Source organism: Microcebus murinus, chromosome 6 (assembly GCF_040939455.1).
Source record: "Microcebus murinus isolate Inina chromosome 6, M.murinus_Inina_mat1.0, whole genome shotgun sequence".
Taxonomy (NCBI): Eukaryota; Metazoa; Chordata; class Mammalia; order Primates; family Cheirogaleidae; genus Microcebus; species Microcebus murinus.
Genome location: NC_134109.1, coordinates 64,813,842 through 64,885,930, shown reverse-complemented (window position 1 = coordinate 64,885,930; position 72,089 = coordinate 64,813,842). Strand labels below are relative to the sequence as shown.

General features: G+C 37.8%; 1 protein-coding gene and 1 long non-coding RNA gene across 5 annotated transcripts; both read left to right on the top strand.

The window, feature by feature from the left end:
- Window positions 1-15,388: 15,388 nt before the first annotated feature.
- On the top strand, window positions 15,389-18,737 carry FOXG1 (forkhead box G1). The gene has a single exon (XM_012773481.3). It carries the CDS (start codon window positions 16,008-16,010, stop codon window positions 17,472-17,474), a length of 1,467 nt encoding a protein of 488 aa, XP_012628935.2. The 5' UTR covers window positions 15,389-16,007; the 3' UTR covers window positions 17,475-18,737.
- A 947-nt stretch (window positions 18,738-19,684) lies between these two features.
- LOC142871484 (uncharacterized) lies at window positions 19,685-43,411 on the top strand. Of its 4 annotated transcripts, XR_012919741.1 has the most exons (5): window positions 19,685-21,634; window positions 22,134-22,208; window positions 29,704-29,850; window positions 32,628-32,856; window positions 39,239-43,406. It is a non-coding gene; the product is annotated as an uncharacterized LOC142871484 (long non-coding RNA). The 4 variants fall into 4 exon arrangements; XR_012919739.1 differs by having other exon boundaries at window positions 29,704-32,856; window positions 39,239-43,411; XR_012919740.1 differs by lacking the exon at window positions 32,628-32,856 and having other exon boundaries at window positions 39,239-43,405.
- The last annotated feature ends 28,678 nt before the right edge of the window (window positions 43,412-72,089 follow it).

Here is a 72,089-nt window from a genome sequence, read left to right as displayed (position 1 = left end):
TTAATACAAACATTCTTTTTTTAATTTTTAACTATTTTACCATATTATGGGGGTACAAATGTTTAGGTTACATATATTGCCTTTGCCCCACCCAAGTCAGAGCTTCAAGCGTGTCCATCCCCCAGACGGTGTAAGTCCTTCCAAACACTTAACAATAGTGAAAGTCAGATATCCTTCTTCATGGCCCATCAACAAACTTGTAAGAAGTGAGAACATGAGGTATAAATGGACATGAACTGGCCTGGGCTCTATTTTTTCTGTGCTATAAAAGCCAAAAATAGTGTGGTTAATAATGCTCCCAAATCTCATTTGGAGCCAGGATAAAGTGGATTAGTGTGAGTGCAGAAGGCTAGCTAGCTGTGTTGGCTTAATGCCAGTTGAGGGCAGCAGAGAGCCACTTGAGAGAAAATACACCCAAGAAGACTTAGCTCCCAGCTGACAGTTGGGTGCTTAGCCAAATCCACAGTGTGCTGCTGAAGACTCAGCCCTTTTGGAAAACCAGTCCACAAGGTGGCTAGCAAGATTGGAGAAACTAAATACATTAATGCATGAAGCCAAGAAGCCAAGGAGATGGGTATGAAGCAACACCAAGATACTCAGAATAATCTGGACCCCCACTCAGCACAAGTTCCCAGTAGTCATTGATTGAGATAGTCATCTTTTTCTCGGGCTACTGAATCAGATGATGTCTTAGTTTGCCTCCAACTTTAAATTCTTGGCTTCCAAGATCATTAACAAACACTTCAGTTTTTGCAAAGATTATCCCTCTTGTAGAAAGAATACAAAATTATTAGCATTAAGAGGGGGAAAAAATCATACATGAATAAAGAGTGGTCAACACAGACAGTGCCATGTTATAAGAGGTCTCAAGAATCCTTTAGAAGCTTAAACTTCTCAACTGTATGTGGTGGAATCTTAGTAAGGCTTAATAAACAGCAGTATTAGCCAGTAACCTCGGTTCCCAGTGGGAAGGTTCCAACCCTAAGGATGGCCAAGTGCAAGTTGCAGACTATCCAAAGCCAGGATTCACATTCTTTTTCTGTGTCTTCCTAGTAGTGTGACATTAGGCAAGTCATTTATCCTTTGCAGGTCAATTTCCACACTTCTAAAATAAAATAACACTGTTTTTATGGGGTCTGTGAATAAACCACAGAAGAAAACATGGCTTGCTAATTTTATACAAACATAAGGAATATTTATTAATAATTCAAATAGTAGGAAGAGGGAAAGTTTATCTAGGGAACAACAAAAAGACATCTAAGAAAGAAATCTTTGATAGATTTAGAATTTTCCTTGTAATGAACCCTGTTCATTCTCTCAACCCAGGTTAGTGTAGATACATGTATAATGTCTTCAGTCTCCCTAGGGCTATATAAATGCTAAGCATATTTGCGTCATGGGGTGATGTTCACCTTCTGTTAACAATCTTCTTGCTAAAAGTGTTGTAATGATGTTCCTAGTCAGACAGAATTTGGAGACATTTTATTGCCACCTCCTGAAGAAATTTATTCACAAGGACACAGAGGCAGGGAGGAAATGTGGGCTATTTGCAGCCAGAATCCTTTGGCTCTGGTTCCTAATAATAATAATAATAATTAATCATCACCATGAGGATATGGGAACATGTTAGAAAAACTTGAATACAGCTGTCTCAGCTTTGTGTTCAGCTTAGTCCTCTCCCCACATTATGATTTTTCTGGATGGACAGCAAAGGAGAGCTGAATGCATGCCAATGAGTTAGTAAATGGTGACTGGAGAGACTGAGATTTTTGTTATTTTTTAAAACAGAAAACGAGGGATATGGACAGGACATGGAAAATAAGAAGGGCTCTTCGATTCTCATTTCTGATGAAATGCCTAACTGAAGAATTCAAAACTGATGCTAAAGAGTTGCAAATGACAATGCAGGGACCAGAAGAGAGTCTTTCCCAAATGATGGTTGATGACATATTGATTTATCGATCTTTTGAGCTACAAGGGATAGTAGAGAGATTCAACCTCCCATTTTGTATATAAGGAAACTAAGGTCCGGAGAAGTGGTGTTATTATATCAAATTCTCCCAGGGGTTAACAACTAGTCCTGTTATCTTATCACTCTAGAACTATCTAACTAGCATGCCAATCAGTGGCCAAATGCCATAGTAAAAACCTCCGAGGTACTGGTGAAAAATAAAATGGGGTAAACAGAATTGGTTTCCTTTAAAGTTACAAAACATGGATCTATATTTCGGTAGTCATCAGCTGCCTTGCTCTTAGGAAATTAAACACATGCTTCAGCAAGCACATGCACAAACTATACCCACGCACATGGCCAGCTTATAAAGTCACAGGGATTAGATGAATTCTTCCACTACCTCTTTCTGAAGTGTTAAATGCCTAGCAAATGCTAAAATTGTTATTCTAAAAAGTCTTGGGCTATGTAATCTACCATTGCTAAGACTTTACATGTACCCAGATAGTCTATTTAGTCTTTCCTGTAGGAAGAAAAGATTGAGCCCATCCAGATATAGGAATTCCACTTCTTCGAATTTCAAAATATTTTGAGCAAAAGTGATATAGACAGAGGATTAGATGTGGTTATTCAAAAAATGGTCTTATAGGCCAGGCGCGGTGGTTCACACCTGTAATCCTAGCACTCTGGGAGGCTCAGGCGGGCGGATTGCTCAAGGTCAGGCCGAGACCCTGGCTCTACTATAAAAATAGAAAGAAATTAATTGGCCAACTAACATATATATATTTAAAAAAAAATTAGCCGAGCATGGTGGCCCATGCCTGTAGTCCCAGCTACTCAGGAGGCTGAGACAGAAGGATTGCTTGAGCCCAGGAGTTTGAGGTTGCTGTGAGCTAGGCTGACACCACGGCTCTCACTCTAGCCTGGGCAACAAAGCGAGACTCTGTCTCAATAAAAAAAAAAAAAAATGGTCTTATTTTTAGTATGTCCCCTGATAGTCACCAGACAGCAATCTCAAAGCAACTAAATGGTTGTTGGTTCAGACAAAAAGAAATATCAGAAATTTCGACTTCTTTTAATTTTGTTATATATTTGTGTAGAAATACATTTGGTGATAATTTGGGAAGTTAGTTAAATAAGGTACAATCCACAAAATGATTTTTTAGAACTAGTTCCTTGACATAAAATTTAAAGCACTGGAAAACTGTTCTTACAAACTTTAATTGCCCTATGTTCAGACTTTCAGTAAAAATCTTTTAATTTCCCTATCTTATTACCATAATCTAAACTTAGAAAAGTATATTTTATTACCAAAAGAGCACTGTTTGCCAATCAAGATTTATTAGAAAAACCACGTCTCCTCCAAAAACCCACTGCTCAGTAAACTATTCCCCCACTTCATCACTGTTATTGAGCATAGTGGTCACTAGATGTCGCTGCTGCCGTTTGAATGAGATTTCTTCCAGCTTCCAAAAAAAAAAAAAATTCTAAAGATTCTTAGGGTTTTTGAAATTATGTTTTGGTGTTGGGAATTTGGTGAGTGTATAATATTTTATACATTAATTATTGCATGTCTTTTATTTGTCAGATTAAGAAAAAACTAGAAAGATGAAGTAATTGCCTAAAGATCTGGAAGAAAAGAGGTAGAGCCACAGTCAATAGAAACAGTTCTCACGTCTACACTTCACTAGTTTTTAAGAGGCAAAAGTGTTCCAGACGTGAACAATAAAGACAATCATATTTTTATACCAAAACCTATTGGATAATGTTTATTACACATTAACTTGGTTTTACTTTGTTTTTTCCCTGATGGCATTCTCCTTGGAAATTAGATGCATATGAGTCATGAGAATTCGTGACATTCCCAGGCCAGACTTCCTTGAAGGAGTAGCAGGCCTGACAAAAAGCCATCATCTAAGTCTGGGTGATTTCCTTGCTCCAGAGAGTGTCCCCTATGGGGGGGAAATGCCAGCACGCCCAGAAGAGTCTCCCCCATAAAGTTACTAAAACTAGACAAACATATACAACACACACAAACGAGCCAGTACAAGGGGTGTCTCCAGTCCAGCTTCCCTGTCAACAGAAAAGAAAAACGAGTGATTTTCTTCAGAAGGCTGGGGCTGAGCTGGCTGTGAGGACAATGCTGAACTGCTCCCACAGACTGAGGTGGAGAGAAAGGAGGAGTGTGACTGAAGGACAGATGAAGGCAAGTTAATTGAGAGAGGCAACCAAGCTACAGCTGAAGCTTCCAGATATTCCTGCTCTCAAGGGAAAACCAAAACTTCACCACCCCTCTTGGTGGATTGGCAGGCAGGAGAAGGGGGAGGAAACTTCACACACTCACTCAAAGTTGTTGGACCCCTCTTCTAGTCCCCATCTGAGGAAAAGAAGAAGGGGGGAGGGAGGAATGGACGTGCCCTGAAAAGAAAAGAAAGAAAAAGGAGCCAACATTGTGGCTAGCCTTGGGAAAATCTCCACAGATGAGCATTTTTGTGGCGTTAAGTGGCCGGCATTAGCAGCCTAAACACGTAGGGGAAGGCTAACATTGCCCGTTAATATAATGCGGGAGGGAATGGTAGACCTAAGAGATGAGAGTGGAGGCGCTGGTTTTGTATAAAACAAAACCAAACATTTCTGAGGACTTAAGCTCCTAGGGGTGGAGTGGATTTGGGGTGTGCCTCACCCCATTGGAGAAGCATGTGCTGGGAAATAGGTTTTAGAGGCTTATTTTTTAAATATATATTTATTTCAACTACCTTAAAAGGAATTTCTGCAGTATGGAAAGGTCTTCTTAGTCCATGGCTCTGAGGTCCTTCTGGGAGGAAGGAGAAGAATCATCTCTGGGATGCCTCCTTCAAACTCCGGCATTGGGACTAAGAACTGACAGTGAAGGAGGTTGGGGACGAGGACCAAAAACTGTCACCTCCACCACCTCCACGCTGCTGCTTTTCTCTAACCCTGAGGGAAGGAAATAGCCAGAGATAGAGAATGAGGGGGAGGAGGGAATAGAAGATGGAGGGGAAAGTAAGAAATCAAGGAAGGAAAGAAGGAGGGAAAGAAGGGAGGGAGGAAAAAAGAGAAGAAATGAAACCTAATTGAAGTCTGATTATTAATCAAACTCTTTTTTTATTTTTCCAAAATGAATCCAACTCGCTTGTTCCTTCCTCGCCTTTCTAGAAAATCTTTATCTTGAACAGAGTTCCAGGCACCTTAAAACAATACAAAACAAAACTTCGGACACGGCGGGGCGGCAGAAATGCCCGGAGGGCCGGCGCTGGGGTCTCGGCGGAGTCGGCCGCACGAGCGTTGGCCGGACCTGGAGCGCACAGGGAACGCCGCTAAATCTCTTTCCGTAGCCCCTTCCTCACTCGTTCAGCATCTCCCATCCCCGAGATCTGCTTGAGAGCAGCCAGGCGAGATCGGGGAGTGAGGCTGGTTTTTTTATGAGGAGCCCCATGAAACCCACCAAAACTAAGACACGAAAAGTCTCCTAGCGCCTCCGAATCCAGCCCCAGGTTCGCCCGCACGCTACAGAAGTTTTTTGACACTCCGGGGAGGGCTCGGTGTAAAAACCCTGGATCGGCCGGTCTGCCTGGTCACAGGGGGACCCTCCAAACTCGGCCTCCTCCTTTATACCTTCAACTCGGTTCTTCATGCAACCCGCCTAGGAAAATAAAAGGGCCCACTGGGTTCCAAGATTAGGTAAAGCCCGGATCTCAGATCTCCCTTTTGTGGGTAGGGGGTGAGGGTGTGGACGGGGGGAAAAGTCGGAAAAGTCCCCGTGGCACCAACTGGTCGACAGCGGGATCCAGGCTGTTTCCTCCGGGAAAGCCCCAAACAAGCACTAGAATGTGCTGATGTCGTCATCAGCTGTCACTTTATGAGACCCCGATTCGGGCTGCTCTAGAACACTCTGGGTGAGACTGGACTGTCTTCTCCAGAACCAAGCGTGCCCCGACCTGCTTCCCCAACGCGCCCTGACGCTTTCCTGGGAGAGCTCCGCGCCGCCGGAGCCTGGGCGCTGCGGTCGCTCGTGCGAGCGATAGCTGAGAAAATACCGTGCCGACGCTGCAGGGCGGAAGGGGGTGCGAGCGATGGGGGAGGGGAGTTAGTTTGGAGAGCAATTTGCAAAGGAATATTAACTTTGATTTCCTGAGGTCACCGCGGGAAAAGGGGTTGGCGTTGGGTTGAGCTGCAGAGCTCTTCCTCTAGGTGGCGGACTTTGGCTCCGAACAACCGCTATGCGAGAGCCGGCTTCAAACACAGGATTGAGCTGCTTGCTGGTTAAAAATAATAGTAGTAATAATATAGAGGTGTGGGGCTGTTTTTTTCCCCTTTTGGATATTTATTTATTGCATGGAAAAGTCATTGATTTTCCTAAGCAAACTGTGTTTCTCCTTCACTTGGTGGAAAATAAAAACTGTTTGAATAAATAAGTTATTTCTGAACATTTTGTTGTCAAAGTGTTAAATGTTCCCGTCATTTTTATTCAAACACTAACATGATTACAGCCAATTATATATTCACCAGTGTTCTTTATTTTAGAGTAATTGTACTTGTCACTAATAAAACAGAGGCATAATGGATCGCTACTGTTCTGGATTTTCAAGCAATTTTGTGTAATTTGATTGAATTATACATCTTATCTGCTACTTTTTTATTTTTATATTTGGGGATCCTATTTTCTTGAAAATTGCAGCTCTATGCTTGTTTTGTTGTTTCTGCAGTAACGTACACTTCGGTAACACTGATAAATAGAAAGAGTTCCTTTGAAATGTCAAAAATCAGCTGTTTTTTTCCACACCCCCTCCCTGCACTTCAGCGCGGGGAAGACCTGAACTCTGCGCGGTAAGGGAGTCTGAGCGAGTGGGTGCGTTTCCCAGAAAAGTTCAACGCCAGGATAAACTCCCCATTGGACCCAAAGGCTGCAGCCTCCCTGCCTGGAGTCTTTAGGGGCTTTGTCTCTTTCCTGTAATGATACTGTTGGGTGTCTGGGGCTTCAAACATGCCAAGACAAGTAGACCATGGGTTCAATTCATGTGCAATATGTATCAAGGGAAAGAATATATACAGCACAGCCAAAAGATAAACTGTATATATTACTCCAATTACAAAATCCCCAACGCCCTACCTACCAACCCATCCTAGTGTCTCGCCCTAGTGCAATTACAACAATTAGCAATTCGCCTATGTCCTTTTGGTTTCAAATATACCTAAGGAACTGGGATCAATAGTTCCTCCTCCCCCCACCCCTTTTTTAGACCTCTTCGATAATTTTCAAAAATAGGAAAACAAGACGCACACATCTACTCAGTTATTCACGTATAGGAACAAATCAAAAAATAAATGTGACAGCAAACAGACAGGACGGATGTTCTTAAGAGACCATCTCCGAAACTGACGCAGAGAATGTGTTATTCTTTTCCCAGTAAATCCTTCCAGTTCCTAGGACAAGATTCAAACGCCCCGCTAGGAGTGCAGCTGCGAGACATTGCCAAAGGCTCTGACAAGTGGCTTGTGTATGACCCAATATTTATCAATAACAACAACAACAAAATCAAGTGAAACCAAGGCTGGGGATTTTGAACTGCTTCTGAAGCCCTGGCGTGGATACGCACATAGGTTAAAAAAAAAAAAAAAAAAAGTCGCTGGAGATGAGTTGGCTCCATTTGTCCGCCCTGGGGAGCAATCCTGGGGCAAAATCCAGTGCTAATTGATCCCAACCAGCCACACTATCAGCTGTAAATGTTCCAGAGGACAAAGAATGAGCAGTGTGTACCAAAGATACTCTAAGCATTTTTTCCCCGAGTAAATAGGGGCGTGTAATCGATAGCGTGTACATGCATATAAATTGGGAAAGAGAATTACTTTTAATTAATTAGGAAAATAATGTTTCATGTTAATTCCAGACTTCCTTAAAATCTCGTGTCTCCCACCCTCCGACTGTTTTGTGGTCTCGGAACTTCCTCTAGGAAAACCTGCAGGCCCTGTTTTGTGTTCGGAGCTGGAGAGCAGATATTCAGCTCAATTAGGGGCCTTTCTCTCGTCTTTGGGGGTGTTTATTCTAAGGCCAAAGGGTAGACTGCCAAGGCAGCGATCCGAGCGAGCGCAGCGCCTGGCCCAAAGGCGGCTGCGCAGGCGTGAGCCGGGACGGCTCCGGAGACAGCCCCGCGCGCCTCGGCGCGCCGCAGCCGCCTGCCAACCCTGCGGGCTGCTCTCGAAAGGAGCTGGGCTCTTCCAGCGTTTCCATTTCCTCGTAGCCTCGTCTGTCTTTTCTAACGAGTTCACGCCCCGGGAGAAAAGAAGAGGGTGAGAAAAAAAGAAAACCTTTGCACCGTGGTGATTCATACTTCACACGCTCGGGAGCCAAACTTGCCGACCCAGCTTTCTTCTTGAACGTTACTTTCTCTCCTGCGTGCCTTAGGACAAACCTAGAAGGAAGATACTAAAATTGGTGAACAAGAATCTATCTAGAATTGTTTTTAAAATAAAAGTGACCCCCCCCACCTTTGTTGTTGTTGATTCTGAAAAGGAGGGGTTTCGTTTTTCGCAGGATAACGGTAACTTGTTCCTGACGCCGCCGTGTGCTTCTAGCTTAGTCTGTCCGCTCTTCTCCTCCCGCCTGCGGCTCCCTCCAAAGAGCGGAAAGATACGGGGCTATCACTGCTCTCTCCCACTGGGTTCAATACCCCTTATATGTGATTGAATGTTCGAATTAACGTCACCTGCACACACCCCAGTCTTTTAACTCTGAGTTGTGCTTTATACCAGTACAAGCTGGAAACCTTTAACTGCTTTCTTTTCTTGTTTCCTCCCGAGTTCGCCATGGCAAATGACCTCTTATCCCTAAAATATTGATCTGTGTGTGTGTGTGTGTGTGCGTGTGTGTGTGTGCATCCAGTCTGATGTGCCAAAAATGAGACATCTAAGCTGAAAAAGCAACTTTAAGGGGGGGAAATCTGGAGACGAAACCTAGAAGCAAGGCCTCTGGCTTGATAGCGCTCTACAGGCGTCGGCAACAAAGGAGCGCGGGGCAGGCGCGCGGGCGTGCGCCGGGACTGGCGTGCGCAGGCCTGGCAGCCCGAGCTCCGCGGCTTTGCTGCCGGGAACCGTCGCAGTTACGGCCCCGAGGGGGCTGGCAGAGGAGGGAGAAGAGCTGAACCTTTTAAGAAACGGCTGCTTCAAAGATTTTCCACTGCCTCAGGTTGGGAGGGAAGGTGGGAAAGACCTACAGAACAGACTCTGGAGGTGAAGAGGCAAGTGGGTGTGAGATGAGCACAAAGTAATAACTAGACCATTGGCTTGTCCATGAAGGTTTTTAGAAAGGAAGCAGATGTATTTGATTAGCAAATAGTTTACTTTCTTTCGCATGACTTTCCAAAGAGAGGGGGGACTCTCTTTGTGCCTTCTGGCCTGCGCACCGCCACTGGTGCATTTTTCTCCTCTCATTCCTTCACAGACTTTCAGTGGGAGCAATCATTTCCTATAACCTACTTATCAATCTCATATGCGGACTCTGGGGTGTCCAGTGCTTTCTGTGTAGGTTTAGTTATTGAGCTGACCGCCTATTAGTTGCGACAGAGGCACACCGTTCCATCTTTCCTCACAGAACTGGAGTCTGGGGACCATTTGGAAGGGTGCTCCAAAATAGAGAAGACTTGGTGCTCCGCATTCTCAGAAGGGTCCTATATCACTTTCCAAAGTAGATTATTCAGGCTCCTACTAAAAATCACATTGAAGCTCCAACTAACTAAGAAAAAGATGGGATAGTTAGGAGCTGAGGCTCTAAGGAGCTAAGCATTTTGAGACCTTTAAGCATTTTTTTCAGCTTGATATGTATTTAAGAAGTCATTTTCCTTTTCTTCTCTTTAGCTGCTCCACTGATGGAAAATCCAAGGTAGCATTGTTTAGTGTGCTGGCTTTTGCTAAGTCTCATTTCCTTCTTTTTCGGGTGGAAAAGGTTAAAACTAAGGGTTAAACTAAGGACCTAAGCTCTAGCCTTCCTCATTCTAGTTGACGACCATCCCTCCAACTCGTTTGTCTTTCTCTTGAGCTTTCCCTGACTCCTTTGAAGGATGGACTGCACCATTTTCTTGGGCAACTAAAGAAAAGATAGGACTTCACCTCTCAGAGTTCGCCAGGGCGGTGTGGGATCATTTCTTCCAATTGGATCCAATCTAGAAATGGAACAAACCTGCCCTCACACCAGCAGGGATTAAACTCTTTGTGAAAATCGCCCACCCTGGAAGGTCCAGAGTACGCTGGCAAATAAGGGGTAGTGGGCATTTTATGTTTATGAAAGATGTGCAGAGTACTCGACTGAGAAGTTGTTCAAGAGACTAAAGCTTCCTTGGCCCTTGGGAGGTAATTTGTCATGGATCTCTCCACGCCTGGCTCTCCTCTGGCTAACGTTGGGAGGAATCTTCTCCGGTGCTCGTTTTGCTGAAGGTCACAGCACTTTTCCTTTGGATGTGTATGTAGCTGTCTTCAGATAGCCTGAACACCTGGCAGCGGCACACAGACTCGCCTGGAGAGTCCTAGAGGTCTCTGTCCAGGCCTTCTCCTCCTCCTCTTCCTCCTCCCTACCTCCTCCTCCCGCTCCTTTTCTAACCTTGGACTTTCTCGCTTTCGAAGTGGTTCGTTCCCTAGTTTATACAAGTTAAACATTTCCACTCTCATACACGAGGCTCTCCCATAGATTTTTTTTTCTCGAGGTTCTCAAGCAAAATTGCCGGTGCCACAATGTTATGATGGAAGGATGCTGAAATGACAGGCCTAGTAGACGCTTGTCTTAATCATCGGCTTCTTAATTTAGTTTTAGTGCTGTGTGTGTGTGTGTGTGTGTGTGTGTGTGTGTGTGTGTGTGTGTACACGCGCGAATGTGCGCGCCTCCGGGGATGTTAAGGGTGCGCGCGCGCGTGCGTTGAGAGCAGTCGCTGACAACCTGCAGCTCCCTAATGAGTGACGAGGCAGGGCTGCTGCAGAAAAGTAACACTTCCCTGGTGTGAAGACCTCTTACTGGGAAGTTTAGTTCACTACTGTTCTCGCAAACCTAATCGTATAACCTGTAACCAAAACCCACAGAACAAGGATACAACACGCTAAAGAGTAACTTCTAATCACTAAATGTTAGCACCATTACCTGCTGTTAGGAAAAGATTACAGAAGAGTTGGCTCGGGCGAGGGTCGACCTCGCTCGCCACACGTCCTCTGGAAATACCTGGATGCTTTTGCTCCGGATCCGCTCGCTGCCAAACGTCACGAGGTCAGAAATTACCTGTGCATCTGCAGGAAGAGAGCTTTAGCTAGAGTCTGGGCGCCCTCCAAGGACACCCTGTCCAGGGAGCGGAGAGCAGGGTGGATTTTAGGTAAATATGGCCCGCCTTTCTTTAACCGGCAAGTAAGTAACCAGGAGAAGAGAAGCGCTGACCAAAAGCGGGAAATAGGCCCTACGGAAGACTTAATGTAATACCGCCAAATGGAAAAATGAAATGTGCTGCTGCCTATTTAGATGCCGTGGAGTCTTGATTATTAATTAAAACTCCAAAAGGAATAATCTAATTCATATCCCAAGCAATTCTTCCATTGGAACTGCCTAGTCTTTACAAGGCCTGTCCTCTTTTGGGGGGGGGGGGATGCAGACAGAGCAGGAGAGAAGTTTACCACCATATATACCAGAAAATTACATTTGCTCTGACTTCTGCTTTATTTGTTAACAGTGCACATTTGTAGATGTCTGTGTGTGAGAGATCAAGGTTAAATTGATTATGAGGGAAAAAAAAACCAGAATGGTAGAGAATTTGTTTCAAGTCAGAGACAACTGTATGCCCTCTGTCTTCTAAAGGTAATCACAGAGACTGAAGGGGCTGGAAATAGGGCTTCATGTACTTACAGAAGAGGCCTGAGGTGGACTAGGGCAGGCATTTAAATCCAATTTGCACCCAAATTGGCCAGTAGGAGATACAAAGCCCCATCCAGGGACTTTCAACTTGCACAATACTCTGTCCAGGAACCCCCTCCCCCTCCATTTCAGCTAGTAGCAATTCTAAAAACAAGCCATTGCTGAGACAAACGTGGGCTGCCGAGTAAACAGTGCATGCTTTGTTGAACAAGTCATATATATGTATATATCATATATATATCACCTTAACTCACCATAAAGTGCAATTAAAATTATTAGAAGGAATTCAAACTCACTTCTTCCCAAATTGCAAATAACCTGTGTCATTAGGAAGACTAGATTTTTAAATATTATTATATTAAACTATATACTATTTATTCCTATTAAAATGTCCTATTTTGAGAGACTTGCATTCAGACAATTTTTAAAATAATATAGCACATTCCAAATTTGAATGCAAAACATTTTCCTGGTCAATATGAGCTCCTGGCATATAAAATCAGATTATTACAGCTCTCATTAGCAAACCCAAGTTTTTGCTAGAAAGTAAACAAAAGAACTTATTTTCACCTGCTAAAATTTTATACAAAATCACAAAACAACTGCACACTCAGCTTTGACCTAAGAAACACCTTAAAACATTAAAAATTCATCAGTCAGAGATGGTGTTGTATTCAAGGAATGCTCCTCCAGTTTGCTGCAGAGCTCGGATTTGAATAAAATGTCCAATGTTAACAAACAATACCCACGTTTGGCACTTTGTGTATTAAATTGATCAAACAGATTTTAGGAGGCACAATGCACAATTTGTACAGACCTGATTGAGTTAATATAATATCAGCAAATTTTACATCGAAATGATTCTGTTTCTTTTCTTTGTGTTTAAAACCAGCACAGATTACAAATTTTAATGATCTGAAAATGTTTGGTATACAAAATCATGCTTATTTCAGTATTAGCAAAAACACAAGAAATTTTTCAACACAAACACCCAGCTGTGTCTATTTTAAAAGCAGTTCAATGACAGCTTGCACTTATGAGCATGCAATCAGCTAATTTCGCTTTTTTTTCTTCTGTGTTAATCAACACTTTCCTTCCTGCATATCAGAGTACAAATAGTATAGTTACTCCACATCAGTAAATGTTTACGTAACCTGTCCTTTCCCAAGAATCCGGTTACACCGAATCATTTCACGCTAGACCGACTACGAAAACGTACCGGGCCGTCCACCTCAGAGGGGCCCTGTGTGCCATTATAAGTGGTGGTAAGAAGGGGGGCTGCGGTGGGTTGAAATTGGGAGGAGTAGGTTAGGTGGAGGAATGGAGAGAGGGAGAGGAATGGAGGGAGGGGGAAGGGGTGGAGGAATGAGGGGGGAAGGAGGGAGAAAGAGGGGAGGAGGGAGGAAAGAGAGAGTTGAGGAAAAAGTAGGAAGAACCGGCCTGAGGAGGGGAAAAGAGTGGGAGGAGAAAAAAGTGAGCAGGAAGGGGAAGGCCCACAGATCTTTCCAGCCGGTCGGCAAAGCCCATTAGCTCACCCGGCTCTGTGAGAAATCCTGAGCTTAGAAATCAATGTTTGGGGCCATGTCACTATCAACGCAGATTGCTGGAATCCTGGAATTTTTCCACATGTAAATATAGTTTAAAGTAACGAGATATGCAGACATAGGACAAGATACATACAGGGGAAGGATATTTGAGGTTAGTCTACCTAATAGTCAAAGCTCCTTTGTGGCATTCCTAATAGATGCATATTTTAAATTAATTACCTATTTATAATTATCTGTTTATAATTCTCTCCAAAGTTTATATTCTGTCTCTCTCTCTCTCTGAATTCTAACACTGGTGGTGGGGAGAGTGGAATAACCTCCCATTATCCTGAGTATTCATCAATTGCATTCTTTATATTAGAATTTAACATCATAGGCACCATTTTTCCTTCTTCTATTTTCTTGAATACCAAATCTGCAAGATAATTTAACTGAGAGTTTATCAAAGTGAAGAAATGCTTACATTTTATAATTATTTACCTTACAGAGGAGGGGAAAGGTGCTTTTTATTTATGCTTCTCCTCCACCTCCCTCTTCTCTCAGGCTACATCCTCCGTAAAATGTGGTATGTTTTGTGCCCATGTGGGATGAAACAGCCTTTGATCAGTGTGCTCCCCACTAAATTCCAATCCCTGGGAAATGCTGGGCCTTAGCCCTGCCCCTGGCCACGGGATCCTTTTAAAGCCCCCGATTCGCAATCTCTCCATTCACTCCAACCTTCAACCGAACCTTCCCAGTGCCAAAGCCCAAGAAGCTGGGATTGTGGGATCCACATTCCCAAGCCTCCTAGGTGCCTTCCAGCAGCACTCAGAGTGGGCAGGGCTGGCTTCAGCATATTGTTATTTCAGAATTGAGGCCCGCACAAAATAAAAGTATTTGAGAAACAGAAAGAGAAAAAAGGGAGTGAAAATAGGAAGGCGGAAAAAAAAAAACCCGGAAAGAAATAGACGCCCACCCTATTTTCCCTCCAATGTCAACAAGCAAAAGGAAAATATTTCCAGGGTGATCGCTCGAAGCAACCCGCTTCCAATTCGGATTAGAAGCTGAGGAGAAGCAAGAGCGACGAGGAGAAAACGACACCGAGTCACCCCGCGCGTGAGCGACTGTCTGGAGCCGGAGAGAAGGGAGAAGAAAGAGAAACACATATATAGCATGTGTTACCTGATTTATTTCGAGATTGTTTGGTACTGTTTTCTCTCTGGGCACCTCTCATTTCGGAAGGCCATCAGAGGCGCCCACCACTGAGCCGCCCCCGCCCGCCGCCGCCGCAGCACCTGGAGCCCCAGGCCCTGCTTCCCTGCGGCTCCTGAGCCCGAACTAGCCGCAGCCCCGGCCTCGGGAATAGAGTAAGTAACCCCTGTTTGGCCCGAACTCGCCTACCCACTTCCTCCTTCTCATCCCCTAGTTCCCAAACCTCTCCCAGACCCTCCTCCCCCAAGGTACAGGACCCCCTCCCGCGCGCACACGCACAGGCCAGCAGTGGGCCTTCTCTTCCCCCAAACCCAAAGCTTTGCTGCAATATTACCTACAAGGGGCACGGTTTTCCTATAGGCTCAGAAATGCCAGACTCGAGGCCTGACTCGGAAAAGTAGTGCCTCGCCTCTTCCTTCTCCATCCCCTGCCCTCTCCTGGCATCCTCTCCCTGCACCCCCACTTTTCCCACCACCGCCACCCCCGCTTTTAAAAATAAAACGGATACAAACTTTAACCTCTAAGGACAAATATTGGCGCCCAAACGAAAATGACCCAGTACAATGAGAAGGAAGCCGGAAATGTGAGCTATTTGCCCTAGGAAGGGGATTTGGGCTGAGCGGGGCCGGCGGGTGGAGGAGGTGGCGGGGGCGCGGAGCAGGGCCGCGGCGCGGCGAGCTCCCGCCGGCGTATCCCTGCGCGGCCGCGAGGTCCGAGGCCCGAGGCCCGCGGAGAGGGGGCGGCGAGCGCCCAGGGGGCGGGAGCCAGCGGGCGGGGCGGGGGTGGGTGGGCCCGGCCCCGCCGATTGGTCGACGGCGAGAGAGACGTTCCCGCACGCCGCCGGTTCTGATTGGCCCAGCGGTAGGAAAGGTTAAACCAAAAATTTTTTTACAGCCCTAGTGTGCGCCTGTAGCTCGGAAAATTAATTGTGGCTATAGCCGCCTCGATCGCTGTCTCCCCAGCCTCGCCGCGGCCGCTCCGGGACGCGCCCGCCCGCCGCCCGGCTCTCCCCCCCTTTGGGCTGCTGCTGCTGCTGCTGTGACTGCTGCTGCAAGAGGAGGAGGAGGAGGAGGAAGCAGCAGGGGGGGGGAGCGGGGGGTGGGGGGGAGACCGAGAAGTAGAGTTGGGAGCGAGGGAGCTTCACCCCCGGGGCGGTGGTTGTTTCTTTTTTCTCTTTCTTTCTTTTTTTCTTTTTCTTTTTTTTTTTTCTAATTCCTGAGGGGTGGTTGCTGCTTTTGCTACATGACTTGCCAGCGCCCGAGCCTGCGGTCCAACTGCGCTGCTGCCGGAGCGCTCAGTGCCGCCGCTGCCGCCCGCGCCCCCCGCGCCCCGCTCGGCACCCACCGGTCGCCGCCGCCCGCCGTGCCGCTGCCCCGCTCCCGCGCCGCCGCTGCCGTTTCCCCTCGACGACTGGGTGATGCTGGACATGGGAGATAGGAAAGAGGTGAAAATGATCCCCAAGTCCTCGTTCAGCATCAACAGCCTGGTGCCCGAGGCGGTCCAGAACGACAACCACCACGCGAGCCACGGCCACCACAACAGCCACCACCCCCAGCACCACCACCACCACCACCACCACCACCACCACCCGCCGCCGCCGGCCCCGCAACCGCCGCCGCCGCCGCCGCAGCAGCAGCCGCCGCCGCCGCCCCCGGCTCCGCAGCCCCCCCAGGCGCGGGGCGCCCCGGCCGCCGACGACGACAAGGGCCCCCAGCAGCTGCTGCTCCCGCCGCCGCCGCCGCCGCCGCCGGCCGCCGCGCTGGACGGGGCCAAGGCGGACGCGCTGGGCGGCAAGGGCGAGCCGGGCGGCGGGCCCGGGGAGCTGGCGCCCGTCGGGCCCGAGGAGAAGGAGAAGGGCGCCGGCGCCGTGGGGGAGGAGAAGAAGGGGGCGGGCGAGGGCGGCAAGGACGGGGAGGGGGGCAAGGAGGGCGAGAAGAAGAACGGCAAGTACGAGAAGCCGCCGTTCAGCTACAACGCGCTCATCATGATGGCCATCCGGCAGAGCCCCGAGAAGCGGCTCACGCTCAACGGCATCTACGAGTTCATCATGAAGAACTTCCCCTACTACCGCGAGAACAAGCAGGGCTGGCAGAACTCCATCCGCCACAACCTGTCCCTCAACAAGTGCTTCGTGAAGGTGCCGCGCCACTACGACGACCCGGGCAAGGGCAACTACTGGATGCTGGACCCGTCGAGCGACGACGTGTTCATCGGCGGCACCACGGGCAAGCTGCGGCGCCGCTCCACCACGTCGCGGGCCAAGCTGGCCTTCAAGCGCGGGGCGCGCCTCACCTCCACCGGCCTCACCTTCATGGACCGCGCCGGCTCCCTCTACTGGCCCATGTCGCCCTTCCTGTCTCTGCACCACCCCCGCGCCAGCAGCACTTTGAGTTACAATGGCACCACGTCGGCCTACCCCAGCCACCCCATGCCCTACAGCTCCGTGTTGACTCAGAACTCGCTGGGCAACAACCACTCCTTCTCCACGGCCAACGGCCTGAGCGTGGACCGGCTGGTCAACGGGGAGATCCCCTACGCCACGCACCACCTCACGGCCGCCGCGCTCGCCGCCTCGGTGCCCTGCGGCCTGTCGGTGCCCTGCTCCGGGACCTACTCCCTCAACCCCTGCTCCGTCAACCTGCTCGCGGGCCAGACCAGTTACTTTTTCCCCCACGTCCCGCACCCGTCAATGACTTCGCAGAGCAGCACGTCCATGAGCGCCAGGGCCGCGTCCTCCTCCACGTCGCCGCAGGCCCCCTCGACCCTGCCCTGTGAGTCTTTAAGACCCTCTTTGCCAAGTTTTACGACGGGACTGTCCGGTGGACTGTCTGATTATTTCACACATCAAAATCAGGGGTCTTCTTCCAACCCTTTAATACATTAACATCCCTGGGACCAGACTGTAAGTGAACGTTTTACACACATTTGCATTGTAAATGATAATTAAAAGATAAGTCCAGGTATTTTTTATTAAGCCCCCCCCCCAATTTCTGTACGTTTGTTCAGTCTCTAGGGTTGTTTATTATTCTAACAAGGTGTGGAGTGTCAGCGAGGTGCAATGTGGGAAGAATACATTGTAGAATATAAGGTTTGGAAGTCAAAATTATAGTAGAATGTGTATCTAAATAGTGACTGCTTTGCCATTTCATTCAAACCTGACAAGTCTATCTCTTAAGAGCCGCCAGAATTCCATGTGTGCAGTATTATAAGTTATCATGGATCTATATGGTGGACGCAGACCTTGAGAACAACCTAAATTATGGGGAGAGTTTTAAAATGTTAAACTGTAATTTGTATTTAAGAAGCATTCGTAGTAAAGGTGCCCAAGAAATTATTTTGGCCATTTATTGTTTTGTCCTTTTCTTTAAAGAACTGTTTTTTTCTTTTGTTTACTTTTAGACCAAAGATTGGGTTCTAGAAAATGCACTTGGTATACTAAGTATTAAACAAACAAAAAGGAAAGTTGTTTCAGTTGGCAACACTGCCCATTCAATTGAATTGGAAGGGGACAAAATTAAAGATTGCCTTCAGTTTGTGTTGTGTATATTTTGATGTATGTGGTCACTAACAGGTCACTTTTATTTTTTCTAAATGTAGTGAAATGTTAATACCTATTGTACTTATAGGTAAACCTTGCAAATATGTAACCTGTGTTGCGCAAATGCCGCATAAATTTGAGTGATTGTTAATGTTGTCTTAAAATTTCTTGATTGTGATACTGTGGTCATATGCCCGTGTTTGTCACTTACAAAAATGTTTACTATGAACACACAGAAATAAAAATAGGCTAAATTCATATATATCTTGATACTTTTGTCTCTTTTATTAAGTAGAGCTAATTTTTAAGTGACCATTGAAGTTATAGGGAATTCAAAGGCTTTTTGAGCCAAACTAAAATTTAAACTGCTCCTTTAATTTGAACTGAGACTCTAAAAATGAAAATAGCATTTCCCTCCTGTGTGAACAGATTTTACAAGGAGCAGGCTATTTAATAAACACTAGCTTTAAACAAAGCATAGGCTTTTCGGCTGGTATCTTTAAGTCTTGGTGGATATGCAGCAAAAAGAGATATAATTTAATTTTATGTGCATAGATGTTTACTCTGTCTTTATTTTCAAATCAGTTAATAGAATGCTTACTTTTTATATATTTTGTTTCAGGTATCTTGTTAATAGCACTTGGCAAATTATAAATAAATATATGTATATGGTTAGATAGAAGTGAATATAATGGACACATATGTAATATATATTAGAAACACAGAGCCCTTCAGTTCAGGTACAATTTGCGCTATGAATGCTGCAGACATTTTTGTTTAAATATTTGTATTTATACTTTCTAAGTCAGCATTTATTTTTGTGGCTGTTTACCCACAATGAAAGAGTTCTAATAAAGATGTGCTGAAGTTGCAATATAGATTTTGCTGAAGTGATCACCTGTTGTAAATGACTTGCAGATCAATGTTTATATTTTATTTTTAAAGTATCACAATTTAAAATTCTAGATATGCAGAAGAAGTAAAATGCCTCTCTCTCTCTCTTTTATTTTTACAATGTGGAGGTATTTGATTCCCTTTTAAAATGTGTGTATGATTTAATCAAAAGATTTGTTCCTTTTGCTTACATTGAGTCATAATTTTGTTTTAACTTGCAATATGCATATGTATGCGTATACTGTATATGCATATATATGTGAAAAAAATGAAGACATTTTTTGAATTGTTTCAGGCAGCCCAATTGTATAATTTCAGAAAATAATTAGAAAACCTGAGTAAAGATTTAGTAACTAATTGGATCCTGTGGTGAGTCTGTGGAGGACAAGTTGTTCATTTGTTACAATTGTATAGTCTGAAATGTGTTCTGCAGTAATGCAATAAGCTGGCTACTTCTTACAATGGGCCCAATGAAAAATAATCTGTCCCTAAGATGTTATCGGCAAACACTTAGAGAGTTGCTCAGGAAAAAAGAAAAAAGCCTAGGGGAGAAGCGAACTGACTGAAATAGATTTGAAATTGAAATGTGGTATAGTTAATATTAGAAAATAGGGGGTGGGTGAAGAGGCAGAGGGAGGGAGAGGGAAAGGGGGAGAGAGAGAGAGAGAGAGAGAAAGAGAGATATTTTTGTGCTGAACAAAAAGATCACCTACCACCAAAAAGAATGAATGAAAGAAGCGGAGAGATAGAGATAGAAAGATGGAGAGAGATACAGAGACACCTAAGAATGACAGAAATATAAGGGCCAGGAAAATTAAAAGAGCTGGAACCAAATATACACAAATGGGGAATGGACAAAAATAGACCAAGACAGCTAGTTTAATTATCTCCTTTAAGCAACCAGACTTGATTTTATTTTCTTAGTATGAGAAGAGTTTCACCAGAGGTCCAAGTTTTCTTGGAATTTAACAATTCTTCAGAATGAAACATAAAAGAAAATTTTACAAATTATGGTTATAAAAGCCAAATTCATGGCTGATATTAAAAATGATAATAGAATCCAAGTGAATGAGGTTAAGCAAAGGAAATCCCCATTACATGTTTGTGAACCAAAATAGCTCAAAGAAAGGCATGTGTTTAAGCTGAGGAAAGGTGATGATTTATTATTTGCTTTTGCCATGGCTTTTATTTGTAGAATGAATTAACACAGGAGAAAGATAGTATTTTGCCTACCAAAAGTTAAAAAGAAAGTTGAATTCTTATACTGAGGTAAAGGTATGTAGATACAGAAGAAAGATTTCCTGCATAAGTATTTTTTTCTGGACACATTAAATAACTATACTTATTCATGATTATAAGTGTTTACTTGGATGATAGAGAAATAGAATTTCAATGGCAAACTTTGTACTTTGAAGTCTAGAGTTAAATCAACTTCTCAGAGTTCATAAAAACTAAGTACTGGCATTGAAGTTCTGCTTGAACACATGTTCAAGTTACATATATAATGGATATGGTGAGAAGTTTGTTTATTAGGCATTCTAGAAATGAAGGGAGATACACAGAGAGATAAGTTTGGAAAGGCCTCCTGAAGCCCAATATGAACATTTTATTTACCTTGATCTATCCTATCATTCCTCAAGTTATCTTCTCAAAAAACGCATGACAGTCTGGCATGGCCTTTAATACATTTTTGCATAAAACTGGTTGTAATGGTGTGTTATTTGTCGTCACTAACCTTTGCCAGTTAAAATTAACTCATGCCAGAAAAACTTCAAAACTTTTGAAGATTTTTTTCTTTCATACTTAGAATTGTTTTTAATGAGATGAAGCTGTTGTTCTTTTTGCAATTCTGGAACTGAAAGTGATCACAACTTAAAACTTGAAATCCCAAATTAAAGTTTATTTCCAGCTTTAAAGTATTTTTACTTGAATTTGTCTGGTATAAAGTTAATACAAACATTAATATATAAAACACTGAGAAAATGATGTGATTAAACTAGAGCAGTGGAAGGATTCTTCCAAATATGTTTCTTCTGTTACAAAATTGGGAACCAAGTGGATATAAACTCTAGAACTAACAAGATTTAATACAAATATCCTTATGTTCATGAAAGCCTTCATGTGGTTTCTATGACTTGCATAAAAATCAAGGGCAGAGAGGCAAAAAAATTAGTTTTGCAGTGTATTGATTTAAATATATATATTTAAGTTGGTGCATATTTCATCCAAATAGGTGGATAAACTCAATATATTTAGAACGCTATATAAATGTGGTTTCTAAAAAGTGTATTTTCTACATTGTTGAGGAATTTGCATGCATTGAAAAATTTTGCTTTTGAGAAATTAATTTTATGAATAGCTGAAGTGGCTGGTTGTGTTTGAGACTAAAAGCCTGTTGGAGAATTAGGCTAACAAAGGGTGAAGGTGAAGATCATTAGAGGTTTTAGAGCTGGCTGAGACGGGTTGCTGGGGTTGTGTAACTGTGCCTAGAGGGCGGGGTTCCTGTACATTCCTACTTCACTAGATAACCTGCCCCCAACGCCACTCCAGCTTCTGCCAGACAGATGGAACTCTCCAACATGGGAATCCGCGCAGCCATTCCAACAAGCAGGGTAGGTAAACCTTGAATAAAATCCCCCCTTCTTTATTTCTGGACTTGAGGCCAGATCCTGTAGATGTGGAAAGAATAGGGGTCATCCAGATTCCCTCTTTTCGCGCACACATTCTGCATTCTTCCTAAGAGCAACCTACCTGTAAGAGTTAAAAGGCGCTAGCGACCTTTCCTAGTTAATACTTCATTCTGATTTTCTTTTGCGTGCTTCCCCCCCCGCCCCCCAAAGGCTTTCTTTTTCCTGTCCCAATAATTCCCCTTCTCTACTCTCCCTCCAGGGTCCCTTCTCCCCCAACCACTGGCAGTTAAAATAATCCACCTTTTAGTTTTCAGCCACCAAACCGACCCTTTCCGCACACCCTAACGGGCAGATCTTGGGGACCTTGTCCTGAAGGTGTAGGCCAAGGGGGCTCTGGGCTGGCGAATATATGATGTAGTGTTGTGTTTGGTATCTCTTTTCTCCCTCCCGATATCTACCTGTTTTTTTCCCTCCACCCAAGATTCTGCCTGAGGTGTCCGAAAGATGCCGAGGAAAAGAACTTGAGGACATTTTGAGCACTCTTATCCCAACACCGGTAAGTGAAAGTGCTTTTCGGAGGGGATGGGCGTGGGTTGGGGTGGGGATTGTGTGTGACTGACTCTTTTGACTGTGCTTTAAACCGCGACCTTGGGGTCCTGGGCTTAAGTGTTTGTCTCTTCTTGGAAAATGTTCCTTAGTAGGCGTGCTACCAACAGACATAGCTGGAAGAATGCATGATTTTTCCACGTTGACAGAAATCACTGTGCGTCCCTAGGTAAAGAGAGTGTAGACGCGGCAAAGGAGCGTGGAGAGAAAACGAGACGAATTAATATGGAGAAGAGATAGCGGGACTCTGAAATAGGTCCTAAAGTGTAAAGTGACTCATTGCGTGGAAATAGGATTTCTTGAGTCTTAAGGCTGCTGTAGGAACTATGGGAGTTAACGTTCAAACCCGGGGTTATTGGCTCTCCGCATTTTGAGTTAAAGTTCTTTGCTCCAGAGCCAAGAACTTGCCTCTCTCCAAAGTTGTTTTGTTTTGTTTTTATTTTGATCGCCCCTCCTCTCCTTATTTCTACACTAACGTTGCCAACCTACTGCAGAACTGGCCCTCGGCCCCCAGCTCCTTGGCCTGGGTCAGGCGAGGGTCCCCGCCGGATTTAGCTTTGCTGCTCCCGGGCCAGGGAGGCGCCCTAAGCGTGTGGGAGGCTTCTCCTCTGCCTCTTCGAAAGACTAGGGAAATGAGCACCGTTCTGGGCTTTGCTTTGTCCCTGCTGGGAATATCCCAGATCCCGGCTTTGGAAATCTCAGGGAAATAATTGATTCTTAATGTACACTTAGGAGATGTCGGTGTACACTCGAGAGCCTGGCTGTCCCCGAGTGGCTGCGAGCGCGCGCCAGGCACAGGTTGGCTTGGCCGAAGCGAACTTGGGGCTCTAGCCGCGGCGTCGCAGTAGCCTTCCCGGCGCCTCGGGGACTCCTGGGGGAAGTCGGAGAGGTAGCACGATGGCGGGGCTTGAAGTCTTTGCGGCAGGGACAAGGCGACGATGTTTTCTTAGGTTTATGGACCAATGTAGAGAAGCAAGGGCGCGGGCTGCGCTGCAGCCGGGCGGAGAGGCGCTCTCGGGACGTAGCGCGGGGATTGCCGCAGGGGGTGAAGCCTGGCGCTGCGCAGGGAGCAGCAACGTGAGGGCGCTCTTGCCCAGCACAAGCGGAGTTTTGCGCTTGGTAGCTCACACTGATGCCAGGAAGAGTGGCTCCAGAACCGCGGCTGGCGCGCTTCCCCATCTTTTTCCTTTCTTCTTAGTCTTCTGCTCTCTCCCCCCCACCCCTTTTTCCCTCTGAAAGTTGTTTCTTTTTGTTTACCCAGTGCGATTTCAGATCGCAGCACTTACCTGCTAGTAGATAAAACCGTTTTCTCTGTAATAGACATCTTTTCTCCTTTCCACTCGCTACCCCACCTCCCTTTCGCTTTCTACAACACTTCGCTTCTCTGACCAAGCCTCGGGTCCAAGGCAGAGGGGAAAAGAGATAGCCTTGGGGTAGGAATTCCCTTAGCGCTCAGCGGCCTCAAGTTAGCGAGAGGGAGGCACGGATTCGGGTGGGCAGAGTACCCCCGTGTGCAGGAGATTCTCAGGCCGTTCTCCTTAGTTTTAGGAACAGGACAGGAAGGGAAGGGCGACACAGAATAGAGCTGGTCCCCTTCCGACTCCCCTCTCGCTCCCCTCCCTGCAAGTTAAGACTCAATTTCTATGCTTCCACACCATCCTCACCCGGTCCTCTATCAAAACTTGAGGCAGGCAGAAAGTTCTGAAATTGTGATCAGAAAAGGCATTTAAAATTATGGCAAATAACTCTCAAAATTATGTTTATGAGGGTGAGAGAGGAGATAAAATACTCCACGTGTTTTTCGTGGCCTGTTGCCTAGCACGTATAATTCTTTTCCCTGTCTTCGGCCTTGTGGAAAAGCCGCATAGGAGGAAAGCATGTGGCACGTTTCGGGGTTTGGAGATTCATGATAAAAAGAAAGGTTATTCAGTTACCAGACATGTTTGCATATTCATTTTCAGCTTAAGTCGAATTTTCCTGCACCGCTACCACTCCATGAATTGGGGTCGTCTTCTTCAGTTATATACCCCCTCTTCCTCTCCTTCTATTGTCTCATTCTTTAAATCAGTGCGTTTAAAGTGCAAACATATCTTCCTCCATAGACGTTTTTTATTCTGTTGATTGAGCAGAAAGACTAAAAACTGTAATGGGGTTAGGGAGAGTTGTCTCTCAGTTCTTTCATTTTCTCATTGCTCTGAAATTTAATGACCTGATCATTGTTGTTTGAAGTTAAATTATCTGTTAAATTAGCCCTAAACAATAACTGATGATATTTTCCTTTTGGATCTGGTTGCCCCTGAATTCTTGGCCCTGGATGGGAAAGAGAAGAATCAAGGGGAATGTAGGTGATATAATTTATAAAGATAATCAAAATCGATATTTATGTGCCAGTGATATTACATAGGAAGAATCACTTTCGAAGTAGCTGAATTTCATAAATAAGACATTCTTTAAAAAGCTTGTGCTTGAGAAGCCTAGATTCAAGAATGAATGTAAATAAGCATCTTTGTTGATGAAGAAAAAATATGAACACTGTATTTTCATTACTCTCCAGAACCTAAATACCCAAACTCATCACACACCCCTGCTTCCTAATCTAAATCAATTCTGCCCTCCAGGGATACATATTCTGAATAAGAATATTTAACTTTTTGCAAAATCAGAAACATAGTTTAGATGTGAATTTCTAGAAATCCAAAGCATATATATTTCTTTGAGTCAGACACTAGTTTGTTTTGCAATCATTATATGAAACAATTTTAAAATAATGCAGATGGTTTCCCCCCTTACTTGTTTCATATTGCTCACATATGCAGGCATAGGTGTGAGAGCTTTCATCCTGAATTGGAGAAATGACATCTTATTTGTTTTAACAAAAGGCCCAAAGAATCTTTAAACCCAAATGTATTATAGTAGTTGAAAAAATCTTTTAAAATAATGAGCACTATTATGTGTTTTTCCTATTATAATGTGCTGAATGAATAATTAGAGACTGGATGAAGGTTGAAAAATTCAGAGCAAGAATAAGGTAGTAATTTTATTATTTGATACTTTTATAATTTCTATAATTAATGATGTAGTTTTAAAGTTTGGCAAAGCTTTCTTAGAAAAAATAGAGTACTCCTCCCACCCGCTCAAAAATAGAAAGAATAAAGTAGAATCAGGTAGAACTGGCAGCAGGAATTGTTTATTTATTTATTTATTTTTCCAGTAGTAGTAGTATTAGTGGAGTTGAAAAATATATTTTTAATTATACATTACAACCTCTGATTGCAGGTTGGAAGACTAAAATCGATCATTCCTACATCAATTGTGTTGTCTATTACTACATTGATTTGTGTTTATTTATGCATAGGCTTTCAGTTATTTACTTACATATTTCAGCATCTGCCTCTTGATTATTATCATGGGTTGCTTTTAATGAAAGAGCTTATATAGATAGTGAAACACACTTGACAGATCCATTTTAAGTAAACGTGATAGTGAATCATGGCAACTCAATGAGTTTATGAAATTATTTATTCATACTTGCTTTTTAGCAATTAGGAATCTGTTTCTGATTAAAACCTCATGCTGCTTGAAAACTTCCATTCTTTTCTTCACATGTTGTATTGATGTGTTCCAATAAAATAGAAAAACATGATTTTATGATGTTAGATAGAATGAAACTGATAAATGAGCCTTGTTGTCTTTTTCTGTTGGCATGAGTATGTTACTCTCATAACAATAAGGTGGCTATTGGATATTAGTAAATGCTGTTGATGAAAAATCAAGGAGCAATCTTTTGAATATAGAAATAAGGCATCTGTTTTAAAAACATCTGTTAACTCTAAATTATGTCAGGGATACTTACGCCTAACAAGACATTCTGAAGTTCTTAAGTAAATAGTAAATGCATATATACACTCATGTATTCTATTATTTTGTGTATATGTGATTATACCATATGAAGATAGACATTTCTCTTGAACCAGTACCTCACATGAATGTTATGTATCAGGGTTCATTTGAACAAATAGGAAAACCAAAGACCACAAAATGTGTCTTTTGTAAGTACAGAGCAATAGTGGGAGATAGTGATGCATTCAAGTTTGTGCTTCTTTTATCACCATTACAAAATATTAAAAGGAGACTTGAAAATTGAGGAGAAACATGGCCTCATTTATTGAGTGGCATTTAACTCTCATTTTAGAGGACTTTCTTCGCGGTTAGGAGGATGAATCCTTCCTTGTTAACAGTTTGGAATACATCTATCAAACACTGTTAACAGTCCTACTCATCTTTTGCGCCCTCCCCCCTCCTCCCAGTCTTTACATGGAATATAGAAAGAGGAAAATTAACCAAATTATTTTTGAGAACGATAGGGCCCTGGGAGGTGGAAAAGGAATTAATCTCCTCACCCTGCCGAGTTTTCCTGAAATTACTTATCCTTAGCGTCGGCGCTGTGAGGGGTGGAGCCGCAGAGTCCCGGCGGCTGCAGGCAGAAGGTGAGCGAGCCCTGGGACCTAAAGTTTTGCAGAAGGCTGACAGGAGGAGTAGAAGGGAGATTTTTGATTTGTTTTATTCTTTTTTTTTTTTTTCTTTTTCTGTCTTGTGCCAAGCCCTTGAAGGTAACATAGCGACATGGCCTTTGTAGGACCAAGCACTCTTGGCATTCTGTCGAGATATGAGATTCCAGAGCATCGGATGAACAGGATTTATAGCTAAGACGTGCTCACCCACCCCTCCCTCCGTCTTTTTACGCACGCACCAGCTCTTCCTCACGTGCATCGGGGTAGTGGACAGTGTTGATTTGAATTGCTCTCCCTCGCTCCAAGCCTTTCCTGTGAATGAACCCGAAAACACTCGACAGGTCGTGAATAATCGTTTTAATGAGTGTGCAAAGCGTGCGACGGGGTGCACCGAGCTGTCGGGTTAAACAAACAACTTGTACCCTGACCAAATCCGATTGTTAAAGTGCAAAGTGATGTCAGTACCATTTCCATTGCCTTTCGGAAATCCACAGATCTGACACGCGGGAGTCCAATTTTCCCCATTAAAGAAAAATAACAATATTTTTCAACCGTGTATGTGATCTTCTTTAATATTAATCTGAGCCAAACAAAACCTCATTTGAGAATCAGAGAATTAGTCGTGTCTGTCTGAAAAAATAAATGGAAAGAAAGGAAAATGGAGGAAGAAATCAGAACAAATATAAAATGTCTGAGAGAGAATTACTTCTTGATAGCTCTCGCATCGTTGCTGATCAATATTGTAAAAACCTTACCTTTATATGTTTGTTTATAACTCACTAGAGGCAAATATCAAGCTACCTATATCTACACAACCGAATTAGTAATTTAGTGTTGTACTAAGTTTGAATCTGTAGACCTGTAAGGTCTTTTTCTATCAAAAATTTAACTATATGTTGTGTATGTGTTAGCCTGTTATAGAATGAAGTGATGAGTAGTTCACACAGTTATGCTTTCAAAGAAAACAGTTTGGAGGAAAGTAATGGGAAAGGGACCCTAATGGGCCACCATCTAAAACAATAACAGAAATTACAAGTGAACTCTTCATGAATCACACCCTCCCCTTTTTTTGCACAACTGCACTGGGGAAATATTTTCCTTTCCCATCTAGTAAAAAGATCCACTTGAGATCAGCCACATGTGCTCCCTTCCTTGTTCATTCTTTTATACTCTTTCACAATTCCAAACATTAAATACCACAAAACTTAAAAACGTCAAAAAATATTTTAAAAAGCTTTTTACACATTCCCTCTAAAAATTTTGTGGAGAGGAAAAATGTGTACAATGTTTACCCTCCCAGCACCTAATATATGTTCACAAGTCAAACAAAATGGCCATGATCTTGGAAGTCAGTGTATTAGTTCCACAAATCTAGCTTCTTCAATTCAGTAACAACATAAGAGGACTAAAGTTGATATTTGTGTTAAGTGTGATACATTATGTATTTTCTATATGAAAGAAAACATGATACCTTAGAGTCTGCAGGGTTATTTGTCCTCTTATAATTGTAATCAGTTTGTTGAAATGAAATGTTAGAGATACAGTATGCTTGAATGTGGAAGCTTAGCATTTGCTCCCCTAACTCCTATTGGCCATATGTTATCTATATATATATGTATCTGTCTTTCTGAACATCTATTTTACATAGGAGTGTGTCTATATACAACCAAAAAAGCAAATAAATGAGTTAATTCACTGAAAACATACAGATGAGGTGTTTCACAGAGTAAGCGATTTCTTATTAAAGTCATTGTTATTATGTTATTGTTTTTGTTATTGTTATTATGGTTGCTAGTTTTTGTTTATATGTGTCAATTTAACCCCAATTGGATACAATTGAAGATACTGAAATTGTTTCCATCATCAAACTTGGAAAAGACAGGAGATTTTGGACAATGTATTTGTTGATTTTGACTGTTATCTAGTGAATGTCTGTATCAGAATATTTAGAATATCAATTCAGAATATCCTTTATTTTTTAAGAAATTTGACAAAAATGAATATTAAAAACTAGGAGCTTGAATTTTTAAATTGTTTTAAATATTTTGGGGCACACAACAGACTGTACAGTCTTTTACCTAAACAGATTTCTTCTCTGTGGGCTGAGCTGAGGAATTTTAGGAGTCACTGAAAAAGCTGCATCCATTTCTGCTTTAGATACACAAACAGCAAAGCTAGAGGGTGCGTCTGTTTTTGTGTGTATATATGTAGTTAAAGAACTACACTATCAAAACATTAATTATATTTGAAAGAGAGCAGAGCTTGTTGTGAAGAGAATTGCATTATTGAATTTATATTCCATGGAATCTGAGAGGGATGAAATTGTGTACCTGTCTTATATGATGCACCCTCTTCCGAGAGGTGCATAACAAGAGCAAAGAGGTGATGGAGGTAAACTTGGAGGGGAGTGTCCTTAGATGCTTGGATGGTCCCGAGCAAAGAGAAACCACGTGAAAATACATATCACATGAAGAATATACATAGGATCATTGTTCTCTGTCAACAAAAACAAATAGAATCTTTTTCCTCTACCAAGCAAATCACAGAAGGATTTTGGCTGAATTTTGGGGAGGGGGAGTGGTTGAGTGACTAAGAAAATTTCAGTTATCATATTTTTGATTCCCAAGTCCTATTTATTTCACAGCTGCCAAATTTTATATCCAAAATTTAGGTTTTCTTCCTCCCCAAATCCTACATTGGTATGAATCATCCCTGATCATTTTTAGTTTTTGGCTTAATTACTAGTTTTCAGCTTTAAATTACCAATAAACTAATTAATCTGACTAATCTTCCTAAACTTCTGTTGAATGGTATAATAACTGCTATAACAACAAAAATAACAAAAACTGCAACAATAATGACAAAATAAACTGTTAATAATAATAATGCAAATAATAATAGAAACAATTTTAAAATAATTTCTCTGGCCGACAGGATGAAGATGGAATCCATTTCAGTCTGAAATTTGTGTTTCACAGCTGCAGTCAGGCATTCCTGTGATTTCTTGTTTCGATGGTTAGATGGATGATCTGTTCCAGCCCACCTCCAGTTTCCTAATAGAGACTCCCTTGGTCTAATATGGTAGGTCTTTTTAATGGCACTGAGTACTTTTGTACCCACTCCCCATATTGCTATGGATAAGTCACCCTGCAGATGCCACTTTCAAATAAATCAATCTAGAAAGGAAACTAGGAGGAGAAGCAGATGTGTGAAGGGTTCTTGGTTAGAAGGACCAGGTACATTCTGGCTAGAGCTCTGCTGGTAAGAGGGCAAGTTGTCATATTTAAGAAGCATGATCACAAAGCTGAGGATTTTGAAAAAAGGCAGAGTTATGCAGGTTCCTGTAAGTTGAAAGAGATCACTGGCCCTGAGGAACTCAGCCCATAAGGCAAGATATAAAAATTAGGGATTAGGCCCCCCAGGATGAATGCTTTTCATTCCTTTGATGACAGAGAGATGTAAACAAGGCAATGAAGTGAGGGGAAGAAGTGGAAGGAGAGGAGCAGGTTGAAGAGGTTAGTAACTACTGGTGGTCCAGCAAGTAAAGCTAAGACAATTTCTGTAGAAGACAGAGGTGTTTCTGTGAATTGTAAACTTGCCAAAGTTTATTGTTCTGGGTGAGAGAACAGCAACCAATTCCTGGGACTAGGCTGGAAAGACTTTGCTAGCGAGCCTGTGTCTGCAGTAATCCAACTCTCCTCTCAGCTCAATGTTCTCTCCATCTTCTGAAACCCCAGGTTCCCTCCTCCCCACCCTCAAAAAAAAAAAAAAAAAGAAGAAAGTGAAAGAAAGTGAAAAGAGTGGATGGGGAGGGATTTAGACTCAATATTTATCAGACAAACATTGAGGTTAAACCAGATTGTTTGATAATTGCATTCATTTGTAGGGGGAAAAGAAAACTGGTTAGGATAGGAAGAGCAATTATAGTAGAGGAGAACAGAGACTGAAATTGAAATTTCTTGGCAGATCAGCAGCTAGGGTCTAAAGAAGAACCACCTTAGCTATAGCAACAAGGACAGTTTTGGATCAAGGAAGGGTAACCACTGAACGTATTTGCTTTGTTCGCTTTTCCTGCAAATTAATGTAGGCCTAAAAATGTTTGAGAAAACAAGATCTGCATACCTTAAAAATTATAGAAAAGAAAGACATAAATATCAATAGCCAGTTTTGTCTTTTACAAAACATCTTTAAAAAGATATTGTCTTCAAATTTACATATATACACAATCCATAACACAAATGCAAACAGTAGTGAAGAGAGAAAGGGAAGAATAAAAAAAGGACTACAACTTCCCACTTCCCTGCTGTAGTACCAGGCATCTATCTCTACACCTTTCACAGCAGGAGGCTGAACAATTCTTTTTCATTTCTTTCTAGTCTTTTCATTTTAAAAAGTATGAAAAAAAATTCCAGTTCATGAGAATATTATTGCACTAAAGGTCAGCAAAGAATGAGGAGCTTTCATTCTGAGGTGATGTTCAGTCTTATCTCACCTAACTCTGCAATGAGAGAAATGCAGCTCTGGCTGTAACTGTATATCAATCTACTCTTCGATGGTACCCCAGGTTCTCTCCCTGCACTAAAAACTATTATTTCAACTCTTGTGGAAGTACATTTCTGCAACTTGAAATCAAACCAAACCTTTCCATATAAAATTTAATTCCAATTAAAATAGTATTTTAAGGAAAATATTCTGTTATTGTGATTATTTGTATTGTTCCTTTGATTAAGAAATAAACTATCATTTGTTTCAATAAGAAAATGAAATCAGCATTGCCAGTAAAAGTGGCCCTCAATCCTATTACATGCACTCTCAAAGTATGGCTTTTGAGAATTAATTTTCCAATATTTTGGTTTTAATAGTATATAACTGAGAACCTCTGAGTCAAAAAAGAGATGCATAACTTAAAGAAACTAAGTTTAATACTTTTGTAATTGGAATATCTGGAAAAAAAAGAAACAATAAAAGCAGTTATTTCACAAAGTAGTAAGTCATGCAGGCACTCATGTGCACATAGAATGTATGTACCCATTTAACAAAATCAATAGGTTTCAATATCCCATTATCTTAATAAATCTTTAACCAGACATTTAAATGCTTATGCATATATATATATATATATATATACACATCACCCTGCATATGGTTCAAATATGTATGTTTATTTTTTATAAAACCAAAAGCTAAACAAATACTAGTATTTCTAACTTTTGGACCACCAATAATTGGGATTTACTTGTGATCTGTAAACATGGAAAGAAAGTTCTGCTTTGATTATACTGTGAAGCAAATCAAGGTTACTTTCTGTCTTGGGGCATACAAAAGTGATGAATTTAGGGGTAGAATTAAGGTCTATATACCTTATCAGTAAGTCAAGGTATAGTAATACCATTCTTTAAAAATTCACATTCTACTATTAAGTAAAAGAAACACACAGTTTCAAAAACAGGAGAGGTAAGTCCAAGTCAAGACATGGTATTTCAGAAAAGAAATTCAAATGATGCTCACTAACATTTTTAGAGAGAATTTTTCAAGGCAGATACAGCCAGATCTGTTGCACAAGTGGCAAAGCAAAATATTTTAGTACTGCGCTGTAGGGGAATTGAATGGACTGACACTCTTCAAATATTTATGAAGAGTAATATTCCTTAGAAGAGGGTTGTGTGATTGTCTATCATGCTTCTTAAAAGGGCAGCAGGAGAGGACAGGTTTGGAGGGCATGGAGGGTAGATATGGCCAAGCATTGTAGCTGTTGCTAAGGGTGAAAGGATATGAGCCGGGTAGAACAGGAAAGGTTTCTGTGACATGAGAGGATCTGTAAAAGTCTATTGGTCTTCTCTTGTTTTGTTCTCTTTTAGGTACACATTTCAAAAACATATCCTTTCCACTAGATTCTTACTTGCAGTCGGCTTCACAGACAGCATCCAGCTTTCATTAAAGTGTGGTCCAATGCATCAATCCAGTTTTAAAAAGAAAACAATGGACAGGAAAAATAAAGTCTTATCAATAAAATTCTCACTGGCAGTTGGAGAATAGGAAAAGGGAAGCTTCAAAACAGGGTAGGAGGAAAAGAATAATACTCTTCAGGTGAGTTTGGGGAAGATGCTAAGTAAAATGCTGTTCAGAAATTGGAATTAATCGAGCAGTTTAAATACAAATCTGCCGGAAATCGGAAATCGTGCTCTGTGCGAATGAAAATGAAGGAATTTATGCATATTCTAATTTTCCCTCTTTGGCTGCTATTTTGGAGGAAGAGACTTCTTTTGCTGATGGTGGGACTTTTTTGTTCTGCACAGGAAATGTGTAAATGAACACAAATGTTTTTTTTTTTTTCTTTTTTCTTTCCATTCCTCTTCTCAAATCCTCCCTCCCCCTTTCAACAATCAGAAGTTGTTAGGGTCCTCAGTTCTGCCGTTATTGATCCCAGGGTTTCTTCCTTGTCCCAGGATGGTAGGGGGCAGGCAGTGCAGGACAGCAGAGTTAGGGTTCCTCTGGATCATTAGACCTTTGGAAATTAATGTATAGTTTCTATTACGTTTTTGGATATTCAAAGAGATAGAGGGTGAGAAGGAGTCAAGTTTAATATGATGAAAAATCATCTCGAAAGCCATTTCCTCTCACAACTGAGTTTTCAGTGACGAAGTCAGGGAGAGCTTAACAGTGATCTCACAAACCATGCTGTGAAGATCTACTGACCATCAGTGACAAGTCCAAACCCATTCCATCCTGTGCCTTTGGGAAAAAACAAGGATGGTGCATTTTAATTATTTTTAGACCAGTAAGAAATCCTCCAGTTCTGATGTCAGTCAGTCACCTAATGCTTAGAACAAGTGAAGTGGCTCCTAAGGTCGTTTTGCGGAACATGTAAAAGACTCCCGAGATGGGCATGTAGAGTGTGTGAGATGAAGGTAAGGGCGGGGGCGACTGCCTGGGGAGAGGGAGGGAGACAGAGACATTGAAAGAGGGACAGAGAAGTGCTCCCTTTCTCGAGCTCCCGCATTTGCAGGGAAGGCCGAGAATTTTCGAATTAATTCGGGGCGGAGCGGGGAAAGGCAGAGACAGACCCCGAGTTCCTATCTTCTTTCCTATACCCTGGATTTTTAAAAACCCGTATTCTTAACAATGCTATTTAATTTGAAAAGAGCCCCGTGGGTACCCACCCCGCACGCCCCCGCGGCCGCTCTCGAAACGCCTCCCGAGCCCGGCGCCCGCAGAGGCAGAGGCAGAGTCCGTCCCCGGCCGGTTCTCCGCCACCCGCACCAGCCTGAGGGAGGGAGGAAGGGAGGGCGGGCGGCGAGAGCAAAGCGCCCCCTCTGCATAAACGCCACTGCAAGCCCGTCCCTCAGACACGTTCTCCGTGCCCTAAGCAGAGCCCCGGGGTCTCCGAGTGCCCGCTCACTGAAACCACGTCTGTGGGGCCCCGCGCCCCGCTTCCCCCTTTAGTCTTCAGCCCTCGGGGAGGGGCGCTGCTCGGCAAGAGCCGGGCAGGCCAGTAGCCCGCGACCCCGGCCGCGTGGCTCAAGGCGCAGGTGTCCGTTCCCCTCCCGGCCGGCGTGAGGGACGGCAGATTCCCCTGAGGAAACGCTGGGAGAACAGCGCGGACCTTTTCTTACAAACCTCGCGTCAAGGTTACAGCCACACTTAGGAACCTCTTCCGAAAAGCTCAAAAATTCCTATTTTGCAAAAAAGTCTGCTGTGGTGTGGTGGGGCCTTCAAAACCCTGGGACGCCTCGTGCGGCCTGGGCTCTAGAGTCACGCCCTGCCCAGGGACTTTTCTCCCGCGCACTGGAGACCTCGCACTTCCGGTCTCTGTCTCCGGCTGTCGGCGACCCGCCCCACCTCGCGCCGGGCGCTGCATTTCCGGCCCATGTCCTCTGTTGCACTTCCGCCCGGTCACGTGGATGAGGGATAGCGTAGGGAGGTGTTTTCTGTATCTTCCAGGTGGCTAGTGGGATCTTAATTTGTTACCTTCATTTGTCTTCATTTCGAATTTCCTTTAATTTCTTCACTTCCTTTAACTTGGAGATCCAGAGGGCTAGAGATGGAGAGAAAAGGCCGGTTGAAGACAAGTCTTTTTTGGCTTTTCAGATCAGCTGCCCCTTTCTGAATTCCCTGCACAAATTCACACCAGCAGCTGAGGTTTGGGCCTCTTTGTTTTCCTCTAGGGTCTAGGCTAGTGCCTGCACTTAGAAGGCATGCAAAAAATGTTTAATGTCTTACAGGATAAATGATATTGCTTCTTTAGGCATATGGTACTTGAGGGGGTAGTGGATGTCCTCACATCCTCTGACTTCTGCTTTTTGCTGAATTTAGTTGAGAGGTTGTTACATAAATGGTTTTTAGTGGCCCTAAGGTGTTATTCATTTAGAGACTCTCCCAAACAGGTGAGGGGGATCCTTAAGAATTGTTGAAGAAATTATCTCTGTCATCCTCATATATGAGGCAAGATGCTGTGATTTTTAGATTTTGGGGTTTATCAGCCCTTCTGTTAGACTTCTCCTTTCCATTTTGTTTTTAAAACAGTTTTACTTCCTCTGGTAAGAGGTCAAGGCCTTATGAAATAAATTCAAATTCTTGCAGTGAATTTGAGGCAAAGACTAAGATTTCTCTTTTGTCTTTCCTGCTGCTATATTATAGTTTAACCGTTGTTCCTTAATTCACTCCTATGTTATATCTTCTGCGTCATTCAGCAGCATTTGTTCTCCACAGTAACTTTTGTTTTTAAATACCATAAGAACTTTTTTGTCCCAAGGAGAGAAATCTTGAGAGTTGTGAAGTTGTGAGACCAAATTCAGTCAGTCAGCATATATCTAATGCATATTCTATGGAGCACCAATTGTATAACCCATAAACTATTCCTTAGAATATTTAATGTCTCACTTTCATTGACTGTAAAACAACTGAAGATATCAAGCCAATGAGGTAGTAATCATGAAAGTAATTTGAAAGGTTATAATTACAAATCAAATGTAAAGTATATTTATTAACATCATTATTAAGGGGTGCCAGAGGGATGCAAATAAGACCTATTCCTATCCTCTGGGAACTTACAATCTAGTTGGGCATAAATAATGAAATGTAAATTGATAGAAACAGCTACTAAGCAATATTTGGTGTCTGGCATTTTGAAGATATTCAGTAAGTGTCTTCATTGCCTCACATTAATTGTAGTTGTATCATTCTTATAACAGAAATATGATACTGATAAGAAGTAAAGGAAGTAATAATTAGGAAAACTTTCATGGAAGAAATTAATTTGTCCTTTATATGTTGCATATGAAGGTTGAAATATGCAATCTGTTTGTGTGTGAGGGGGTAAAGGTGTCATAAATGAAGATGAGAAAGTGTTTGATGAAATGGAATTTGCTGGTAAATTGTAGGAAAAGTTAAAGACCTTGCAGAGGAGTTTGTATTTGGCAGTAGAGGTGATAGAGACTTATGGTGGCCCTGTGAGCTGAGGATGTTATGATTAAAATTGAGTTTTATTTTGAAAATGATTATAGCCAACTACTGAACATAGAGAAAATTGAGGGAGAAAGAGTAGGAGAAAAGATTTTTGTGCAGTTCTGGAATGTGATACTGCTAGAGAAGGGCAACAGTCAGAGTTATTATTAGGCTACTTTTCCCCAGTTTTTATATGATGGAAATTACATTGAAATGATGAAATGAAGACTGAATCTTGAATCTAACAAGAGCCACAGTACCACTGGAATCAGTACTACTCCCTTATTCTTCACTAATGGTAGTGATAGATGTTAGACATTTAAAGATGGTGTCTAACCTCAAAATATCTTCATCACCAGTTAAGCTCAAGATTTTTTTTTTTACATTTAGCATATCTATCCATTATTCAGTTGCAGTGGTTCTCAACTTGAGGCGATTTCGTCCCTTACCTCCCCTAGGGGACATTTGGCAATGTTTGGAGACATTTTTAGTTATAGCAACTGTTGAGTCACTACTGGTATCTAGTAGGTGGAGGCCAGGAATGTTGCTGAACAATCCCAGGATAGTCCCCCACAACAACAAATTACCCTGTCCAAAATGTTAATAGTTCTGAGGTTGCAAAACCTTCAGTTATGGGGATGATCATGAGCTCTAACTCTAGAGAGCTACACTATGTGTCCCAAGTCCTAATTTATATTGCAGTAACAACTTTAATTGAGGAAATTTTTTGTTTAGTGAAACAAACATAAATCTGAAAATGGCAATACTCTGCCTATCCCTGAGGCCTTAGAAACAGGAAAATCAGAAGGGTACCTGCTTGGATTTTCTACTTTTTATTAAATAGAGTTAGAAATCTTCCTTAAGGATTTGTCATCTAAATTTTATTTATTAAATTAATAAAATGTGCCTTTGGAGTTGCTTAGCAACTTATAGAAAGCTTGCTTTTTAGAAGTTCATTTGTTTGTTTAAAACCTGGGTAGGTTGCATATTATTAGCTACATTACATAAATCAACAAAGAAATGTACACTGAAAATGGAATAAGATGTTTCAACACATTTTCTGCTCTCTGTGTTTGGCAATTAAAACACTCTAATTGTCTGGTAGAATTGCATCAAATATTCGACAAACATTATGTATGAAACTTCAACATAATATTGAGTATGCAAGAGAAGCAAAGGGGAAAAATTAAGCAGGTTTGTCATAAAGTATGTGTTTATCTTAACCTTTCTTCTTCAAAAATCTTATCTACTAAGTACTTTTATCAGACACTAATTATACTCTTTCTGAATAGAATTTCTCCAACACCCTTCAGTGCCTGTATGCTTTAATCATATCTCATTACATCTACCTAATCCATATCTTTTTCACATTGCCAGGACTCATTAACAGTTTTAAAAGCCAATCTTGGACATTATGATTTCATGTAATGGAAATGAAAATAATGCCAATAATATTTTATTTCTAAAAATATAATGGATCATTTAAATTTTGTTCTGATGCCATTCTTTAAATATTAATGAGAAATTAACTTTCAAACTTGCATTAAGCTAGCAGGTCTGGTAAGATGTGTCTGAAAACTCTGAAGCACCTTTTCGAAGAAGTTATTTTTATAGCTATTTTAACAGTGTATCATCAGTCACTTTGAAGGGAAGTGATCCTTGATTAACAGTTGGCTGATACTGTGCTTCCGCAGATGTGTGGCAGCAATACAGGTGCTACCTATGAAACAGTACCTATGAAACAGGTAATTTATGGGATCTACATTTTTCTAATTGAAAAATGTGAAAGCTTAAATGTGTCTTTATCTTTGTGTATTACTACATTTAATAGCTATAGAGAAGGCAAACTGAGTGTCTCACCAAAATAATGAACTACAGACACTATGTTTCCCATAAATTTCAAGAAAAGATTGTAACTTTATTCCTTTTGATTTCCTATTTTTAGAAAAGAAAACCCTGATAAAATTCACAGTTACATGACAAGGTTGAGTCTCATAATAATGACTTTTTAGGACTTGAAATTCAAATCTTTTTCCTAGAATATAATTACATAGGACTAACAAGTTGTTCTCTAAAATGGAAGCTTCCACCACCATTGTAATCCAGCTTGAGATTCTTTCTTGAAAGTAATTTTTAAGAGTCTTAGGAAAAGTTTAATGTTCCATTATTTATCATACTTATACTATTAAGTTATAGTGTTTGAAAAACCACTAACCAAAAGTCATTGTCCAAAAGTACAGCTTTTAAACAAGTACCCTAAGCTATTGTTTACTAGTAGTGGAGACATAATAAAGTTTTCATTCCTCTCTGATTTTTCTTTCATTTATTACTTTTGTCAAATAACAATTATCTCTTATTTCATGTCTTTTGTTAGACATCTGTTCATTTTTTTCATTTGTAATACATATATATTTTTTTCTTTTAGAATTTTATTTTTCTTCTGATTTCTCTCCATTAAAATGTTCACCTTGTTGCTGATTGTAAGAAACTGTTATTAAGCAGAATCAAGTGAAACCATAGGATTGTTGCTGAGTTTGGTTTGCCGTGTCTTATCTTTTATAATTGCTAAAAATTGAACAGGGTAGACAGTTAGATTTTTATGATCTGTAACAATTTTTTTTTTCAAAAATCACTTGGCATTTAAACAGTTTTTTTATTTCTTTAATCATATTTTGGGGGTAACTTTGCATATGCTCAATTGTTCACATGTGAGTTATTTCTTTTTTTTGCTTAATTAAATAGATAGAATATTGAGATTTTACTGAATTTTTATAGTGATGCCATAGACAATGCTTATTTTAATGGAATTTCCTTCATTTTATTACCAATTAAATTAATTCTAATAAAAATAAAATTTGGTAAACTTAACATAGTAAAACACTATAACAATTTAAAAATTACACAGTATTAATATGCTTTAAAAATTATGTGTAATCTCTTTTTAATCTATTTTTTAATTAAGAAATTTTGTCTTTCCTGTACTGATCATATTATTTCCTTGTCCTGTTTGTGTTATTATTTTCAGAGGTTTTTCATTGGTCAATACAATGAAGGCTGACATGACCATCCACATCGAATCAAAGGATTATTGCTATGCCATTATCAATCAGAGGTTTTCAAGTATGAGTTCTCCAACTCAAGGAAAAGTAGCTGGATCCAGGCAGAAAGGCATTTGGGGAGAACAACACTTGCTGCAGTGCTCATGATGTGTCTCCAGAGAAAGTTGCTTCAGCATTTTTAAAAATACTTCTTGCTACAGTTATCTTCCAGACTCTAAACTACTAGATAGGTTTTTAAGTTCATCCAGATCTCTTCTATATCTGAATTCTTGGTCATTTTTCTATCCTCTCACTACACAGATAAAGAAGAAATAATAATAAAGGAATAAAAATGGTTTCTGACTGAATCATTCCATTTTTAAAGAACCTTGATGGATTTATTAGCCTTATTATTGTATTTACTATCTCTCTTTGCTCTCAAAGTGCACGGCACTGTGGCAGCATTAAGCTTGAAAAAACTTAGCTTTCTTCATTGATGGGGTGCAACTGGTGTAGCACCATCTTCCCCTGACTCTGTATAACAGCTTGTAGTTATTCTGGGCCACACCTCTTTTGAGTCCAGCAGTTCTTTGCATAGTATGGGGTTTTGTACCATTATAGAGACATGATACTCTTGTAGGAGGAATTTGGAAAGCTTTGCCTCACCAGTCAAGATGTGTGTTATGATGATTAACTGAATCCTGTGGATATTCTGCTTCTACCTTAAGTGAAAGAAAGAGAGAACAGCTGTTATTATCCTCACTCACTTCTCATAAATAGCCAGGATTTTTCAGCTTGCATTATTTTATCCTGGAATTAATTTTTTCAGTTCCTGTTGGTTCTTACAGATTATCCTGAGAGAGGCACCAACAAGAAATTTGAAATAAAGGGCATAAGATGAGATTGTCCTTTGATTGTTAAACTTCAAGATCTAAACAAAACAGCTCAGCACAAACATGTGCAATGTTTTTTAAAAGAACAAATTAATTCCTGTGCATCAGGGTTTGACTTAAACTAATATAAGGTATTAACATATCCATGGAAAGACTTTCAGGCATGAAAGCGGACAAAAGTCAGAAGCAGGGGAGGAAAAAACCTTATTCAAATATGGTTCAGAGATGAGGGAGGAGGCTTCATTCCATTGGACTTTAGTCTCAATGACAAGGCCATTACTGTTGTGAATGAGATCAGGCTATTTAAAGTTGATGCTGTTAAACATTCTATCCATGAGAAATCTTCATTCTGAATCTATGATTTTCAAGTAATATTCTGATTATTATTTGGCTTTCAAAATAGCTCTGCTCTTAGAAAATAAAGCTAATCACACAAATTTCAAGCATACTTTTTATAATGGTAGTTACTATTAAATGAGCAATGTTCCAGGCCTTCAGTGAGGTTTTCCTTATTTATTTGTCATAAATAAATAACTTGATTTCTGTGTCAAAACTTTAGTGATTTCTTTACAGTGTATCTACCTTTGATAGAAGAATAATTTTTTTTGCATATTGATAAAATCAAGGTGTAAGGTTTCCAGTATGAGGGGCAAATCCAGGATTATTATATATTTGCCAAGTTCAGTCCTTCCTGTAAGCCTTTTCTGTAACGTAAAAAATGAACATACAGCTACACAGCCAGGAAAGTAGTTGAAGTAAATTACCATTGTTTAAACAATAATTTCTTGGGGTCAAATATTATCCACAGTGCAATGTTTTACATTAAAAGAATAGCCCTAGAATCAAAAGGACCTTTTGAATTCTGGATTCACTAATTAGCTGTGAGATCATCTTTATTTTTATAATCAATTTCCTCTGTACAACAAGTTTATTATTACAACTCCCTCATAGGATCACTTCAAAATTAAATGAGATATTTCACTTAAGGTTCTTAGCACTATGCCCAGAGTATGGTAAGACATGAATGGAAAATAATTTTGCTTTAACATTTTTCATTAGGAGTGATAATAGTATTATCATAATAAGATGACAGATTCAGGATATGATTGGGGAAGCAAAACATTGACTGGAACCAATTCCAGAATACTTGAGATCATATACTACTACTCTTACTCTAATATTAACATCCAATACAATTATCACCTTTGCTCTCCTCTAAAGTCCCAGATTTTATTGTTATCTCTTATAATTCCTTATTCATAATATTTAAGGAATAGACAAATTAATCAATGAATATTATAGCTTCTCCCAAATCTCGGTGGCTTAATATTGTCAAGATTTATTATTCTCTCATGTCATATTCCAGTGTAAATCAGGTGGAGAGTCAGGGTGAATTTTTGTTCCATTTAGTCTTATTCAGTCATTCAGGGACCTGGGAGTAACTGCCATTTTTAGGGTCTTGGAGCCTTCCACTGGGTGCTCTGCATTGGGTAGGGAGGAAAGGAAGCTTATTGGAGATTCTGCTTGATAGCTCCTTAATTCCATTGTCCTGAAGTCAGTCACAAGGCCCAGCCTAACCTCCCTAAGGGAGGTTTGAGATAGTAATTTAGTTGTATATTTAGGAGGGGAAAGAAATGAATTTGCTAAATACATAGCATTATCTTACCAACCAACCAAACACTCACTAACAAAACTAAATTTTATGACTCTTCTCAGCTCTTATCTACAAATTAACTTACACATAATTTTATAGAGCAATAAATCTCATATTAGAAAGTCTTTGTCAACAGGGATCGTAATTGAGGATGGCTTTCTAACACCATTTTTTTTTAAAAGGATGGAGTCTAACTGTGTCGCCCAGGCTAGAGTGGCCAATCATAGCTCACTGTAGCCTCCAATGACTGGGCTCAAATGATCCTCCTGCCTCAGCCTCCTGAGTGGCTGGGGTATACCAGCACTAGACATGGGGCCCCACTGCTCTACTATCTTTTGATAAGTTTTTGTTCTATAGGAATTCTCTGGGTAACCTTTTGTGAAGCATTTATTCTACTTCATTTCTACTTAAAGCTCATATATGTGAAAGAGATTATATCCTCAAATGAGCATTTTCCTTGCTTTTATCATCTTGTGTCATTATCCCAACATTCTTTTATTATAGTTGTTATTGAGAGCACACTTTCAGATTTAACATGGAGATTAACTGTAAAATAAGTAAATAGAGAATTGTTTTGTTGGAATGAAGTATAAAAGTTAATGCTTTTAAGAGATTTTTTTTCATTGTTAACTGCTATTTCTAAGTGACTATAACACTCAAAAAGAAGTGGATTGACAATCTTAGATTTAAGATTTTTCTCTATGAAGAATTGCTGTGATGTGAAACTTTACACACAGTGTAAGCTTTGCTATGATACTCCAAAATATGCTTTTTCTAAAGTTCTACTTTACTGATGAGAGAGTTTCCTGTATTTAAACCGATTCAGTACATGGATTCTTGGGGTCGTCCCAAATGAAAAGATTTTCATTGTTCTCATGATGATGTTTAACTCATCACGGTTAAGGAAATAGATCTAAATTTCCTGCTTATTTTACACTTTACCTAACAAATTTAAATTGATAACAAATAACACTCTACACAACACATGTTAGTAATACAAATGATCTGTTGGAGACTGGCTGTGTATATTAATGGTTTCCTTTCCACTGAGAGTATTTTCAATTATATTGATACTATTCTGTAAGAAATCAGTATGTTAATTGTTTTCTCATAATATACATACATGAAATTGGCTTTTTACTTTGATATTTTTATTAGAGATCAAAGTATACTTTTATTAGCCATATTTAATATAACAATTTTTTGATACATATTTAGATGCATTCTGAAGTGACCATTTTAGTTATTATGTGAAATTGAAGACCCTAACATTCCTTAGATGATTATATATTCATGTACATACTTCTGTTTTTAGTGGTTGTAACACTAATTAATAATTCTTATATGAAATACTTGTTTTCCAACTGCTTTTTAGTGCACTTTATAATTTGTCATATAATAAATAACCTGTTTGCAAATTAAAGGAGGTTAGAGAGTTCAAAATAACATCATAATTTTAGTTTATATGCTAGCCTAACCAACTTTAGCCTTTTTTAAATAAATAAATATTGAAAAATGATGTCTCCAACTATGTTGTTCTTTAATTAGAAATACATATTATTTAATTAAACAATTCTGTGAAGGAAAATGTTTGCAAATATACATTGTAAAAAGAAAATGGAATTATATTATTTTATTATATTAAGCTGAAATATATTATTAAGTATATAGTCATATAAAAACTATGATGAAATATTTTCAGTATTATGCATTATAATCTCAGTCATCTTATATTATTTATGTTTGTATATAGCTTTTTATTGACTATATTGTTTATATTATGTAAATAATTTTTTGATATTTAAGAATAATAATTGATTGATGAGGATGTGGAAGCATTTACTGAGAAAACAAGTCAAGTTTTTTAACCTTTACAGAATTATCCTAAAATTTTCATTTTTATCTACTTCTGTTAATGTGATCCTGTTAAAGAATTTCTAAGTTTTTTTTCTACTTGGACATACAAATTGTTGAATATTCATATAAGAAATTATTCCCTTGATTACTTCATGTTCTATATAGATTTCATATATTAAGTATTCAAAGGGTTTAAGTGCTCTAGACTTTAAACTATTTAATTCCTTTTGTTCCATATCATAAATCAGTATTACTAACTTCTATTTTTGTCATTAAATTTTTATATTATAGAGCATAGGTATTTTAGTTTAAGGTTTTATGCATTTTGGTAAGAATAATTCCAATATTATAGAAAGTAATTAAGAAAAAATTATTTAGCATTAGAAGTTGTGTATAATATAAATGCTAATTAAAATTCATTGGCAAATCATTTAAGATTTTATGTAAGTTGACTTCAAGACTTTTTTTTCCAAAACAGTTGTTATATTTCCCCATGTTTCCTGCATGGTAGATTTTGAATTTAGCGTCTGACATGTTTTCTCAACTACTGGTTTATAATGAAAACATGTAGGTACTCAAGGGAATGTGTTAAAAGCAAAAATTCTATGATCCTTGAAAGGTAAATGACAGCGTTGAGATAGTCACATCTGGATCAGAAATGTTTCATCTGTTTATCTAACTAAACAAACACAAATAGAGATAATTAGAATGCTAACAATGCATGTTTTAACAAACAACTTATGGCTTTCATGAAGTCAGAATCCAATTTTTTATTTTTCTTTGATCCTACAAATTGTAAAAATGGGTTGACCTTCAGTGCCAAGTGCCTTTGAGTGATTACAGCAAATCTATTATTTGTATTTTGAAGTTTGAAGATAAAATTAATCCTTGACTTTCAAACAATCATGTATATTATATATTTAAATATATACACTTCAGACATACACATATATAATCATATACAGTATAGTATGCCTAATTATTCATTTGAATTTATCTCATCATATTTTGATTCTTATTAGAATTGAGCTAACATATTTTAGAATTGCTAACCTGTAGCTGCAAAAAATTTGTCACATACATAAAAGTAAAATAAATCCCTTCCTTGGTAAAAGTCACAATTGTTTATATTTAAAATAAGTTTTTAACATCACAGTAAACTGCTAACTGACTTTTAAATTTAGCTTTGCACATAGATTAATAGGTTGAAGAAATTTTAATATAAAGTAATATTTTCTAAATCATATAGTTTTAACTCTTAAAACTATTTTTTATATGCTAAAGGCAGAAATTTAAAATAATTTTGTTTACATTCTTATGTGGTGTGCTTTAAAATTAGTATAATCATACTTTCTTGCTGAGTTGAAAACATTTTCTTTAAATTCTAGTCACAAGGCTTGCTATTAAATTAATATAATAATACTCTTTTGTTCAGTTATGAGTGAAGTAGTTGTTTAATTAAACATGCTATTTGTTTATTATATAGTGTTTCAGAAATACTAGTTGATAGGATAAGGATTTATATCAAACATTTTAATCTGACAAGTAAATTACATTTCTTCCACCATAAAAAAGGTGACCAGAAAACTGCAGCAGTGATGAAAAGACATATTCTTATTACTCAGTGATATGATATGCACTGTCTACAAAATATGACCTTTTTCACTTTCAAGATTAAGGCAAGTTTTTTACAACCACTAAAATAAGGATAGCAGTCTTGACTGCTATTTTTAATATTAAAAATATGACATCAAAATTACCATTCCTTTTATTAGTCAACTAACAGGATGAAAAAAGAGCAGAATGGATTTTGACATGAAAATATGAATACATTGAAATCTATAACTTATGTACATATGAAAAATTATAAGTCTCTGTAAATGCTATACTCAAGAAAGCTACATACAAAATGTGTTCCATTCACCAGAGCAGAATTAGGAGGATCATGTACATTTTTAATAGTTTTTATTTAAATAAGTGTCCTTTGCTGTAATTTTCTTTACATGGAGCTTTTGTTGTTATACCAATTACCATTGCTTTTACATCAGTAAAACCTATTCTCCTCTTGAGTTAAACTTATGAAGTAAAAAAAAAATCAACAAGAATTCTATATGTAAAAATATTATCTATAATGATCAATTTGCATGAAAGTTTGCATGACCTTCTAAATTTGATAGAACTAGAAGACAGGTTTTACATTTTGATTACTTTTAATATAACTAAAGTATAATACTTTTTTGGAGAAAACTCTTCTGATTTTGATTTTCCCATTGAAATTAAAACATGGTACAGGAATACTAAAAGATTACTAAAAATCATGAATGAATTTGTAGTTTATTGGAACAGGGCAAATTGATGCTACTATGTTACAAAACAAACAATCAGACTTTCTCTTGTTTATTCAAAGTTCAGCTAACATGAGCTTGTTAAACATGTTTTCAAAATTGCTGAAATACTGCCTCCATTCTATGAATTAGATGGTAAACATAAACAGCTATTTCTTCAGTCACTGACTGGTTCTCTGTATATCTTTTTGTTAGGTTTATGATAGGAATATTGATATTAGTTAATATTTATTGAGCATTTATTATGTGTCAGACAAATTTACATATATTTACTATTTAGAAAAATTTGGCTACCTCTCCAAACACACATACACGCAACATACTGTTATATTCACTATACGTATGCATTTTATTAAGTAGGTTCACATTATATATGAAAGAGAAATTAGGAATTGGTCTTTCTTTTTTAAACTATTAATAAGTTAATGAACAGGGACGTTAAAGAGTGGTAAAACCAATCTGGTGTTATTTTGGCCATTATATTTTTTCTCCCTTCAGTGAACCACAAAGAAAAAAGATGGGTATGATTTTTACAGGGGTGAAATAGGTTGTCTGTCAGTTGGGGTTAGGCGACAGTCTGTCTGCAAGCCGTAAGATGATCCGCAGAGCCCCAGAGGAAAGCAGGCAGGATTCCTGGCTTGCAAGAATAGATATTGATCTACCTTAGCCACCTAAACAATGCCTCACCTGTTTGCCTTGTCCATACCTTATTTTACGCAGTCTAATGCTTGTTTTGTTTGACTTTTCTTTTATTTCTCTGGATCTGAGCTTTGATACACTTTGGGGAGTACATAAACACAGTGTTGTACTTGAACATCATCATACTTCTGAATCCTCTGGTGGTTTAAGACCACCCCTCCCTCTTGAATAGCTCTGTTATTGAAAATTATGAACCAGAGCTAAATTACTAGTCCACATACAGAAGTGGTTGATCTAGCAGCCTAGTGTCCAGTAACACTGAATGTGAGATGCTGCTAATTACTGCCCTGTAAACCTTGTTTAAAATTTCTTAAATTTCAACTAATAAAAGGCTTTATTATTATTATTTTTTTTCCCCAGCAGATAGTTGAAAGATAAGTTACTACAGCATTTAGAATTCTATCCACTTATTTTGGAGCACAAATATGTTACTATGTACTGCCTCAAGCACTAATGAAATACAAAACTACATTCAGCTTCCCAGTAAACTATAATATAAATATTTTACCAGCACTTATTATTAGTTTGCCATTTCCTGCTGACAGCTATTCCAACTTTGCCAGCAGGCACTGGGTCTCACAATTCTATTATGTTTTGAACCAATAGCGACAAACAAAAATTCTCACAAAATAAATGAACAAGATTTCCTGGGGAAAAAAAAAAACAACTATTCCGATGTTAAATGAATATTTCTTTTAAACTCTGACACATAATATTATTTAATTTGCATATTGCACATTTCACTTTTACTGGAAAACAATTACGTTAATGAGGAACTAAATAATATGCACTCAGAGATAATTTAACATTACTGGTTGTTTGATTTTAAGTTTGAGTGTTTTTTTTAAACTTTCTGCTATTCTGGAGCAGCCCACATCATAGTACTTCTATTGATAATGGAGGACTCTGCTTTTCAAATGATACAATTTAAAGACTAGCAGAGCATAAAACAACTTTTCTAGAAGCAAAAAATGGAAAGGCTCACATAAAACTGTGTGTTTTTTTTTTTTTTTTTCTGTGCTGTTAAAGGAATACCATAAAACTTAGCAATTGAAATCCAAAGGTGCTTAAACTGTGTCTTTGTTTTAAACTGGTATGACTTTCCAAAGACCTTATGTCAGTGATAATCACACCCCTGCAAACACCATCCACTCTTTTGCTCCACTCTTGTTTCATTATGCTCTGCTGGACAAAGTACAACTTTTGTTAAATCAAACCCTCAACCTACTCTGAATTTGCCTACTTGTAATTGAATGCAGTTAGACAAAAAAATATATATATACAAAACAATGTTGACCTCACCTTAAATTTGGGATCACTCATCTCAAGCAGTTCCTTTATGCTGTCTAGCAATAATACTATACTTTTTGGCTCATTTGTAAGACTTAGATGATTATCTTACACTTTCTCTTCAAATATCCCACACTTCTTTCCTCATCCTTATCCTATGATGTTGATCATGGTTTCTACTTCACCAAGAAAATTGAAGCAAACAGAGAAGATTTTCCATGAGTTCCTACCTCGACATTTATTGATGTAAGTAAATTTGTGCTAACTTACTTCAACTTTTATTACCATATGTCTAGAAATGGCTATCTATCCCTCTACTCGTGTACTAGATTCTCTTCCTTTCCCACCTACTTGAAGATGCGGTTCTAGCAATTCTCTCCTGTCTTTCTTGCACTACACATATTCTCCTCAATATTGGGTGATTCACACAGCACATAAGAATGCTGCCGGTGCTTCTATTTCTCAAAGCCTTGCTTTTCACTCCACTTCCCCTTCTGGCTCATTCTCTTCACAGACCTTTGCTCTTCTCTCATTTTTGTTTTTTAACAATAAAATTCCTTGGCAAAACTGTTTCTACGTGCACTTCCCAGTTTCTCTTCTCTTATTCTTTCTTGAATCCATTCCAAACTGACTTTCTTTTTTTTTCAAGATCCCAGTTAAGTTTTTATTTTGAGATGTAACTGATAAAACATAAAATTTACCCTTTTAAAGCAAACATGTATAATTAAGTCGATTCTGAAATAGTCACAAAGTTATGCAGACATTATCACTCCTATGTCTAATTCCAGAACATTTTCATCATCCCACAAAGAAACCCTCCATTACCAGTCATTCTTTTACTTCCCACCCCAAGCCCCTGAAAAACTAGTCTTCTACTTTCTGTCTCTGGATTTGCCTATTCTGGACATTTTGAACAAATGGAATCATATATAATATGTGATCTTTTGTGAATCACTTCTTTCACTTAGCATAGTATTTTCAAGGTTCATCCAGGTTGTAGCCTGTGCTAGGACTTCATTCCTCTTTATGGCCAAATAGTATTCCATTGTATGAACATCCATTGATTTTGTTTATCCATTTATCAGTTGATGGGCATTTGGGTTGTTTCCACTTCTGGCTATTATGAATAATGCTACCATGAACCATTCATGTACAGGCTTTTGTGTGAACATACAAAAGTTTTATTTCTCTTAGGTACATTCCTAGGAGTAGAATTGCTGGATCATTTCATAAACTATTTTTAACCATTTGAGGAACTGTCAAACTTCCATACTGGCTGCAGTACTTTACATTCCTGCCAATCTGTATATCGTATTTGAGGGTTCCAGTTTCTCCACATCGTCATCAACAGTTTTTTTTGTTTTGTTTTGTTTTGTTTTTTTTACAATGTGCATTTCTTTAATCTTTAAAAATATACACAGGAGAAGCCATGTGTTTTTACATAGGAATACACATATTAACAAAGCATTTCTTATAGTTTTCCAAAACTCTACTATTTCAGCCTGGAATATATAAATTAAATATATCAGAATTTTAAAAGTTAAAATGAAATCCCTGAAACTACTGAATATGCTAGATTTTTTCAAAAGTCAAATGAACAGAGAATATGAATAGGGTTTGTGTTAAATAAGGTTTATTGTTAGCTTTATTGCCTATAGTCTATAAGACGCAACTTTATTGTGCCTTTGAAAACAGGATACATTTCTTAAAAAACTGATCAAAATTTTCCATACATATAGCTCTATATGATAGATTGCAGTGCAACACTATTCTTATTACATAATTATAGAAATACTATAGAACCCAAGAGTACAGGGTAAGCAAAAGAAATACAATCCTGAGACATCTGAACAAGATGATTTGATGAATCCTTTTAGTGTAAGTTTAGAAAACACAAAGGAGGAAAAAAAATACATGCACACTGCAGTCATGAGCAAAATACATCTATCACCTGCTCCTTGTTAGGTACAGGTGGGGCAAATAGTGAATTTCAGACACATGCACACTCACTCACGCTCCCATTTTCTTCTCCTGCTTCCTTCCCAGCCCAAATACATTCACTCCCACCCCTTCCCCAAAACAGTTTTTATTCTTTTTAATTATAGCCATCCCAGTGAGTTTACAGTGGTATTTCGTTACAGTGTTTTGTTTTTGAAAGGAGGTCTCCCTTTGTTGTTCAGGCTGGCTTCTAACTGTTGGGCTCAAGTGATTCACCTGCATCATCCTCCCAAAGTGTTGGGATTACAGACGTGAGCCACCATGCCCGGCCTTCATTGTGGTTTTAATTTGCATTTCTCTCATGGCTAATGGTATTGATCATATTTTCATATGTTTATTGGCCATTTGTATGTTTTATTTGGAGAAATGTCTAAGTCCTTTGCCTTATTATTTTTTAAGAGACAGGTTCTCGCTATGTTGCCCAGGCTGGCCTCAAATACTTGGGTTCAGGTGGTCCTCCAACCTCACCCTCCCAAGTAACTGGGACTACAAGTGTGTCACCATGCCCGGCTGTTGCCCATTTTAAAAACTGAGTTGTCTTTTTATTCTTGAGTTGTAAGAGTATTTATTCTAGATACTAGTCTGTTATCAGACATATGATTTACATTTCTCCCATTTCTTGGGTTATCTTTTCACTTTCCTGATAATGTCCTTTGAAACACAAAATTTTTAATTCATATTAAGTCCAGTTTCTCTATTTTTCTTTTTTTGTTGCTTCTGCTGTTGATATCATAAATATGAAATACCTGTTTTAGTCCAAGAGTTTTATGGTTTTAGCTCTTTCATTTATGTCTGATCCATTCCTTTTTTTAAAAAATTTCAGCATATTATGGAGGCACAAATGTTAAGGTTACATATATTGTCCATGCCCCCCTTGCCCCCCCCCACCTCCCTAGAGTCAGAGCTTCAAGCGTGACCATCCCCCAAACCTTGCACATCTCACTCATTGTGTTTGTATATACCCATCCCCTCCTCCCTCCTCCCACCCGCCTGACTCCTGATAAATGCTATTCCTATATGTCCACTTAGGTGTTTATCCATTAATACCAATTTTCTGGTGAGTACATGTGGTGCTTGTTTTTCCATTCTTGAGATACTTCACTTAGTAGAATGGGTTCCAGCTGTATCCAGGAAAATACAAGAGGTGCTATATCACCATTGTTTCTTAAAGCTGAATAGTACTCCATGGTATACATATACCACATTTTATTAATCCACTCATATATTGATGGGCACTTGGGTTGTTTCCACAACTTTGCAATTGTGAATTGTGCTGCTATAAACATTTAAGTGAAGGTGTCTTTTTTGTAGAGTGTCATTTGATCTTTTGGGTAGATGCCCAGTAGTGGAATTGCTGGATCAAATGGTAGATCCACTTGTATCGCTTTAAGGTATCTCCATATTGCTTTCCACAGAGGTTGAACTAGTTTGCAGTCCCACCAGCAGTGTAGGAGTGTTCACCAGAGCTCACCAGAGCTCAACTGAAGCTGCTTTTATCCAGGTCATCCATGAACTCAACGTTGCTAATCCAATGGTTAATTCTTGGTTTTCATCTTACTTGAACTCTCACCAACATTTGACAAAATTTATCACTATCTCCTTCATAAAACACTGTCTTTACTTGGCTCCCCAAATAATAAACTTATGGTATTGATATGTTTTATGTTTGTTTGTTTTCCCTACCTCTCTGGATGCTCCATCTCAGATTTTTTACTTCTTCCTAATCTCCCTGGCTTCTAAATGTTACAATGTCCCTAGGCTCAGTACTCCTATCAATTCTTTTTTCTATTCTTAAAAATTTGTTGAATTCTATCCCTCAAGGCTTTAATTGCCATTAATATGCTGATATAATATGTAAGTATATATTTAATATAATAATATGTAAGATATACAGACACATAAAATACATAAAGTATAATTTATCCATAAACATATATAAACAAATATATAAATATAAATCATCAGTTCATATTTCTTTTCTGAATTCCATTATTCACTGCCTACAAGATATCTCTGCTTGGCTAGCAAATACACATCTTAAGTTCAACATGTCTGGAATTAACTTTTTGTTATTTTCCCATAAGCTGTCCTCTACCTAATCTTTTCCTTTGCAGGGAGAGGCAACTCCATTCTTCCAATTGCACCAATCAAAATTCCTTAGAACTGTCTTTGGCTGTGATCTTTCTTTCACCTACAACACCCACTTTATCAGTAACTTTTGTTGGTGCTATTTTCAAAACATATTCCAAATTCATTCACTTCTTAAGACCATAATTGCCACAAGCCAGGTCTAAGTCACTTCTCATATCTCACCTGGATTATTACAATAGCCTTCTACCTTTGTCTCTCTTTAGCTTTCCATCAACTGGTAGCCAGGAAATATTCCAATCTAACTCAGGTGATCTCATTTTTCTGCTCCACCTCTCACTATTTTTTTTTTTTTAAATCTCAGACTAAAAGCCAAAATCATTACAAAGATATACAAGGCCCTACTTTCCTTTTTGACTTTAAATCTGTATACTCTGTTCCTCCACTGGTCTGTCTGGCCACTTTTGCCTCCTGTTTATCAAAGCTAACGCAACTATTTCTGTCTCAGGACCTTTGCATTTCCTATTCCCTCTGCTGGGAATGCTTCTCTTCCCCAGCCACACCCACAGACACACACTCCTTCCTTCCTTTGTGTAGCTATCAATGCATCCTTCCCTGACCATGTTATCAAATATTCACCAGTCTTTTATGCTTCCTATGATTCTTCCTCCCCCTTTATTTTTCTCCTTGTCATTTAACTAATCTACTACATATTTTATTTATCTTGTTTATTTTTTCCTCTCTCACTAGAATACATTCTTTATAGTGTCAAGGATTTTGTCTTTTTCATCTTATTTTGTCAGTGATATATTACCTAGTCTAAAATGCTTAAAATTATAATTAGAAGGAATGTGTGAATGTGTGATGATCTCTCTCCCCTCTGAACCTTTACACGTCCTTTCTCCTTGGTCCAGTATACTTTTACTCCTTTTTTAGCTGTTCAACCTCTGTCCTTGAAGTCTCCGCATAGATGCTACTTTCTTGATTAAGTCTTCTTTTACCACCTCCATCTCTGTAGACTCAGTTAAGTGACATACTTATCCTATCATGGCATTTACCACATTTGGTAAAAATACCTGTTTATTTCCTGTCCCTTATTATAAACACACTTTCAACTTATTGAAGGCAGGGCATTTCTCTTATTCTGTTTTGTATACATATCAAATAACTCAGTCCCCAAACATGAACAAACATTAATAAGGGTCTATTGTGCTAGGAATGTTTCCAGGGATGGGACTTATCAGTTGAATTGAGACTCTTGAGAGAATTGAACCAGGGCTGTGCCTGCTTTGTTCATCGTTGTATTTTATGCCTGTGCATAATAAGTACTTAATATATGGATGTTAGTTAAATGCAATTTTAAATTGTGAAATTAAGAATGAATAAGAGCACATACACATGTATTATTCCTTCCTACTGTGTGTAACAGTAAGACCCAAGAGCCTGATAAATGTATTCTGTTAACATAGAATAAGCATATTACACTGACATAGATTTTTGCTAGTTTCCATCATAAAAATCTTTAATTTTTTCTAGATTCTTGTTTCCTTCTAAAAGCCTGAGGAATATATTTCATGACAAAATTGTATTTGTCTACATTTTCAGAAAGATCCTTTTTCCAAAAGCTAATTTGCAAAAGTCTTTGTCAAATTTACTTGTTTCTTTTAACTTTGGTTTTAGAAGACAAGTTTTTGTCATTGTAGTAGCATTTTAAGAAATGTACAGTTTCTCTCTATCTCAGCTCGCTACTATACATCTGTAGACTAAAGGTTAAAAAGTAGAGGAGACAGGGTAGAAAATGTAGAGAAACTAAGAGGCACTCAAAATTTCTTTTCACTAACTTCATATTATTTACATAATATGAAAACAATCATATCACTCAGTTGCAAGAACTGGATTTGCTGTTGTTCTATTCTCAAGTGCAAGTAATTGCTGGATGAATCAACATCCTCCTGAAATTCATACAAATGTGCATACATCCCCCCCACACACACACCCAACCATCATTTCCCATAGCTTTAGTCTAAAATATAATTATGTTAACATTTTAGGTTAAAAACATATTCTGACCCATACATTGGAAGAAAATATTTATAAATTATACATATGATAAGTGATACATATCCATAATATGTAAAAAATTATCACAACTCAACAATAAAAAATAATCCAAATTTTAAATGTTCAAAGGAATATCTTCTTTCTTCAAAGAAGATATTCAAATGGCCAATAAGCACATGAAAAGATGCTCAACATTATTAGTCATTGTGGAAAGGTAAATTAAATTATAATCAAATGCCATATAGACAAGGATGTCTAAAATAAAAAAAGATGGACAATATCAGATATTTATATAACAGATGAGAAATTTTCAAACTGTTTTACAAAGTGGCTGAACCATTGTATAATCCCATCAGACATTGAAACTCTCGTACATTGCTGGTGGGATTATACAATGGTTCAGCCACTTTGTAAAACAGTTTGAAAATTTCTCAGAATGTTGAAAATAGGTTACCATATTATCCAGCAATTCCACTCCTGGGTATATGCCACAAATAAATTAAAATATAGTAATTTTTGGTATTATCAGTGCACTCAAAAACTTGTATACAAATGCTCATAGAAGCATCATTTATAATATCCAAAAGCTGGCAACAACCCAAATATTTATTCATCAACAGATAAATGGGTAAACAAAATATGTTATAGCTACCAAAGAAATGTTAATTGGCAATAAAAATAAAGTACTGATATAGGCTATGTATCAATGTTTCAGTATTCTACATGTATGATCATTGAAAGCATTGTGCTATGTTAAAGAACCCAGCCACAAAAGACCACCATTTATAAAAAATGTCTAGAATAGGTAAATCTGTAGAGGTACTGAGTGGATTATTGGCTTCCAGAAGTTGGGAGAGGAGAAAATAGGAGAGAGATTGCTAATGGGTATGGGTTTCTTTTTGGAGTGATGAGAACATTGTAAGTTTAGATAATGGTGATGGTTGCACAATTCTATGACTATACTAAAAACACCAAATTTTACTCTTTGAAAAGAACTTTATGGTATGTGAATTATAACTCAATAAAGCTATTAAAAAACAATACTCTGTGGTTACATATGTTTGACTATAAATACTGTACATGGCTCAGGGATGTTTTTCCTTTGATTACATTAGCTTTCTAGTACAACTTTTTATTTTTCCTAGAGTTTGGTTCATAGTTACATTTGTTTAGTTATCTTTTTACATGACCATGGTTATTTCAGAGCCAACTTTCCACCAAAATTGTAAATCTTATTTCTGTATACTCAAATACATTAGAACACAGAAAGTGAATGGCAAAATTGGTGCTGGAACCAGTAAGACCAACAAATGAAAATTGTTTGGTGGTAAATGGAAGTTCTGTAATATAAGGAATAATTTTTTAATATTAAAAGCTACCCAGAAAAATAGAATGTGTTACTGCATATGGTGGTAATCTACTCTCTGTGAGTACAGAAATCAAACAGAAGAGGGGGTACAATCTCTCAGTGACGTTACGTATAGGAGGTTGGACTAAATGTCTTAAATGAACTTCCAACTCCCAAATTTTGTTATGTTGACTGGTTTTTGTTTATTTGTTAATACTGCAAAATGTAATTAATACTCCTAATTCCTCTAGGGCAAATCTACTCATTCAAAGTAAGATGGAGTATTTCTGAAATGAATGGGGACATAGGAGAGTTCAGAATTCAATTTATCAATTGAGACACTGTATATTTCTGAATGAATTTACCCAATAAAACTATTCTGACTTTTTGGCTGGAGTGCAGGGGCCTGATCATAGCTCACTGTAATCTAGAACTTCTGGGCTTAAGCAATTCTCCCATCTTGACCTCCTGAGTAGATGGGACTACAGGCAGCTACTTTTCTTATTGTTTTGTAGAGACAGGGTCTTGCTATGTTGCCCAAGTTGGTCTTGAACTCCTGGGCTCAAGTGATCCTCCTGCTTCATCCTATCAAAGTATGAGATTACAGGCATGAGCCATTGCACCTGGTCTGATTTTTCTAAATTTTTTAAGGTTTAGTAGAATTTCTCAAGGTACACATTAGATGAAAATTTAATTCTACTTAGAATAATGGTCAGATGATATTTAGCGCATAGTGGTGGATCATCAACTAAAATGAAATCCCCTTCTGTAAAATTTTATTTTTCTTTAAAATTATGGGACAATGTCATTCTGCAAAGAAATAAATAAACTTTCAATGCCTAAAGTGGTTATGAAACAGGAGAGTAGAGCAAATGTAATAAAGAAAAGATAATTTTTGAACTGAAAACCGATTTATTTATATTTGCTAGATAATTGCTTCACCTCCTGTAACACTTTTTGAAATAAAACGTTGAAGAAATCAACTAGACTAATTCAGTTAGGATGGTTACCAGTTTTTATTCAAATTGCTTCCAGGGGTTTTCAACCAGGTTAGAGGGTGGATGGGGTGGAAAGGTATTCTTTGTCTTCTTGCCCTGGGAACATTTTAGAATCTCAGGTATGAGGGTTGTGGGGATAGGGTTGTGTGGGTAAGTGGAGAATGGGCATGCCTATATTTTATAAAAGGTCCCCAGGGGATTCAGTTATACTTCCATCCTGGTTTAGGTCAGTACAGGCTTGTATGTTGACTTTACAGTAGCCACTTTATTCAGTCTTTCAATTGTCTTATATCTACTTAGCACTGCTACTCCCCCTCTTCATTTTTGGAAGGGCAACTGATTGTGATAAAATGAGACATTTTGTAGTGAAAAGGATACAGTTTTAAATACCTTTAAAACATTTCAAAAAGCAATACAATTAGCTAAGCACTTATGTTTTATTAGTAAGAGCAAGCAAAATTAATAAGTAAATTCAACTAAAAATGATTATGTGTCAAAGTGTATAGTTTTTACATTGACATTTCACATAATCTGACTTTGCTTAGAAGAGAAATCACTCGGCTGTTAAAATTACTTTTAAAGAGCTGTCAAAATTGGAAAACCTGCTGTCAAAAATATGATGAGAAAAGTTTAAAAATGGTAAAGTATGTTGACTTAGACAAAAAATATTAACTTCATGAAGGAAAACTTGAATATTTATCATTGTCTTCGTAAGGGATGATCTTTTCTCTCTGAAATCGGACATCTTTGTTTTAAAATTTACATCACAACACATGTATTTTCATTTTCATAGCAACATGAATGAAACAATTTACATTTGTACCACAACAAGAGCATCTCTAAGTGCTTGAATATGCCAAAGTACTAATGCTATCTATACTTGTTCTTACCACTATTTATTTTGTTTCATTTTTAATTGAAGAGGAATTTTAACTCCTACCCTTATTTTCAAGTCCTTTGATTCTTTATGTATGTACTTATTAAATAAATACAGTTTAATTGATAAATGTAAATCTATGCTTTCTGTAATGTTTGGTAAGAGTTTTACATTTTCATTTTGTCTATTTGAATTATAAAAGATGTCAGGTGCTCAATTATACGCCATTGAAAGTTTGAATTCCAAAATGGTTTAATTTTGAGACTTCACGTTAAACTTACTTAATGATTGATCCTTCTGTCTCTATCACAATATAATTCAAAATGAAATAAATATTTGAGAGCACTGAATTTGAGAACAGATAAATTAGTAAAACTAAAGCGTCTTTTAAACTCTTTCCATTTTATTAATGCAATGACCAAAATCTCTCGACAATTTAAATCTCAAATTTTCAATTTCTCTTTGAAATAAAGAGCCAATAGGATTCTCTAGAATGTGCTCAGCATTCAATTGTCAATTCTTTTATTTATTTATTTATTTATTTATTTATTTATGCACAGGGTTTTACTCTGTCACCCAGGCTGGACTACAGTGTAGTGGCCTCATCATAGCTCACTGTAGCCTCAAACTCCCAGCCTTAAGCGATCCTCTTGCCTCGGCCTCCCAGAGTGCTAGGATTATAGGTGTGAGCTACTGCACCCAGCCTTAATTGTAAATTCTTTTTTTTTTTTTTTTTTTTTTTTGAGACAGAGTCTCGCTTTGTTGCCCAGGCTAGAGTGAGTGCCGTGGCGTCAGCCTAGCTCACAGCAACCTCAAACTCCTGGGCTCGAGTGATCCTTCTGCCTCAGCCTCCCGGGTAGCTGGGACTACAGGCATGCGCCACCATGCCCAGCTAATTTTTTTTTTTATATATATATCAGTTGGCCAATTAATTTCTTTCTATTTGTAGTAGAGACAGGGTCTCGCTCTTGCTCAGGCTGGTTTTGAACTCCTGACCTTGAGCAATCCGCCCGCCTCGGCCTCCCAAGAGCTAGGATTACAGGCGTGAGCCACAGCGCCCGGCCAATTGTAAATTCTTAATCAAAATGAATAAGAGTTTGTATCTACATGAATAAAATGTGTGAATAGGAAATAAACATGTAAGATTTTTTTCCACTAGTTTTCCCCACCTACTATAAATAATGCAGGACTTTAAAGTTGATATCTTGAGTAACTACTGTGTTGTCAATTTGTAATCGTTGTTTGACCTTATGTGTTTACTTCTTTCTCCATACATAAAACAAAAATAGTTATCACCAACATAGTATAGTCACAAAAATATTATTAATATTAATATACAAATGATTGTAAAGTACTTTGTAAGTGTGAACATTTAAACAGCCTTGTTTTATTTTTAAAAATTGTTTTTAAATTTCAACCTATTATGAGAGTAGAAATTTTTGGTTACCTAGATCATTTTTTTTAATGCTTGAGTCAGGGCTATAAGTGTGCCTATCACCCAGATAGTGTTCATTGTAACCATTGGGTAGGTTTTCACAAATCCCCCTTCTCCCTCCCCCCCTTGATTTCCACTGAGTTTTGCTATCCTCTGTGCACATGTGTATTCATCAATTAGTTCCAATTTAATCATGAATATATGTGGTGCTTATTTTTCTATTCTTTAGGTACTTCAATAAGGATAATGGTCTCCAGTTCCATCCAAGTTGTTGCAAAAGACATTAATTCATCCTTTTTATGGCCAAGTAGTACTCCATGGTATACATATACCACATTTTATTAATCCACTCATGAATTGATGTGCACTTGGGTTGATTCCACATCTTTGAAATTGTGAGTTGTGAAGCAATAAACATTCACGTACAGGTGTCTTTTTGACAAAATGACTTCTTTTCCTTTGGTTAAATGCCTAGTAGTTGGATTGATGAATCAAATGGTAGATCTACCTTTAGTACTTTGAGAAATCTCCATACTATTTTTCATAGAGGTTGTACTAATTTACAGTCCCACCAAGAGTGTATAAGGGTTCCTTTCTCTCTGCATCTATGCCAGCATCTACTGTTTTTGGACTTTTTAATAAAAGCCATTCTGACTGGAGTAGGGTGATATCTCAATGTGCTTTTAATTTGCATTTCCCTGATGATTAGTGACATTGAACATTTATTTTATAAAGAGGGAATTTAAAATAAAGACATAACTATACTGGGGTGCAATATTTGAGCTAGAATGGAAGAGAAAAATTTTCCTTGCAGAAAGAATAACAATACAATTGTCTATGTTGAGTGGAAAATGTCATTTTATGGTACCACTTATGTGAAAAAATTTGAGGGTGGATATTTGATTTCCTAGTCTTTATATATGACTTTATGTTTTATCACCACTAGATTGAATCGTAAAAATTTTAAAATTAAATTCACATACCATATACTATGTGCATCCTAAAACATATGAGCTAAAACAATAAAAGTGCTTGTAAACATTACCATAAATAAGATAAATGTAATTCCATAACATTGACCTGAAATGTCAGCATATTTTTAGAGATGTCAACTATGTAGAAAATTAAGTGTTAAGGTTTCAAATCTAGATACTTCTGAATGAGAATATATAAATCTTATTGTTTTCAGAACTATGTTGACATGCCCTTATTACACAAATGCATAGGAAATCTTAAATTTAGAACTCTAGTCAGCAACCCCAAGTACAGTATGTGTACATTCGAGAAAAGTTTGTGTTGCTATAGGAACTTTGTTTTTTGTTTATATTATATTGCAAACTATATTATGTGCCTTAGTTCACCTTAATGACTACCTTCACATATTGCTAATTATACTATTTTCCCTCATTCACTCTGATGATTAACTCCTTAAGGTTAATATTGCTCATCTTTATTGAGTTAGTTCATATTTTTCTTGAATACAGAAATATGAACTTACATTTAACTTCATTTGTGAAAATTGCATTATTCATGCCACCATTACCTATTCATTACATTAAGTAAAAGGAGTTTTAGCTATAAAATTTGCAAAATTACATTTATGAAAATTATAAGCTTGACCATGTTTACCTATAGAAACAACATATTCCAAATTGTAGAAAATAAAATTTGTCAACATCTTTTTCTTGTTGTTTGCAAAAATATGTAATTTCTTTATTCAAAATTTCCTACAGCATTTTAGAAGAAATCTAAGCTACTAAGAAAAAATTATTCATAATTTCAATGTATAAGCAAAGACATAATGAGATATTAGTTATGTTTATGTGGAATTCCCTGAGTTAGTAGATTCCCTGAGAGTCAGTTAGTAAGTAAACATATTGTATTATCAATATTAGGACTTTTTTAAAGGGTGGTGAAACTATTTTGCATGATACTGAAGTGATGGATAAACACTATGCATTTGTCAAAACTCGTATAACTTCCTAGCAGAAAAAGCAAAATTTGAAGTCTGCAAATTTAAAAAATCATTCAGCAGTTTAGGAGTTCCTGTTAATAGAATGGAAGACATACAGTAATAAAAGAGTCTAACTATATACAACATATACAAAGCAACCTAACTGAAAAGATGGGTAGGAAATGTTTGGGCCTAACGAAGTTTAGAAATAAGTGAAGTCTGTAAGACTAAAGGCAAAGGAATTTCACATGGGCAGTGAACTTTATAAAGCAGTGGAATTAATATTAGTTTGTCATGGAGATATGGGAACCACTACACATGTATAGTAGAATTGAACATTGAAGTAAATGGATGGTGACCAATGGAAGACAAGTTTCTCATTGTTGGAGCTAGAGGATACAGACAAATGAGAGAAGACTACAATGATCCATCGGTTGAAAGAATGGAGTTGGAGATATCCAATTAAACTTGCTTTAGTTTAATATAAATTCAGATGGATACACAGAAATATTTATAGATATATGTATATACAAAGGTTAATATAGACACACATATTTCCTTATTCTATTAGCTGAGAGAGCCTGGAAACAAGGATACTTGGTAGCAACAAGTACACTTAGCATCCAAATGCTGTTTTCTAGAATAATTCCAATTAAAGAAATTAGGGCTTTTTGGAGAATGCCTGATTCTAGAGGTAAGGCAGAGAATATAAAAGAGGAGCTCGGATAACCTTGTAGTGTCAGAAGGTAAGAAAGTGCTCAAAACACACACAGACACACATAGATGCAAACACACACACACACAATGATAGGAGTATGTCAAAGGGAAACAGAATAGCCAAAGGTGGAATGACTTAAGGAAAAAAATAAATTAAGTAGTGTTGAATTATAGCCTAAAGTATAACACAAATATCCAGGAGTTCACATTGATATAAATAGAGGATTATATAAACAAGAAAATGGGAACAATAGACAAATCTCCAGTGCAGAAGAATTCCAGGTAATTAAAGATGGAGCATAACTGTTCACTGCTTAAGTGTGAACTGTGCATTGTGACCTTCTTTCAAAGGGTGCAGTATGGAAAGGGGAAAAAGAGTAAATTTACAGGAGAAAACCTGACAAACACTACTTTGCCAGATGATGAAGATTAACATCAACAGTGATAAGTCATGCTGATAATATGTATTTTTGATATGATGTGATGGGAATGGCACTTAACCTCTGTGATCTTTCTCTCCAAAACACGTAATTCCAGCATAATCATGAGAAAAAACATAAGGCAAATCCCAATAGAGGGGCATTGAACAAAAATAACTGACCACTACTGCTCCAAACTGACAGGGCCATTAAAAACAAAGAAAGTCTGAGTGATTGTCACAGCCGAGAGGAGTATAAGGAAATATGACAAATTAATGTAGTATTTTGGATGTAACTGGTACAGAAAAGAGCATTTGATGAAAACTAAGGAAATATGAATAACGTGTGGACTTTAGTTAATAATAATGTATCAATATTTATTCATTAATTGTGACAAATGTATCATAATAATATGTTCATAATAGGAGAAACAGTGTGGTATATGGGAATTTTCTGTACTGCCTTTGCAACCTTTTAGCAAATCTAAATTTATTCTAAAATAAAAAGTTTAAGCACTCTACTGTATTCCATTCCTGCATTCTACCATGGCAGACTAAGTTTTCCAATTTTTATTTTCAGTGAACCTCTAGTTCTGAAGGTCTGTCTCAGTCAGAATCAACTCTTACCAGTGTAAGGAGAATCTGAGAGCAACTTAAGCTGACAGAATCAATTGCTTCAGGTTGTTTTTTTAAAATATCCCTAGTGCTATTTATCTGTCCTGTCTCTTTTCTTCTCCCTCAGTTGCTTTATAACTTCTCCTTGCTTGTTACTTACTTATCATTGAGCATTTACCATGATCTGCATCTATAACTGATAGTGACTTGCAGACTTTGAATGCATTATATAGTTTATTTTTATGGAGTTAGAATTGATTTATTATAACTTGAGGGTATGAAATTAGCATTTTGTATGCAAGCACTGAATAGATTGTAAAACAAATGTAAACTGTCTTAAAAGCGCATTTGAAACAATTTTTAAAATTCCATTTATAACATATAATGATTATATCTGAAATAGTTATAATATGTAAGTTTCAAATGACTTTATATTCTCAATATAATAATAAATTCTGCTATCTATTCCAAACAGTAATTATACTTCAATTAGTATTTTAATGTGATATTTAAACCTGATATTTTTTAGTTATTTCAGTATTAAGTCACATGCACGCTAAGAATACCATTTTATTTAAATTTGTTCTATATTTCATTTAATAGAATTATACCTAATTGTAGAATTATAGATGATATTAAGAACTTAAAATATATCAAGCATATTAATCCCATTTTACAGATGAGAAGACTGAAAAACTAAAATATGCCTAAAGTCATAATATCATGTAGTCAGTAAATGCCAGAGTCAGAACATACATCCAGTTTATGGCTGATAAATCATGGTTTTAGTATTACCCTCTGTTGCATCTCACACTCTACTGCTACTTGTAGGAAATTAGAATCATAATTTGCAGAATTACAATGCTGAAGTTAAGCATTTGATTAAAAATTACATGATTAGTTTATGCTATCCTGGATTAAGCTTAAGCCCGTTATATAGTTTATTTAAGTAGGGGTATATGTGTGCACATTTGACCAAAGTTTCATTTATTTAGAGTAATTTCTCTCAAACCTCTCTCCAGAACACCCCTCCAGCACCAATTTAAAATATTTTTTTTAACTTTTATCATTCCAATTTCACCAGATAGGTTTGTATCACTCTATGTCTTGATGTAAAATGTTTAGAATAGCTTATTAAATCTTTGATTTGAAAGAAAAGAAATTTAATGTAAGTACTCTCCCAATTATTTTTCTACTTCTTATTATATGTTTTAGTTTTATTGTGTTATTATAATTATCAGTGTTATTTGTGACATTGACTGCTATGCTATTTGTCATATCTTGTAAATGGCACATACTACCAATATATTTTTAATTTTTAAATTTTGAAATAATTTCAAACTTACAAAAATCTTGCAAGAATAGCACAGAAAACTCCTAGATATTCTTTTCCTGACTTTACTAATTAAAAAAAACCCAATAGCATCAAAAAGAATAAAATACTTAAGAATAAACTTAACCAAGGAGGTAAAAAATCTGTACACTAAAAACTATAATACATTAATGAAAGAACTTGAGGAAGATACAAATAAATGGAAAGATAGCCCATGTTTAGAGACTGAAAGAAGTAATATCGTTACAATGTCCATATTACCCAAAACTATCTACAGATTCAAGGCAATCCCTATTAAAATTCCAGGGCCATTTTTCATAAAAATAGGAAGAAAAAAAAATCTTAAAATTTGTATAGAACCACAGAATAGCCAAAGCAATCTTGAGAAAGAATAACGAAGCTAAAGACATCCTGATTTCAAACTTCCTTATTTCAAACTATATTACAAAACTATAGTAGTTGAAAGAGTATAGTACTGCACAAAAACAGACATATAAACCAATGGAACACAATAGAAAGTTCAGAAATAAACTTGTACATATATGGTCAACTAAGTTTTCACAAGGGTGCTAGGAATACACAATGGAGAAAAATAGACTCTTAGTAAATGGTGTTGGGAAAGCTGGACATCCATAGGAATGAAGCTGGACATCCATAGGAATGAAATTACACCCTTATTTTATACCTTACCCAAAAAGAAACTCAAAATGAATTAAAGACTTACACATAAGTTAAGACTTGAAATAATTAACACATAATTAACAAATAATAATTAACACATAATAATTACACATAATTAAAGACCAGAAACCATAATATTTCCAGAATAAAACATAGGGGGAAAGTTCTTTAACATTGGTCTTGGCAATGACTTTTTGGATATGTCACCAAAAGCACAGGCAAAAAACCAAAAACAGACAAATAGGATTAAGTCAAATTAAAAAGCTTTTGTGCAGCAAAGCAATAATCAACAGAATGCAAAGACAATTTACTGAATGGAAGAAAATATTTGCAAACTATATATCTAACAAGTGGTTAATATCCCAAACTCATACAACTCAATGGCAAAAAACCCCAAATAACTCACTTTAAAAATGGGCAAAGGGCCTGAATAGACATTTTCCTAAAGAAGATCAACAAATGGCCAAAAGGTGTATGAAAAGGTACTCAACATCACTAAGTATCAGGGAAATGCAAATCAAAACCACAATGAATACAACCTCACACCTGTTAGGATGGCTATATATATATATATATATATATATATATATACATATATATATATATATATATATATATATATAAGTTTTGCTGAGGATATATAGAAAAGGGAGCCCATGTACACTTTAGTGGGAATGTAAATTGGTACAGTCATTGTGGAAAATACTATGGAGGTTTCTTAAAAAGTTAAAAATAGAACTACCATATGGTCCAGCAATCACACTCCTGGATATATATTCAAAGAAAATTAAATCAGTATCTCGAAAAGATATCTGCATTTCCATATTCATTGCAGCATTATTCACAATAGCCAAGACGTGAGCAACCTAAGTGTCTATTGATGGATGAACAGAAAAAGAAATTGTGGTACATACTGTATATAAAATAGAATGGTATTCAGCCATAAAAAGGAAATCTTGACATTTGTGACAACATGGGTGAACCTGGAGGACATTATGTTATGTGAAATAAGATGGAGATAGAAAGACAAATACTGTGTGATCTCATTTATATATTTAACCTAAAACAGGCAAATTCACAAAAGCAGAAGTTAGAATGGTGGTTGCCAGAAGCTGAGGGGTGGGAGAAATGGGGAGATAATTGGTCAAAGGTTACAAACTTTCACTAATAAGATGAGTACGTTCTAGGGATTTAAGATATAGTGTGGTGACTATAGTTAATAATACTGTATTGTTTACTTGAAATTTATTAGGAGAGTAGATCTTTGGTGTTCACACATACACACACACACACAAGATAACTGTGAAGTGAGGGATGTGTTAATTATCTTGATTGTGGTAATTGTTCATGATGTATCATCACATTGTACAGCTTAAATATGTACAAATCATTGTACACATAATCACATTGTACACCTAAATATGTACTGTTTTGGCAGTTATACCTCAAGAAAACTAAGGAAGAAAAGAAGAAAAAATACTTCTAGCGTTTTTTCTCATTAGTTGTATTACATACCTCTTTCCCTGTCTTCCTCCTCCCTTCCTTCTTTCCTCTCTCCCTTCCTTCCTCCTTTTCTTCCTCCCTTCCTATCTTCTTCCCTTCTTTCCTTCCGACATCAGTATGGACTTATACATTCCTATTTTAATCATTGGATGATATTTGTTTATTGTGATGCTAAAATTGTTTTGGATTTGGCCAAAAAGAGACTCTGTAGGCTGGCTTCTGTGAGTTCCTGATATTTGCCCCCATCATTTTTTGAACACTGTCCTCTTGACAAGATGTCCCAGATTCATGTTGTACTTTCCCTCATCCACCCTTGGTTTCTTTAGTCATAAATAGCATTTAGAAGCCAAAATCTGGGCACTTGTTATGCTCATTATTGGTATGTAATTTCTTCTAGACCCTTTCAACAAATAGAGCTATAATATTTACGTGTTTGTGTGTAAGTATGTATCCAAGAAAATTAAGAGTTCATAGTGATGCCTTCAATTGCAAACCAAACCTCCAGGGTTTTCCTATATTTGTATCTCCCTACCCCCACACAGAAAACTTTGACTAACTACATCAACTCATTTGGTCAATCGCCTATACTACATGAATAAAACCCTGCTAAGTACAGTTCACAGTTTGTTGGCAGTTCTTTCTTTTTGATAGTTTGAGAGTATATAGACAAAGTACTGTGTTCAAAAGTTACTTGCATTAGTTCTTATACTTTTCCACCTTAGTGTAGTGTGCATCATTTGAAATGCAGTTGGGTTCCTTTGTTTTTGTTTGCATTTAGTTTTAGATATTTTCCACATTTTTGTTAAATATTGGTTTAGTTTAAGTTTTTGAATATGAAGAACAGTTCCAAAACAAAAACTATTCAAAAAGACATACTCAGAGCAGTGTCACTTTCTCCCATACCCCTTCCATCTGGTTCTTTCCATGCTTCAATCAATTTTATTATTCTCTGGTTTATATCTTTTGTCTTTTTTTTGAGTTTGTAACTAAGTAATAGATATTTCTTTTGAATAGCAATGCTGTTTAATCAAACATTTATAAATAAAACTTTAAAAGCTAACAGTCTACAAAAGAGAACATCTTATTCATTAGAATTTGTTTTTCTTATTAAAATGTACTCTTTGGAATAATTTATAGGCTAATTATTTTTCAGAGTACATGACATTATTGTCTTTTTTTTAAAGGAACTTATGGGGGTACAAACATTTTGGTTATATGTTATGACTTTGCCACACCCAAACCATGATTTGAGGTGTGCCCTTTCCCCCTACAATGCTCAGTGCATGCATTAGTTGTGAGTCTACCCACCCCCACCCCCAACCCCCAAAGAATATTACTACTGTGTGAGCACCTTAGTGTTAATCAGTTAGTGCCAATTTGATGGTGAGTACATGTGGTGCCTATTCTTCCATTCTTGTGATACCTTACTTCAGAGGATGGGTTAGTATATTTTCTTTATATTATACTTTCCTGTTCAAAATTTATATTATACTTGCCTCATATGAGTTCTCTCTCCTGATTGAGCCATGGCTGACATAATTTTATCACAAGTATATTTTCAAATAATATTACACTATTTCCCTCCTACCCTTCTTTATGCTATTTTTGTCATGTATTTTTTTTCTATATAACGTTTCAAATCAATTTTGTTTCTATAATTGCTTTAAACACTCAATTTTACTTTAAATAAATTAAAGAAATCTTTAAAAATAAAAATACTTTGGCCAAAATATTTGCCATTTCAAGTGCTCATCATTCTTTCATGTAGATACAAGTCTCCATGTGGTATTTTTTTTACTTCCTGAGATCTTTTCTTAACTTTCTTTTGTATTTATTTATTTTTATTTATTTATTTATTTTTAACTTTTTCTTTTTAATATAAATTCACTCTTTGTCTGAAAGTAAATCTAAACTTTGCCTTTAATTTTAAAGGATTTTTTTTTAACTAGGGCTATAGAATTAGAAATTGAAAGTATCTTTTCCTTTCAACACTCTAAAATGTTTCATTGTCTTATGATTTGGATAGTTTCTGACTAGAAGTTTGCATTTATGTTTCTCTTTGTACTTTTGTATGTGATGTGTCTTTTCTCCTCTGGGTGCTTTTAAAATTTTCTTTTCATTACTGGTTTTAGCAACTTGACTATGATGTGCTTTGGTATGTTTTTCTTTGTGTTTATCCTATTGGAGTTCATCAGTGTCTTTCCTGAATATTTATTATTTTTTTATTAAATTTGGAAAAATTTTGGCTATTATTTCTTCTAATGTTTTTTTCTGATCCTTGGTATCATCTTTCTTTCTTGAATTCCAATTATACTCATGTTATAATAGTTAATATTGTCCCACAAATCATTGAGACTCTATTCTTTTTAAGATTTTTTTTTCTCTCTGACCTGCATTTTGGATAGTTTCTACTATGTCGTCAAGTTTATTGGTATTCTTCCTATTATGTCTAACCCACCAGTAGTTTCCTTAATTGAGTTTATCCTTTCATATATTATATTTATTTCTCTAGAAGTTCCAAACTTTTTGTCATATACTTCGTGTTTTTCCTCATTATGTTCATGTTACTCTTTAAATTCTTGAACATTTTTTGGATAGCGTTTTAAAAGTCAGTGCTGCTAATTTCTTCATCTCTGTAATTTGTGGTCTATTTGTAGTGACTGATATTTTTCCTAGCTGAGGATTTAATTTTCTTACTTCTCCACATGTATAACAGAATTTGATTGAATGCCAAATATTATACATTTTATGTTGTTGAGTATTGTATTTTCTGGTCATCCTTCAAAATGTGTTGGGCTTTGTTCTGGCAGTCAGGTAAGTTACTTGCAGTTCCATTTTGTCCATTCAAGACCTTCTTTGAAGCTTTAGTGAGGGTGAATTTAGAAGTCTTTACTGTAGGCGTAGTTTAGTCCTCTTGTTGTCTGCACAAAATGTTTTGGGTGCTCATTGAGGAATCTACACTCTGACTTCTGGGACCTTGAAATTCTCCAAGCCCTGTGTAATTGCTGGAAATTGTTTGACACATAGCTCCCGTTTTTGCTTTTTGGTTCAGCCTACACGTGCATGATTTAGTGTTTAACAGCAGACTCATTGTTGATTGTGCAGTTTTCTTTCTTTCTTTGTTTATGTGCTCTCTCCTTACCTGTACTCTTCCTGACAAAATTCCACTCTCAAAAACCTCTAAGCACTCTGACCTCTGTCTCCATATCTCATCATGACTACTGAGCTCTTCTTCAGAACCTACCTACTAACAATGTGGTTCAGAAAGTTCTTCCAAGCAGAAATCCAGTTCGATTATAAGGCTCACCTGATTTTTATCTCTTCTCAGAGTGATCACAGTCATATAGAACCTGTCGTGAAATGTCTGAAAACCCTTTATTTGTATTTTTTCCACTTTTTTGTTGGTTATGGTGGGCAGGTAAGTCATGTCCGGTTTACCCTATCATGACAGAAACATAACCCCCTTGTATTCCACAAAATTCTGTCACAATCTGTGACAGCTTTTTACTTCTAATTCTTTCCCAAATCCTGCCAGTTCACAATTTATTTTCTTCTATTGTTCTGCTATCTATTCTTTGAGCTCTGTATTTATGCTGTGTGTCTTCCTCCACAGTGAAGTCTGCATTATGAAGTGTTTTTAAATTCTTGCTGAAATATTTTACTGTGATTTTATTTTCTCTGTATTAAATTTTTTTCCTGATGAATATTTTCTTTTTGCCTGTATTTTATTTTTTTCTTATCTTAAAATCTGCACTATTTATTTTTTATTATCTATCACTGAATGATTTTTGTATTTCCTGGACCATTTGCAAGAGTCTTATGCTGGAGTGCAGTCAGAATTGAGTTGTAACTTTGCTAGTTTTCACAACAAAAAGACTCCTTTCTACTCAAATGCCACAGGAAGACACTTTTAGAACATGAGCAGTGTCTGTGCTATTCTTTGTATGTTCTTGCCTCCTCTGTTCTTGGAACCAGACTGGGTTTAGTAATGCTGTTGCTGCCAGCTCAGCTCACCCCAGTTCATGCACTCATAGCAGAAATAGGATTATAATTTTTGCATTTCAGTGCATGTCTCTTCCCTTTAGAAAATGTATTTTTTACCAGAATTTTTTGAGATTCGATGCTATAGGGCTCTCTCTCTGCTGAGATTGTTCTCCATGGCTTTTAAATTTCTGCTTTATCCCACATAGCTTTTGTGATCTCTTTCATCAATTTGGAAGGTATAGATTATAAATGTCTCCCAATTTGGCCAAAATTGGAGTTCTGAGGGTTTTAAAAAATTCTTTGTATTGACTTTCAATTATTTTCAAGAAAAGAAATGCAGAATACTGATTTCAGCAACTATGTTGATATCTTAAGAATCAATTTGCTGATTTTTTAATGCCTTTTGAATGTCCTGCTTTAATGCCTTCATGTGGTTGCAACCTATAAAATTTTCATCTCAGTGCAACATATATCTTGAAAGTACTATAGATGTCGCATGATCAGTATTGTGAGACTAAAACTATGGGTTCAAAATATTCCAGATAGAGGTTTAATGAATTGCATATCAGGATGAGTACACTATCAAAAATGAGGAAAAATGTCAATGATGCTGGTTGAAGAGGGAGCAGAAATGTCAGAGTTGAGTGACTGCTTAGAAACTGAGAAGCATGCAGAAGCCAGTTATCCAGATGGAGCAATTAATCCAGACCAGGTAAGAGGCAGAATACTATGCCAAAGACAAGAGGATCTGGGAACTGAGAGGAAGCCTGTTATCTCTTTCTACCACAGTAAGAACTAACAGCACCTTATCCAGTGTGAGGCCAACAGAGGTCTGCATTAATATATTCATGACACTCTTTGACAGTAGTGCTATCCTGAGTGCTCAAGGATTTCAAAAAGTTCACCTATGCCTATCCATGGTAGATAAAACTTTTTTAAAGTACCTTTTTATTTATCTCTTTTAAGCAGGGATCAAATCTGCAGGTGGCAGATACAGGCCAGGGGGGCAATTCATAGGGGCAGAGAAGCTGAAGACCAATCAGGAGAAGAGACTGCAGGAAAACACAGAACACCTGTCAATCATGCTTATCAATTATCTGGTAACATCCCACACCTCCTGTAAACCCTCCCCAGGAACAAGGCCAATAAAAGGAAACCATCTGGCATTCCTTGACTCTTTCTCCACTCGTGGAGACTGATGTGTTCCTCTCTCTGGAACATGTTTTTACTTTGTGTAGATTCTTCTTTCTTCCTTCTTTTCTATAATACAATGAAATCTGTTTTTGTGGAATTGCTTCCTGTGTTCAGTCCATCACATGGCCTTGCTTCAGATTCTTCCAGGTAAGTAGCCAAAGAACCAGGACATTTCTCTTTCAAAAACTCAATCCTGATAATCTCTTTATATATTTATTCTGCTCTGTGGTATCAATAGCTATATACTTCCAGTTTTATAGGTACAAGTCAATTGCCTTTTGGTGCAATTTTCAGAGTCATATCAAATTTTTATCTTTTATGAAATTGCTCAGGAAAATTATGTGCAGTTCAAGGCAAGAGCAACTTAAGTAAGACAGATTTTTGAAAGATTTTTCAAAATCCAAGAGAACAATGACTCAGGTAAGATAAATCTCTATAAAATTCTAGAAGATGTGTGTCCATAATTTAGGAAGCCAAAGAAACTTTTAAAAGAAGGCAATGAAACACTATTGCTTGAAGTTTAGAAGCTTCAGGAAGAAAGTCTATAATTTCAGTGTGATTCCCTAATAATAGTATTTTAAAGTACAAGTTTACAGCTACCTTTAGACGATGTGAAAGAAGCTCACAAGTAATCTTCCAAGAGATGACATTGAATAGATTGGGGCATCAAGAAAGATATTATAAATTTAATGAGTTTAAGTATTATATTAACTTATGTTTTAAGGTGTTCATTTCTTTAAAACAATGTGATGAAAATATAGCATAATAGGAACACATGTCCTATTTTAGATGTATGGCAAAGCAGGTTGTTCAAGGCAAAATTGTGAGTGAGATAATTTGAAGCTGAGAAAACATAAATACAGTATGAGCCCACATACCATGAAAGTTAACAAATG

Coding starts and splice junctions, on each gene's coding strand:
- FOXG1 (XM_012773481.3), top strand. CDS start 16,008: ATGCTGGACATGGGAGATAGGAAAGAGGTGAAAATGATCCCCAAGTCC.